Source organism: Canis lupus, chromosome 22 (assembly GCF_048164855.1).
Source record: "Canis lupus baileyi chromosome 22, mCanLup2.hap1, whole genome shotgun sequence".
In the NCBI taxonomy this organism is placed as follows: Eukaryota; Metazoa; Chordata; class Mammalia; order Carnivora; family Canidae; genus Canis; species Canis lupus.
The window spans coordinates 47,153,325-47,225,413 of NC_132859.1; the positions used below are offsets into that span (position 1 = coordinate 47,153,325).

At 34.6% G+C, this 72,089-nt stretch overlaps 1 non-coding gene and 1 pseudogene across 1 annotated transcript; both read left to right on the forward strand.

The window, feature by feature from the left end:
- Positions 1–22,474: 22,474 nt before the first annotated feature.
- LOC140613736 (hsc70-interacting protein pseudogene) lies at positions 22,475–34,419 on the forward strand (annotated as a pseudogene).
- Positions 34,420–51,299: 16,880 nt separating this feature from the next.
- On the forward strand, positions 51,300–51,435 carry LOC140614537 (U4 spliceosomal RNA). The gene has a single exon (XR_012015379.1). It is a non-coding gene; the product is annotated as a U4 spliceosomal RNA (small nuclear RNA).
- Positions 51,436–72,089: the final 20,654 nt, after the last annotated feature.

Sequence of the window (72,089 nt, forward strand, 5' to 3'; positions counted from 1 at the left end):
TTCATTTAAATGTCAAATATGATGTTCTTTCTAAAAGCATGCTTTATGTTGTGCCCAAACTAGAGTCCAGTTAGAACCTCCTTTTAAACTGTCTGGTGTCACTGACATGTGACAAAGCATTTGACACATTAACTGCTTCTGAAAAACAGGAACATGTGTCCAATAAAGCTGCTAAGCTAAGAAAATAAAAAAAAAAAAATGAGGCTGAATCTGAGACATACCAATGTCCCAAATTGAAACATTTCATGCCAACATAATGCCTCCCTTCTGTGCATGTATGAACGTCAAATGCATACAAAGTACCTGTTTATCTGCTCATAGTCAGTCCATTTTTAAAGCTGAGCAGGAACACAGTTGCTGACCCAGGAAACGTAAATGACATCATTACCTAATGAACTGTTGCAGGATTCATTTGAATGTGACTGTCCTTTTGAAAAGTATGAATCTTTCCAGTGATTAAAGTGATTTAGACAGGAGTAGTTCAGGGTAGACAATATTAATTTAGGAATGAGTCATTATGTTCAGCACCAGTCTGGAACCTAATGAGCTGATTCAAATTCATTTAAATCACTTGGAAAATACATACAGAGGTTGCACAATATACATAATTTGGAACCAGAAGACAGTTCCTCTAAAAACCAATATATTTCAATCAGTAGAAATAAAATAAATCCATGGATTTTTTTTTTCCCAAATTGATGGGCTTCTTCAGTCCTGAAGTTTTAAAATTAACTAAGACTATGGAAGCACCTGAATTTAAAACTTCTTTTCAGAAGTGAATGAAAAGGCTGATTAATAATATTTCAAGGATGCTTGAGTGGCTCAGCAGTTAAGCGCCTGCCTTCGGCCCTAGGCATGATCCTGGAGTCCCAGGATGGAGCCCCACATTGGGCCCCCTGCATGGAGCCTGCTTCTCCCTCTGACTATGTCTCCACCTCTCTCTCTCTCTCTGTCTAATGAATAAATAAATAAAACCTTTTAAAAAAAGGAATATATAAAAATAATAATATTTCATTATTTACTTAAAGTGAGAGATTCACAAGATGTGGTGTCATCTCAACTATGAGAATTATTTTGTGTCTTGCCATGGTCAGTTTGGGAAGTGTGCCAGCAATGTCAGTTCCATTGGCAGAGAGATCAGAATTAGAATATTCATTAAATAATTACTAAATATATTTATAAGATATGTATATCTTATATAAAATATATATATGTGTTATTTATAAGTGTTAATATGCCAAAATACATAAAGAAATGTGTCCATTTTGGTATTTTAGACAAGAACTTGTATAAGAGATGAATGGAGAATATGAAAATTTTTTTCCAATTTTTGAGGAATCATCCTGCATTTAAAAACAATGTGATTCCATAATGATTTTGCAGACACTGGCTATTCAAGCTTGGTTTTACATGTTTTGTGGGCTACTCATCAATCCCAATCACTGAATGTTGATTAAAAGGAGTTGTCCATAGGAATTCCTGACTTGACCAGTGATTATTTTGATACGAGCACAGAACACAACCCTAGTCAATGAGACATACAAGAAAATGTTAGAGGCCTTCTGGGAAGTTATTTTCACTTGTAAGGAGAAACGCAAATCTGAGATCTCCCTATCCATGTTTTGGATATGATGCTTGCTATCTGACAGCAACCTTACAATTCTGAGGTAGTCACAGGGAAACCAATGAGAAAGCCCTGACATCATTGAACCAATCTACTCACTGGTCCTGGGCCTACTCTGCCTCTCTACTTCTTGTTACACAAGGCTATCAAATTCCTATTTCTTTAAGTCATGTTTATTGGATTTGCAGATATTTGTAGCTGTAAGCATCCTAATTGAGATCAAGACTCTCATAAATAGGAATCATCCAATCCCCTTCATGTAAATATTCCAGTGCACTGAACAAACTTGGTCAGTAATATTTTCTTATGTCTACCTTCAGTGTAAAGAGCCTCTAGGCTTATCCTTCTTTATACTGCAAGATGATTAGGAGAATACTTCTATAAATTCAAATTTAACTTCTGCTGACTTCTAGCTTCCTGTGTTACGTTATATAAATTTGAAGAAAGCAAATTTTCTCAGGGTGAAACTAATTGCATTGACCTAGAGATTAACATAAAGTGATACTGAATTCTTCTCTCTAAGCTCAGCCATAGACAGTAGCTATTGCTCACCTCTTATACAATACTTGTCACCATGTTACCTTATCGGATCTTTTCCCCTTGGGGATCCAAACTTGCTCTTTCATTCCTGAAAAGCAAATTCCCTTATCTTTAATATGTGGATAAGATCACCTACCTTGATGAATGAAAGGAAGAATTAGAAGCAGTGTTTATATAAATGTCTAGGACAATCGCTGTCTCCTAGATGCTTAATGAGAATGACTTTTGCACTTAGAGTGAATTTTCTGAGATTATTGGCAGTAAGAAAATGCCAAATAACCTCCCCACCCCACCCCAGTCCCACCTTAACCCTCACCAAGAAATACTTGCTTTTAGAGTAGCCTTGGTTTGGTTAAGGAACAGACCTAAAGGAATATTATTATACTAAAAGATAACTTTACATTAAAATGGTTTAAACCGAGTCCTCTTCTCCTGAATAACACACAGCCTTTTACAGAAGACATGACACATAAGAGAATGGTAGAAGCAAAATTTGGGTTGAAGGGAGTATGCATTTTAAATTTTGATAGATAATAACAAATTTCCAAGCACACTTTATATTATCACCAGAACTGGATGAAAGGATTAGTTTTCTACATGCTTACCAGCACTTGTAAAATCAATAGTTTATATTTGCCAATTTGTTTGGTTAAAAAGTACTATCTCATTATTTTAATATATATTTATTTAATTCAAGTGTTTTAAAATTATTTTATTATAAGAAATCCTTTATTTGGGGGTCCTAGGTAATGAAGGATAGTTGAAAGGCAGGCAGGGACAAGCACCCCTTACCCCAATCCCAAGAGGAAACTATCCTTAAAAGGACTTTATACCAGTCTGGAAGGAGCCCAGTACCCTTTCCCGAGTCACAAAAACCGGATTGGATGACAGGCGCAGGGAGGGTTAATCAGATTAAAACAGCCAGCCAACAAGCCCATAAACGCCCCTAGACTTCGAAATGCAGGTAGCAGCCCTCTTGAGTCCCCTCCCTCCTCTGGAGCTTTGTACTATCACTTTCCTATTCCTCAATAAACCTTACTTTTCTTCCCACCACTGTCTGTTCTACCTCTTCATTCTTTGAAGTTGTGTGAACAAGATCCGCGGGCACCAGCAAAGAAAAATCCTGTAAATAGATGGCTCAGCTGGTTAAGCTCATGTCATGATCCCAAGGGTCCTGGAATAGAGCCTGGGTGGGGCTCCCTGCTCAGCCGGGAGTCTGCTTCTCCCTCTCCCCCTGCCCCTTCTCCCTCCTCCCTTCCTGCTCTCTCATGCTCTCCCTCTCAAATAAATAAATAAAACCTTTAAAAAAAATTCCTTTATTTATTTTAGTTTCTGTGAAATATTTTTTCATATCTTTCCCCCATTTTTTTCCTGGATGAATTTTTTTCCTTATTAATGTCAGAGAACATGCATGATTTAAGTGTAAAGCTGGAATTAATCCTCTGTAAGGTATACATGTCAAAACTACTATTTTCCCATTTTTTTCTTTTAAGATTTTATTTATTTATGATAGACACAGAGAGAGAGAGAGAGGCAGAGACACCGGCAGAGGGAGAGGCAAGCTCCATGCTGGGAGCCCGATGCGGGACTCCATCCCGGGGCTCCAGGATCATGCACTGGGCCAAAGGCAGGCGCTAAACCACTGAGCCACCCAGGGATCCCCCTATTTTCCCATTTTATCGTTTGTCTTTTGACTTTATGTTTGTCACCTTATATTTTAAAAAACAAGGGTAGTAATCTTTAATGCTCTCACTCTGTTAGGCCTTCTGAGTTCTCACAGGTTTTTTTTCACTATTTTCATGCTTTCATGCACCATTGTTTGAGCAAGAAGTAAGATAAATTGGCTTTACCTGTGTTCAGATTTTTTGTGCCTCTGTTTGTTAATGTTAGCCAACCAAGTCCTGCTGCTAGGCTTACATGAAGCCAGACACCTACACTGTTTTTTTTGTTTTTGTTTTTGTTTTTTTGTGGCAGAGAAGAGGTGTTGTGGCAGGGCGCCAAGCAAGGGGAGTGGAAGAAATTTTTCAAATCCACCTCTGAGAGGATAAGGGGAACTGATTATTTATGGGATTCTATGGGTTTTGAAAGTGGATGCAGGTGATTGGAGGTTGGGAAAAGGTGAGGTAGGGAGAAAATATGGATGTGTCTGTGAAGGTGTCACCCAATGATCTACAGGTACATACCTTGTAAGTACAAAGTGGCAGCACTAGCATGAAGGAAGAGCAAGATCTCAGGTTGTGTTAGGTTACTTTCCTTCCCTCTTGGTCCCTTCTGGCATCTGCAGGATTTCTATCCATTTCCTCCAGCCTTTGGTAGTCTTATAGGTGGTTGGGTCAACTACTGCAGAACAGCTCATAAATCAAGTTAGCCAGAATTTCTTTAGGGTAGAATAATCAAGCATTTGGTAACTTAGGCTGTAGGTTTCATTAACTGATCCATTTCTTTCATTGATTTGGATTGTGAATCTCATTTTATGTTTATATCTACTTGAGTCTATTTCTATACTTTCTTTTTTGTTTCAAAGGGTATATTCCTGAACTATTAACATATTCTTTTAACTTCATCTTTATAACACATTTTATTGCCCAGTAGGATATACTTTGCTCCTCATGCACAAATATGTTATTTCATATTTAATTTATAATCAGTTTATTATCATCATTATTATTGAAGTATATTTGACATACAACACTATATTAGTCTCAGATATACAACATATCGATTCAACAATTCCATACATTATTCAGTGTTCACCAAAACAAGTGTAGTCACAGTCTGTCACCATATAATGTTATTATAGTATTGTTGACTATATAGTCCCTATGCTGTAGTTTTCATCCCCATTATTTATTTTATGTATGGAAGTATGTACCTCTTAATCCCCATTATCTGTTTTTCCTACCCCCTCATCCACCTCACATCTGACAACCACCAGTTTGTTCTCATATTTAAGAGTCTGTTTGATTTTTATTTATTTGTTTGTTTTGTTTTTTGGATTCCACATATGAGTGAAATCATGTGATATTTGTTGTTCTCTGATCAATTTTATAGTAAAAAATCAAATATTTCAGTTAATTTTTTTTTTTTTTTAATTTTTTTTTTATTTATTTATAATAGTCACACAGAGAGAGAGAGAGAGAGAGAGAGAGAGAGAGAGAGCGAGGCAGAGACACAGGCAGAGGGAGAAGCAGGCTCCATGCACCCGGAGCCCGACATGGGATTCGATCCCGGGTCTCCGGGATCGTGCCCTGGGCCAAAGGCAGGCGCCAAACCGCTGCGCCACCCAGGGATCCCTAGTTAATTTTGTTTTAATAACTACTTTTAAAATATGAATATCATCTATCTCCAAATTAGGTGTCTTATACCATTTATTCAAATGTTCTTTATTTGCCTTAGGCTTTTTATAAATCCTAAATTTTGTTTTTGTTGTTAATCATTTACATCTAATTGCCTTTTAGTTGCTCCTCTGGGGCATTTAAGTTAATGATCATAGTAATTTAAAAATATAAACATTTTTTTCTTTTTAATTTATGTATTTTAGCAATTAATTCAATAGTAAATATATACTGAATTAGATACAAATGTGACCCTTGTGGAGCTTAAATTCTAGAAGAGCTTGTATCTTTCTCTTGTATAATTCCTCTTAGAAGCTTTTCAGTATCAACGAAGATAATATCTTTACTTGTCATATTTTGTATTTAACAAGAATGTTTCCAATAATGTGATCATAAGCATGATTGTGACTCTCAGCTTGAAATACATATCTCAGCTTGACATACATATTTTTAATGTTAAAATAGTAACTATTACTTTTTAAATTAAGAGTTTTCATCAGGAATGGATGTTGAATTTAATCAAACACCTTTTCTACAACTATGAAGATAATTGCTTTTTCTCCCTTCTTAACCTTTTAAATAATGTAGTATCTTAATAGATTTCTTAAAATTGAATGGTTAGTGGTCTCTTGAAAAGAAAATGCAATCTCAGCTGACAATTTTTTTTTATTGTGTTTATAATTTAGCCATATGTGGTTGAAATCCTTTGTATCTTAACTTGATTGAAATAGCTGAGTTTTGTTAATCATGTTAGCAATTTTTAGGAAGAATTAAAGTAATCTACAAATACAAAATTCTGCATATTCTAAATTCTATTTTTATAGTACAATTTTATCCAGAACTGAGCTCATCCACACCCCAAAAAACAAAGTAAATATTTTTATTTACATTTATTGTGTATGTTTATTTTCCAGAGATTTATTTATTTATTTTGTTTGTTTGTTTGTTTGTTTCCTGAAACCAAACTTTAGTTGATTTTAAAACATCAGAAGCTTAGGATTCTCAGTCTTCTCCTTAGCCCTGGTTTGTTAAATGCTACAGGTTTATTTTTCACGGCCTAACTAATTGGAGCTATTCGGGCTTAGGTTAATAATAAAACATTTTGGACAAAAGATGCAGGATTTGAAATGTTGGATTAGTTTATGTCAAAGGTTCACTTTGTATTCCTTTAAAGGAATAGTTTATTAGCAATGTGGTCTTGGATTTCTTTAAAGATTTATTTGAAATGTTTTGCCTCTGACCACATTACCTCACCACTCCACCAAAACAAAACAAACAAAAAATCCAGCCAGATTCTTAAATATATAACTTAATCTATGTACTATGTCACCTGTTTCATATGTATGTTATATAAATATACACTGCTCTGCAGTATTATCATATTTCTTTCTTTTGTTTTTATTAACTCAGATTCATTTAACATTCTGAAGTCGCTAAGTGTCACTTCTGCAAACAGCATCAAAAGATATAATCTCATTTTGTATTGATTGTGTAATGAGTTCAATAGGTGTCACTTAGAAAATAGAGTCTATATTCTTTAGCAGCAATTTGTTATTCAGAATCCATTTCAGAGCCTTCCACAGTTACATAATAGTGTTTATTTCAGGCCTATCTGCAATCTACATTACTTGCTAAGACAAATTAATTCGTTACATCTTCATTATGAGGACAAAACAAATTCATTCATTTCAGAAGGACATTTTAGGACTTACAATATTGGTCTTAATCATTCTCTGAACTGCACACAGTATGCAACTGTAGAAATCATTTGTGTTCCCTAATTTTTGGTGTAGAATTTGTAAGATTTTAATAGAAAAATTGAGGATGGATTGTCTGGAAGATACACATGTAAGTTTTCTATTTTCTCAGTGACAAGTGTCCTGGAGAAAAATTAGAAGACAGAGGCACTCGCATGTCTTACCCGTATCTAGCATAACAATGGCACTGACAATGACACTAAAATCTCCCATCTGGTGACCTCTGCTTTGTCATTAGTAAAATGAGGCAGTTGAATTATGACTATTCTTCTCTGAAGGCCATATACACAAACTGATCGTCCAACTAATTTGGATTGGCTGGTCCAGGGTTGAAAAACACTCTTCAGTTCTCAGGGCTGATCCCTGCTACTCATTTTTTAGGCAGTTAAGTTTGTGTCCCCATGGATAGTAGCTGATTCCTCAAAGTTCTCAAAATTCTTTTTTTTTTTTAAAGATTTTATTTATTTATTCATGAGAGACACACAGAGAGAGGCAGAGACACAGGCGGAGAGAGAAGCAGGCTCCATGCAGGAGCCTGATGTGGGACTTGATCCTGGGTCCTTGGGATCATGCCCTGAGCCAAAGCAGGCGCTAAACCGCTGAGCCACCCAGGGATCCCAGTTCTCAAAATTCTAATGATCTCTAATTCTACAAGCAATACTCATCATTTTGTTTGTCAATAAATGTGTATACTGACATTAGGTTAAAAGTAACCTTACCATAAAGTTACTTTTTAGAATGACAAAAATTTTAAAAATTCAAATGACAAATAGACGTTTGTGGGGTTTTGTTTGTTTGCATTTTTTTCCCATTTTATTGAGATGTAATTGATATATGACATTGTATAAGTTTAAGGTATATGATGTGTTGATTTGATATATATTACAAAATCATTACCACTATAGTGTTAGCTGATACACCAATCTTATCTCATAATTATCATTTCATTTTTGAGGTGAAAACATTTAAAATCTACTCTCTTAGCAACTTTCAAGTATATAATACAGTATTATTAATTATAATTATCATGTGATACATTAGATCTCCAGTACTTATCTTATTACTAGAATGTTGGGTTCTTTGAACATCTCCCATTTTCTCTACCTCTTAGCTCTTAGTAACACCCATTCCAGTTTCTGTTTCTGTTTGGCTTTTTTAGATTCTACATATGAGTGAGATCACACAGCATTTGTCTTTCCATGTTTGACTTATATATCACTTAGCATAATATTGTCAATTCCATTCATGCTGTTACAAATGGTGGGATTTCCTTCTTTCTTGTGGCTTTATAATATTTCATATATATAATATTATTATATATAATAAATACATAATATATTTATATACTTCTATATATTAATATATATTTTTAAAATTTAAAATATATATATTTCATTATATTTATATAAGAATATATCTCTACATAATGATATAAGTAGAGTATATAAGTATACTTTTATATAAGTATAATGAAATACTATATATTATTAAATATATTTCACATATATATGTGTACCACATCTTTATCCATTCATCTATTCATTGATATTAAAGTTGTTCCCATACCTTGCCTATTGTGAATAATGCTGCAATAAACACGGGAGTACACATATCTCTGTGAGATTCAATTTTCATTTCCTTTTAATATATCCCCAGAAGTGGGACTGTTCTTTTCCTATAATATATTCTTGGCTACTTTGTCATGAGTCAATTGACCATGCCTGGGTTTATTTCTGGGCTCTCTATTCTGTTTCATTGATCTGTGTATCATTTTTACCATACTCTTTTGATTACTATAGCTTTATAATAAGGTTTGAAATCAGAAAGTGTGATGTTTTCAGCTTTAGTCTCTCTCAAGTTCCCTTTGGTGATCCAGGATCCTTTGCAGTTCCATACAAATTTTAGGATTTTTTTCTTTTTTTTTTTTTAATTTTTTATTGGTGTTCAATTTACTAACATACAGAATAACACCCAGTGCCCGTCACCCATTCACTCCCACCCCCTGCCCTCCTCCCCTTCTACCACCCCTAGTTCGTTTCCCAGAGTTAGCAGTCTTTACGTTCTGTCTCCCTTTCTGATATTTCCCACACATTTCTTCTCCCTTCCCTTCTATTCCCTTTCACTATTATTTATATTCCCCAAATGAATGAGAACATATAATGTTTGTCCTTCTCCGACTGACTTACTTCACTCAGCATAATACCCTCCAGTTCCATCCACGTTGAAGCAAATGGTGGGTATTTGTCATTTCTAATGGCTGAGTAATATTCCATTGTATACATAGACCACATCTTCTTTATCCATTCATCTTTCGTTGGACACCGAGGCTCCTTCCACAGTTTGGCTATTGTGGCCATTGCTGCTATAAACATCGGGGTGCAGGTGTCCCGGCGTTTCACTGCATCTGTATCTTTGGGGTAAATCCCCAATAGTGCAATTGCTGGGTCGTAGGGCAAGTCTATTTTTAACTCTTTGAGGAACCTCCACACAGTTTTCCAGAGTGGCTGCACCAGTTCACATTCCCACCAACAGTGTAAGAGGGTTCCCTTTTCTCCGCATCCCCTCCAACATTTGTTGTTTCCTGCCTTGTTAATTTGCCCCATTCTCACCGGTGTAAGGTGGTATCTCATTGTGGTTTTGATTTGTATTTCCCTGATGGCAAGTGATGCAGAGCATTTTCTCATATGCATGTTGGCCATGTCTATGTCTTCCTCTGTGAGATTTCTCTTCATGTCTTTTGCCCATTTCATGATTGGATTGTTTGTTTCTTTGGTGTTGAGTTTAATAAGTTCTTTATAGATCTTGGAAACTAGCCCTTTATCTGATATGTCATTTGCAAATATCTTCTCCCATTCTGTAGGTTGTCTTTGAGTTTTGTTGACTGTATCCTTTGCTGTGCAAAAGCTTCTTATCTTGATGAAGTCCCAATAGTTCATTTTTGCTTTTGTTTCTAGGATTTTTTTCTATTTCTGTGAAGAATGCTATTGGAATTTTGATAAGAATTGCACTGAATTTGTAGATCACTTCAGGTAAATGGATATTTTAGCAATCTAATTTTTCCAATCCATGAGCATGGTGTATCTTTCCACCTATCTGTGTCCTCTTCAGTTTCTTTCTTCAGAATCTTATAGTTTTCAGTGTACTGATCTTACACCTTTTTGGTTAGCTTTATTCCGAAGCATTTCACTCTTTTTGATACAGTTGTAAGTGGAATTGTTTTCTTAACTTCTCTTCCTGATAGTTCATTATTAGCATATAGAATTACAACTGATTTTTATATATTGAATTTGTATCCTTCAGCATTACTGAATTTGTTGATTAGTTCCAACAGTTTTTTTGGTAAAGTCTTTAGGATTTTCTATATGTGATATTATGTCATCTGCAAATAGAGATAATTTCACTTCTTCCTGTCTTTTATGGATCCCTTTTATTTTTTTTCTTCCCTAAAAGCTCTGGCTAGAACTTCTAGTACTACATTAAATAAAAATAATGAGAATGGGCATGCTTATTTTAAGTCTAATCTTAGAGGAAAAGCTTTCAACTTTTCACCAATGAGTATGATGTTAGCTGTGGGCTTATGACATACAGCCTATATTATGTTGAGGTATGTTCTCTCTATACCCACTTTGTTGAGAGTTTTTTCATGAATGGATGTTGGATTTTGTCAAATACTTTTTCTACTTCTATTAAGATGATCATATAATTTTTATCCTTCATTTTTTAATGTGGCATATTCAGTGATTGGTATGATTTACAGAAGATTGAATCATCTGTAAAAATCTCACTTGATAATGGTGTATGATTCTTTTAATGTACTGTTGAATTTAGTTTGCTAATATTCTGTTGAGGATTTTTGTATTTATATTCATCAGGGATATTGCCCTATAATTTTCTTTTCTTGCAGTGTCCTTGTATGGTTTTGTTATCATGGTAATGCTAGAGTAGTAAAATGAATTTAGAAGTCCTTTTTTTATTTTTTGGAAGAATTTAAAAAGGATTGCATTAATTCTTCTGTGAATGTTTGGTAGAATTCATCAGTAAAGTTATCTGGTCCTGGATTTTTGTTTATTGAAAGGTTTTTGATCACTGGTTCAACATCTTTGCTAGTAATTGTTCTGCTAAGATTTTCTATTTCTTCCTGATTCAGTCTTGGAAGATTTTGTTTCTAGAAATTTGTCCATTTCTTCTAGGTTGTCTAGTTTGTTGGCATATAATTGTTCACATATAAACATTTAAGGAGATCTGTTCTTCAGAGCCACAGATCCTGAAGAACAGCATTTGGGAAAGCCAAAGGACTGACTGCTGTTCGTGTGTGTGTGTGTGTGTGTGTGTGTGTGTGTGTGTAAAGTTCTGTAATCCCAAACAAGAGCATCACATACCAAATACAACATGTTTAACTTATCCATGAGTTGATGATAATGTGAAGTGGTTGACAACATGATATTGTGAAGTTAGATTTCACAGGGGTCCTTGAGAACTGAAAAAGAAGTCACCAAATTCATGATTCATTTTTACATTCATATGATTTTGAAACTATTTTTCCTCTGGGCAGAGAAAATTAATTATGGACTTTGAAGAAATAACTAGTTCTGTACATAAGTTCATGGACATTTTATAGATAAGGAAGAACAAGAATGTGGGACCAGGTCAGAGCAAGACGGAGAGTTGATTCCACATTTACCTTCATTCTCTTCAAGTTCTCTCAGAAATGACCAAAAAATAAAAGAAATGGGCAACAAGTAAGCAATAAACTTTTCAACATTTCTGGAAGGCATTGTGCAGGTGTGATGGGATGGAAAGAGTTTTGAATACCAGCAATTTCACACATGCTTAAGTAAAGTTCATTTGGGAAGCAGTGGTATGGGGATAAGCAGAACCCCAAACTGTACAACTCAAATTAGAAGAGACTAGAGCAAACCTGGTTTGTCAAAAAACATCGTTAAGAGTTGCACATGGCATTTACCAATCCTTATGTGGCTTTATAATGGCTGAGGCAAAAGTAACTTAGGATACCAGGTATGCATCACAAATAATACCTGCAGCCAGAACAACTGGATTAAAGTTAATGAGTCACCAGCAGCAGGGAAGTTGCAGCCTATCTGTGGCTCAGAATTAAGATTAGGGAGGGAGGCAGGTCCAGGTGCAGTTGATGTGGTTAGATTTCAACTGGAAATGTACCAGCAATAACCTGAGTTGCCGTTAGCTTCAGTAAATATACCCAGCTTTACTAGCATGGGAGCCTGCTAAATAAAGCAAAACTGTTGGCACAGCTCTCTGAGACACAACAGGCTTAGTAGTTGGAGTAAAGACAAGGCTCCTCAAGTTAATTTTTGCTGATGACAAGGGGTGAAGATATGTTCTATAAGATTCCTTTGGCAAGAGTTTCCTCCCTTTCACAGGCCACTGAAATCCTAAATATGCAAGATTTAATTATGAAGATATAACATGGGGATGTAGGAAAGTGTCCAACATGGACAAAACATAATCATAAGTCCTAGTGCTAGACAATCAAACAAAATTTTCTATGAATGCAATGAAAATAAAAACACTCAATCAGACATATGATAATAATTCTAAAATAAAAGGAAAATTCAAAGTAAAAAAATTACAAAAAATAGAATTTTAAATTTTATTGTTTGATCAATAAGATGTAAAAGAATATTGAAATGTTTAGCAAGTATAAACTCAGATCAAGATTAAATGAAAATAAGAGTATAGATAAAAGCAAGAATATTCTTGAATTAGAGAAAGAATAGATTGTGAAATCTAAAAGGCATATCATATTCTAACAGCATATTTGTACAATGAGTACACAGACACATGTTTAAGTAAATGAATTTTAAAGACAATGAAAGACTTCTTTAAGAAAAAAGGAAGTTAAATGAAATTCATAGTCAGGTTGAGGCTGGGGGAACACTCTATGCAATCTTCAGCTGACCCCAAATCCAGGGCTAGATGGAACTGAGTGAGTCTCACTATATCTAAGACATGCTTTGATAACTAGTTGCCCATTGGAATCAACTGGGGAGTTAACAAAAATATATACAGAAAAAATAAAGACAAAACAAAAATGCTTGCTCCCCACCTCCACAGATTCTGATTTATTTGGTCTGGGAAGCAGCTTGGGCACTGAAAGATTTAAAAGCTCTCTAGATGATTCTAATATGCAGCCTGATTTGAAAAACAGTTTTGAGGAGAACCAATGCAAAAGTATAGTATACATAGTCAAGTTATAAGTTATATATAAGATTGTCAGGTAAGTTTAGTCAAACCAAAACAGCTCAGGACCACAGCAACAAAGTAAATTATGATTAATCACACACACACACACACACACACACACACACCAGTGTGCATGTCCACCCAACAAGAGTTGAGAGAAAAACTCTTGATAATTATAGGTGGGAATGACTTCATTAGAATACAGATTTAGTGACATATCAACTTTGCAAAATACTTTTTAATAAAGTACAAATTATAAAACTTGAAAATGTAAATTCAAACAACAGTGCAACAGGGGTGCTTGGGTAGCTTAGTTGGTTGGGCATCTGACTGTTGGTCTCAGTTCTGGTCATGATTGCATGGGTCATGAAACAGAGCCCCACATTGGACTCTATGCTCAGTGGGGAGTCTGCTTGAAAATTCTCTCCCTCTGCCCTTCCCCCCACCTGTATGCTCTCTTTCTTTCCCCATCTCCCTCAAAAATAAATAAACAAATCTTCAAACAACAATGTAACAAACCCTCAGAATAGATAGAAAAAGGAAGAAAATATAATAACATTGGTTTAAAAAACCCAAAAACACAGTGGTTTTAGTATATTGTATGAAGTAATGAAAGAAACTCCAGAAAAGAAAAAAAAAAAAAAACTGGAACTAAGAATATAACCACATAAAACCAGTAAATGAAAATAGGTAGATTGTATGTCATTCTATTTTATAAAACTAAAAGTAGGAATACCATATAATCTAATAATTCCACTATTGTGTATTTTCCAAAGAAAACAAAAACATTAATTTGAAAAAAATATATGCACCTCTATATTTATTGCAGCATTATGTACAATAGCCAAGATATGGAAGAAACTCAGGTGTCCATGGATAGATGAATGGATAAGAAAGTCACTTTATACACACACACACACACACACACACACACACACATATATATATGTATAGTCTATATAGGCTATAGATAGACTTACTCAGCCATAAAAAAGAATGAAATCTTGCTATCTGCAACAACATAGTGGATGTAGAAAGTATTATGCAAAATGAAATAAATCAGATAAAGACAAATACCATATGAATTCACTTATATATGGAATCTAAAAAATTAAACAAACAGAAAAAGAAGAAACAGACCCATAAATACAGAGAACAAACTGGTGATTGGCAGAGAGGAAAGAAGTGGTAGATGGGAAAAATGTGTGAAAGGGGGTGGCAGATAATAGGCTTCCATTTATAGAATGAATAAGTCAAAGGGATGAAAGGTACAACGTAAGGAATAAAATCCACAGTATTATAATAGTGCTGTATGATGACAGATGGTGGCTACACTTGTAGCAAGCACAGCGTAACATATAGACCTGTCTAATCACTATGTTGTACACAACATTGTGTCTACTTCAATAAAAGAAAATAGAGAGAGGAAGTGGGACTGATATGATTGTGCTAATTTTCTCTGTTCTCCTAGTATATCTTAGTAGTCCATGTATTCGGACAACTAAGACAAGAGCTGGATGAGTAGAGTCCACTCCAGTTTACAACAGTAACTACTAGAAGCTCTTATAGGAATCCATTACTTCCAAATTAGCAGAGGAATATGCTTATTCAAATATAAAGTACTACAAAATAACTGGAAGAAAATTTATACGATAAATCATGGAAGCATAAAACAAAAAAGGTATAAAAAGGATTTGAAAGGAAGGAATAAAGGCAATTATAAAATATAAATAGAATGTTTGTACATCTTAAAATAACCAGATTTTCTCAAATTTTTAAACCCAACCTGTATGTTGAATACAGGATTTTTCAAAATTCAAAGAATAGAAAAACAATTGCTAAATTTAAGTTAATAAAATAGTTGGAATGCAATAAAAATAGCCAATAAACTTGATTTCAGGTCTAAAATATTAAACAAGAGAAAGATAGTATAAGATAATAAAGGTAAAATACACAATTTGAACCCATCCATGGGCATCACAGTATAAATCAATTTAAATGGATAACTCAGATGTTGTAAGAAAAAATTGACAGAAAGTACTTACTCATAGCATTTTATATAGATCATGAAATTGAGATGCAGATTGCCCAGAGAAAACAATCAGTTTGAATAAATGAATATATGTGAAAGCTTTATACTCCAGTAAAAGCCTCTGTTTAACCACTCATGAGGAATTTAGAAAATCATTCCTATGGAAACCTTAAAGAAAACCTCAACACACCAACCTAATGAAACACAAAGATGAAATCAAAACTGAAATCGCAAAAGGATACAATCATGACGACACATGTGTGCTGTTTATAGTCTTCAAAAAAATGTAAAAATCACAACCTCTTGACATGGGTGTTTTTATATACTTACTTATTTTTTTAAATGACTTTTTATTATCAGCCCAGAAATAGAAGTTGACCTTGGTTCTTAAGTCTGAATAGAAAGTATCAATTTGCAACCCAATGATATTGAGGCAAAGCACTTACCTGGATCTTCTCCACACTTCTCCAAACTCCATCTTCATTGACTTTCAAATTCTTCCTCTTTATGCATTAGCTTTCTGTACTTTTTCACACTCTACCTTAAGATTCCAGTCATTTGCTTCACTTGTCTTTAAGTTCTACTTTTAACTTTCATGACATCAGCCTACAAATTTCTTCTAATTGCATTCTCAAAGGATAAACAATTGGGAATAATGGACATTCATTTCCATGAGTACCATCTAATTTATAGCATCTATCTTTAGAAAGTGTCATAAGGCTAAAAATAAACATTAATGAATGTTCCCAGGCCACAAAAAATTATAAGTGGAGCATATGTCTTCTTAGGAAAAAAATTACAGAATCTGTGTGAATTATATATAAAATAATCCCTGAGAACTAACAACACTATTTGGGGATAATATTTATATCATTTTTATGCTGTAGGTATAAAAATGAGATATTTTCACAATGAAAAAAATGCCAACTGTGGTGACGGTAATATAATAACAAATAAGTCTCTTCTTTAATCCCATTTCCTAGAGAAAAAAGTAAATAAAAATTTCTGGTTAGTTTCCTTGGTTATCATTTTTACATTGTGTAATACATGTGTACTACCATTTTTGATTCTTGTTTTCTAGACAAGTTCTATTATTTCTGTGTTTTAGAAAATTGGTTCATACATTACTTCCCATTTCCAAACTTTGTTCCCATCCACCCTCCACCCTCAATAATTTTGAATATATTATTGTTCTTTGTGTTTCTTGCAAAGGTTGACATTTTAGGTTTAAATACTAAACCTTAATTCCCATTTCTTCATTAATTAAACTTTGAAAGCACCTACTAATTTCCTGCTATAAAAGAGAAGGGGTTAAAGGTCTTATTGTTTCTTCCACCTCACATCCTTATTCTAATTATTATAAATATTGTATTTTACATTAATAAGGTTTATAGCATATACATTTTGTTCTGTTAAATAACACTGAATTCTTTGTGATTTGTCTATATTATGATTTTAAAAATAAAAATAGTAGAATTCATAATATGATTATGTGCACCTGTAGCTCATTAATAAAACAATGGGACCCTATAGCTGAAATCACATAGAAGAAAATTAACCTTAGATCCTATAAATTTTTAAATTATCAACTTGAATTGTACTTGTATTTCAGTATGCTAAGTTACAGGGGTTTTTTTCTAGCTTTCCTGTTATGTATCATGATCAATTGCCATTGTTTATTTTAGCGCATGTCATTCCTTATGTTACTTTTAATTTTGCTGAAGCAACATCCTGATGAATGTGTTTTATAAAGTGTTTTGATCATGAGAGTCCTAGCGTCTTTCATGTTCTTTACTTTGTTCCCACCTTTGATTGGGGATAGAAAGTTCAAAAGTGATTCTTCTCCTTCATAATTTGAGGATATTTTTCATTTTTTTGTATTCAATATTGTTGAGAAGGTGGATAGTTGTCTTCTTTATGAATAACTTTCTGTTGCTCTTTGGGAGGTTTTATAATATTCCCTTTGTTTCTGAGGTTATGGATTTTCAATGCATGTATATGGGAACAATATTTCATTAATCCTGTTTTCCACTCAATATGTCACCTCATTATATAATTATTTCTTCATTCCAGAACACTTCTCTTTTAATTCATTATTTTTCCTTTTCATTTATGCCTGTTTCTCTCCATTTAGAATTCTTACTAAAGGATGACAGTCTACTTGGATATTTTCTCCAAACCTCTACATTCCTCTATGAGGTTACTTATTTCCCTCTGTGGTGGATATAAGGCCATTTGGTCACTAAATCATGTCATTTCCCATTGAAACTCAGTAAAACATCATTTCCCAGTGCCCCTGTGTGTTTGAATAGTCTGGCCAATGGGAAGTTAAAATAAAGTCATCTGTGTCCTTTCAGTACATGTTGATGTAGATAACAAGTGGTTTATGTCATGTTCTCTCTTTCCTTCACCTGAAAGCTAACAAATGGCAGTGCAACTTGGAAGTCATGAGATGGTGAAATGAAGGTGTAAGAAGGTTGGGTTCTTGAATCTTTGGTTAGACAAGAGCTTCCCAGAAGTGCTGACTTACTTTTATTAAAGACATGTAAAGTTCTTTTACACAGCAAATAGTTTAAAGTACACTAACAAGTACTTATTGCCTTTTTAATCTGGATTCCTGTAATAAAACTGAATTTACCTTCAAATGAGTTTAGTTGTCAGCTATAAAAAGTATATCTATTCAACCTCTGTGTTAAATATTTTAAAGTATTTTGACAATTATAATGTTAATTTATCTCTCTCCTTTTTAAATATTTTATTTATTTAATCATGAGAGACACAGAGAGAGGCAAAGACATAGGCAGAGGGAGAAGCAGCTCCTTGATGGGAGCCTGATGTGGGACTCCATCCCAGGACCCCAGGATTACAAGTCTGAGCCAAAGGCAGACTCTCAACCACTGAGCCACACAGGTGCCTCTATAATGTTAATTTCTAAGATGTTCTGTCTAATTTCTGTTTGCTCCTTTCCATTGTGTCCTGTTCTTACATTTTATTTCTGTAATATCTCCTGGAATCTATCAAATTAAGATTTCCTTCCTTGAATTATTCTATTGTTTATGTAGTGTTGCTTATTCCCTTTTTATACCCTCATTCTTCTCTCTCATAACTTGGCTTTATTAAGTTTTCATCATATGGTCTTTTCCATTATTTGAATTTTTAACTATGAAAATATTTAAATCTATAAAAGAGTGAAATAAAATTAAGTTAAATTAGTTTAAAATACATTAGGGAAAATTCTAAACTGTTTGGCATATCCTCTTCTATGTGAGATCTCCCTTGCTCTTAAATTTGTTGACTTTTAAGTCTTTTTTTTTTTTTTTTTTTTTTTTTTTTTACTACATGTGATTGTTTTACACTTGAAGATTTTTTGACTTTACATTTGTTGACTCAGCTTTGAGCATTTCTGGGTCTCTGCTCATAAATCTTACTTTTAGTGTATTGGACTCTAATTTAATGTTTTTATTTTTTATTTTAATGTTTTATTTTTCTTTAAAATTAATCTCATCCACTATATATCTTCTAGTTAATTGACAACTTTTCTTGTACTCCTTTGCATTACATATTTGTTTTGGTTTCACTTAAACTTTTGCCATTATAATGCAGTTTAGGGTAGACATGAAGAGAAATGTTTGTGGCAATGGACAAGAATTAGGGTAAAACAAGTGAGGCAGCATTGTTCAAGAGTGGGGTTGGGTATTATCCTCATTTAAAATTGTGATAATTTGTTCATTATGGATTCCTGCACTATTCATTATGGATTCCTGCATAATTTTGTTTTTAAAATATTATTCTAAGGTACTGCTCTAAGATATTAATCATCTTGATTATTGAGATTTTGCTCTTCTCTTAATTTTACATCTGATATGAGTGTCCCATTTGCCTCAGCCTAGTCCAGGCCCTGCTGAACTATCATAAATCATGAAGTGGGAGGTACTTCAATGGAAAAGGAAAATGGATATTTAAGTGGGCTGTAAAAAATCTATTTTGAAGCTATTAATGTAATCTTATTTTTGCTTCCAGAATGTGTGCCCTGGAGAACAGAGGTCATTTTTGCTTTTCATAAATGAAATTTCTTTAAATAATAATAAACAAGCCAGACAAATTTTACTCTTATGACTATAATGTGAAAGAAGTATGCCAACCACACCTGGGATTGTGAATCAGCACAGTTCCTGAATCCAGATATTATTCCCTGTTTGTCACATCAAATCTACTTTTACTTTATTTTTATTCACTTCCAGTTTTATTGATAAATGATAGGCATACAACACTGTATAAGTTTAAGGAATACAGCATAATAACTTGACATATGTATACATTGTGAAATAATCATTATGTGGTAATCACCACATAAGTTTACCTAATTTCCATCACCTCACATAGCTAAAGCAATTCCTTTTCTTGTGATGAGGAATTTTGGGATTTACTCTTTTAGCAACTTTCTAATGCCAAATTTATTTTTCACATGTCCCTACCATGCTCCATAACCTGAGAGACTGACCCAACACTTCCTTATTCTAAGACTTCAGGTTGTGTCCAGTCAATAAGAGACCTAAGCAGATGTTTGGAATAAGAAAGAGACATTGTTTTCAGTTTCCTGGATCTCTTCCTCCTGACCATGGATTGGTGGTGGTTGTATTTCCTTTTGACAGGCCACATCCTGCTGGGGTCCCCACCTGATAGGTCTTGGTCTGTGTTGTAGCAACATCTTTTTTTATTTATCCCCTCAGGCTTACACTTGACAATTGCTTCCCTCTGTCATTCACCCTAAGATGCTCTACCATTCCCTAGTGGTCTCCCTTAAACTGACCAGGAAGTGTCAGGAAAATGTATTGGTGAGTCCAATATGTTCATTAGTGATTTAATCAAGGTTTTTGGAAAACTGAATTCAAAGCTTGTAGAACTAGATTGAGAAGAAAGTTCAATATGTAGTTCAGCTTGATGTGTGATGGTCAGTTCTTGTACATTCCATGATGAAATTTAATAGCCATAATATTTCTTTCCAAGTTCAGCTTCATTTTCATCCATCTCCTATTGAATGAAGGCACATGGTATGTTAAGCTACAAATAGAAACTTTATGTGACTGTCACTTGAATTTATGTCAATTATTTGGTAGTTGGGCAATGATAGTAATGTGATTATATACTATGGCTGCATTATATTTATTTATTTGAAATCTTAAAACTTATTTCAACTTGTCAACAAAAACTCTCAAATTCCATATATGCAAAACCTAACCATGTATATGGATGCCTATATCTGATTTGAGGGCATAAAAATGTCAAAGGGTTGTATGAGAAGATGAATTTAATATTCCTAAAGTGATATGGTGCCCTTAACTTTTCCTAAGCACTAGATAATGTCTTAAAGTTTCAGAGAACTAAAATGTCCAAAGGCCGAGAGAATCTGCAAATGTAAGTCCTATTCATGGGGAAGCTGAGTCAAGTTATTCAGGACACCTGGATACCATCTTATGCACAATTTTATTCAAGCATCTTTAAAATCTTTTACTTAATGAGGCATATTATAAGGAGAAAAATGACCAGCACTGTATGATGTGTTTGGTAAAGGTAGCAATCTGATTGATAAATTCCTATCTCCCAACCATCTGGAGGTACCAGATTGGCAGAATTTCTTGTCAGCATTCTGTATATTATCCATGCTTCACAAGACAAGAAAGGGTATCACTCAGCACTCTCAAGTGCTTAAAGTGATGGGTTCCTTTAACATGTTGCTAACTGGTTTGCAATATTTCTTTAAAAATAGTTTTTTGGTATCATGCTTCACTTAAAGGAAGAATTAGAATTTAATGGTATAAATTGCATTCGTTATAGATAATAGCAAAGATTCAAACATGAAAGACCCTCCTCACCATTAAACCTCAGGGTGTATTTTCTTTCTTTCCTCAAACCTCTTGTCACCTGGGTTAAAGATAGCAGTGCTATGTCAGTCTAGAAAAATCCATAGATTTAGGAAGTGCACATAATATGGTGAGCTCATTATTTTTGTATTAAAGCATGAGCAACACAGTGAAACATGGGGTGAGGCAGAGGTAGGAAGAAATAAAATAACAATAAATTTTAAGCATGTATTCTACCTTTTGAGTAGTTTTATTAAAATATAATTGGATAGTTCTCTTCTCTGTTAATGATGTGCACTTTTGATGAACTTAGCTTCTATTTAATACAAATATGAGCTACAGGCCTCTGTGAAATAAGTCTTCTATTTATATTACAGGTTGTAGTATGTCTGAAGCCAGTATCTATAACATAACCAATAAATTGAAAGGAAATTTTAACTTATTCGAAATTAAAGAAGTAACTACGACACAACATATGAATCAAAGAGCAGTTTCTCAAAGTGAAACACTGTCTGAGAACTTCCTAAGGCTAGCAGGTTCAAGATATAGCTACATGCTCACTGATAGAGACATTTAATCTGGGATTTTCTATAGTCTTTCAATTTTGGGTTATAACAACCACAAAAAAACAACTTACTGAGTCATTACTCTAGTGGGAGTGAAACATTTTTCTGATTTAAGGAAGTAGAAATCTCAAAGCTAAATATGTAATCCTTAAAAAGTGGGAGAAATTGAGAATTCCTATTTCTTGGAAATAATACTGTACTAATACATTTAGGATCCAGCTAGACAACGAAGCTGAACTAAAGGGCCATGAGTTTAAATGTAGAAAAGAGAAAATCAAACTTCAACTCTGTTTTGTGTGCCAAAAAAATGTAATATTAAGAAGAAAATAGTGCCTTGATTTCTGAGAAGCAGACTGTATATAATTTTAAAACACTAAACTGATAACCAAGAAACCCAAGAGCAATAAAAAAAAATGTTTCTGCCTGTAACATTCAAACTTAGTTCTGTTCTGTTTTGTTTTTTACGTTGAAAGACTCAATTTATGTTTACTGGAAATTCCAGTTGAGAATAGTGCATATATTGAAGAAACGGCTGAGATGGATTTTAATATTTCCAGAGCACGGAGCAGAAGACTGACTCTGAATCATTCAAGTAAAGCTGAGAAACCCTTCTTTACAAGTGTTTTGGTGGATGATCCCAGAAGAGATGGAGGAGTAGGCTATTAGGGAAATAAGCTGAACTGAAGCCTGGCATCAATTTCGAATTTACCCAAGTTCAAATAACATTTAGGTTGAAAGCTCAGTGAAAACACTGGTGAATTGAAGCAACAAAGAGCATAGGAGTTTATTATCAAATAATGAATTCTACAACAAAAAAGGAAATATAGATTTACATTGTTTTGGCCACAAGCATATAGATAAATATCACTGTTTGGGGAACATTCTTTGTAGTATATGGTCAAGGAAATGCAGTTCCTCTACAAAGGATGAACAACCTTTTGTGACCAAAGCAAAAAACAAAACAAAACAAAAAAATAAATAATTCTTCTTTTCCACTCTCCAAAACATTTTGCCTACTTTGCCATTCTTCTTTTCAGTAAGTATTCCATGCTTTCCTTCCTAAAATCATGATATTTTCAGGAAATATCTGCCTAGAGTAAAAAAAATTTTCCTATCATGTACTGTGCATGGGATCATTAAAGTCACAGACTTTAATGTTAGAACACAGGGCACCTTGTTTTACTGAGGAATGTCTTTCAGAATACTTATAACAGCTTGCCGTGTGTGTGTTGTGTGATTTATTTTTGTCTGGCTCCCCTGTGATAGTAAGGTCCTAGAGAACATATGCATGTCCTATTTGCCTTTTAATTACCAGCATCACCAACCAAAGTACTTTTCACATTATTGCCATTAATAAATGTATATATTGGACTGAAAAACAAAGATGAGGGTTTATTAATAAGATAAAAGGAGAAAGGGTTTTCCAAATTGAATTCTAAAAAAATCTTTAAAACTATAATATGGTAAAAGAGAAAAAAATCTATATTCATCAATAAAAATCTAAGTTCATATTCTAGGCAATCTAGATTGCTGAGCTGGATGGTCCAAAAAGTCTGTCATGTATACATTATTACTATTTTTAAACAAAGAGGTACTCTCAACAATAGAAAGTCAAATAATCTTATTACTAAGATATAAAATCAGGGGAAGGTAAGAAGAAAATTAGAAAATAAGAGGGAAGGATAACAAGTTGCAAGTGTTTCTACAGAGATATGAAAACTCTAAGATCACAGTTATCTTCAGGAGTTAATAATAGGAGAGGATATTTTTATTCATGATTATATTGAATAAATTTGTAGATGTTATGGGATAACTTCCAGAGGTTCTCCTAGCAGACCTTGCAATCCCACAGAAGCATGGAAATGGTAGCAAATCTACCATGGGATCAGCACCATGAGGGTGAAATTACAGAGCAGAACAGCTGACTTACTAGTGAGAGAGTCCTAAGTGAAATGTGAAAGAGAACACGTTGTCCAGGTGAAGAGAGCAGGGACAAAGGATAATAGGGAGAGAAGTGATGATGACTCATGATATAAATCTTTGAATTAATTCATTACTTCATTATGAGTTTAGATGATTGAACCTTTCCCAAAAGAATTAGTTTCCATAGACTGGTGATAATATACAAGATCTTCTTGGAAGGAATCTGATGCCTTGCTTAGGCTTCAAGGGCTCCTGTCTATAAGCAGATTGTTGCAAAGCAGTGCATTGCCTATTCCTTTGTGTCTTTGCACATGGTCTTTGTTTTCTATTTCCCAGATACACAGAAGTGTTGAGGGCATGTTCCATTTACAGCAATCACTTTATTTTTTAATTTTTATTTTTTTTTATTTATTTATGATAGTCACAGAGAGAGAGAGAGAGAGAGAGAGGCAGAGACACAGGCAGAGGGAGAAGCAGGCTCCATGCACCGGGAGCCTGATGTGGGATTCGATCCCGGGTCTCCAGGATCACGCCCTGGGCCAAAGGCAGGCGCCAAACCGCTGCGCCACCCAGGGATCCCTACAGCAATCACTTTAGAATATACTTCAGAGTATAGGCTTTGAAGACAAGCTTCAGACAGACTTGTGCTACCAATATGCAAAGTTGAACAGTGATCTATGCTTTAATTTTTTTCATCAAAAATGCAAAATATATGCATCATTAAGCTATTTTGGAGAAAATATTTGAACAGTTGTGAAAGTTAATTATTATGTGAACATTATTATTAATTTTGTTCAGTCTTTTTTTTAAAATTTTATTTATTTATGATAGTCACACGCAGAGAGATAGAGAGGCAGAGACACAGGCAGAGGGAGAAGCAGGCTCCATGCACCGGGAGCCTGACGTGGAATTCAATCCCGGGTCTGCGGGATCGCGCCCTGGGCCAAAGGTAGGCGCCAAACCACTGCGCCACCCAGGGATCCCAATTTTGTTCAGTCTTAAGGATGTTTCCAGTTGACAAGAAATTTTAAGTCACAAGAATAACCAGATAAGTTTTTCTAAAAATATTGGGCATAAAACTTTTATCCAAGCAAAATTACTGAAAATTTTATCTGTTTTCACAAGAAATTTAGCATCTTAATAAATGATTACCAATTTAAATGCTAAGTTAACTGAACTGCAATTAGGGTGATATTTACCCTTTTTGTAGAATCTGAAATGCCCTAGTTATAACCTCTCCAGATAAGAGGAAGATGGTCATCTTAACAACAACTGATATAGGTCTCCTTTGACAGGGGACATAATGATCCTTTAAGTCACAAACAGCAAAAGCATGTATCTTCACATTACCCTTATGGCTATATTAGGGAATCAGAGAAAAGATTAACAAATATGTGAAGAAATTGGAAAAACTAAAATCTAAACTAAAAACTAAAACTAAAATCTAAGTAATAGGTAGAATAGAAGTAGAGAGGTTGGGGCAATCTGTCCAAGATAGGAAACCTCAAGAAATAAGTGTCTACCAAATTCATGACCGTGTCCTCAGTGAGGTCAGAAAGGGCAAAATGATTCAGGAATTAGATATTGAAGGAAAATAATTATTAATCAGAACAATTTAGGGACACCTGGGTGGCTCAGCAGTTGAGCATCTGCCTTTGACTCAGGTTGTGATCCCAGAGTCCTGGGATTGAGCCCTGCATTGGGCTCCCTGCAGGGAGCCTGCTTCTCCAGCTGCCCATTTTTCTGCCTCTCTCTCTGTGGCTCTCATGAATAAATAAATAAAATATTTTTAAAAAGAATAATTTTATTTGACTATACATTAGAAACCTACTGAGGGTTGGAGCTCCAGAGTGGAGGAGCAAGGTCTGCAGAACCTGTGCCAAGCAAAACAATAATTTATCTGGTACAAATCATTAAAAAAATTTTTTCTTTAAAGTTCTGGAAATTTTCTAAAAAGCACATATAACATAGAAACACACTTACTCAACAAAATCAACTATATCTCATTAAAATACCAGGAGTCAGTGGTATTTGAGATACCCAAATTTTGTCCCCACTTCATGGAAACCAATGGGTACAGCTGAGAAGACAGGGGCTCCCAGTCTAGGGCTACATGATTTCAACACAAGAGATGCAGACCACTGGTTTTTCTCATCCCCCTCACTCCCTTCCCCAATCTTGTGTTGCAGAAGCTCTATTCTGGAGGGCAAAGAACAAAGGACTAAGACTTATTTTCTCCTTCATAGTCTTTACTCATATGGTGAAATATCTCCTGAGACATGACAGGCTGTGGATGCTGAAGCTTGTCAGGTCCACTATTCATACTAGCTCTGGTTTAGTAGCTTAGGGATTGTGCCCAAAGGTGAGAAGCATGCCTGAGAGGACTGACTTTATTTGGATCATCATATAAAGAATTCCATGCTTAAACAATAGAAGCCTTGTCAAGCAATGGACAAGAAGAAGTGGAAGAAAATTAACTCTCCCAGAAATGACTCTGACAGCAACATATAAAATGGGGGGCAGCTAATTTAATAGAGAGCACCAGGAAAAGACATAGCAAAGAAGAGGCCTCCTAGGATCACAAACAACCTTTGGGATTGGAAACACTGCACTTGTGTGAGGCTTCATCTACTTAGGAGTGATCAGAACATAATGAAGTAGGCTTGCAAGCATTCCCCAACTAACACACAGATCCATCAACGAGGGTGAAGCCTCACTGTTTGGTCAAAGGTTAAGTCTATAACCACTGACCAAACACTGGTTAAATAGTAAGTTATTCTTATCCAGTGGAAATTTCTAGGAAGGCAAACTTTAAAAAATAATCACACTCATTTTCAATAGTCTGTAAAACTGCATACATGCCCTAGGCTGCCCTTTCTGAAGAAATTAAAGAGAAAACTCCAAGCTACCATTTCCTGGTTGTATATGGGGCAGAAATGTAAATAAAATAGGATAACAGCCTCAAAGCCATATGCATCTAACATTAAAAGGTAAGAAATAAATAGCTAGGGGACTCAAGGGCAACCTTTCACTAACAACTACTTTATGCTGACCCAGAGGCAACACATAGGTAGCCAGCCTAAAAGATGAAAACAAGGAACAATATATGAATAGGGACATCAGAGTCTGTATACAGTGGGGGAAATAAGCTTCAGAGAGTTAGTTCAGCCAAGCCACTAAACAATAAATACATGACCAAGCAAAAAATAATATCAATCCCAAGGAGGGGCTAGGGAATCATTATTCAGAGTTACTGCAATATATTTTTTAAAATGGCCAATTTTCATGAAAAATATAAGACTTATCAAAAAATGGGAAATCATGCCCAATACACAGGAATGAAAGAAAGCAAAAAAATGTAGCATGGAGGGGGGAAACAAATATCTAACTTAACAGACAGAGAACTCAGAGAAGATACCATAAATAAGTGAAAAGAATGTACAAAAACCACATCTAACGATTTAAGGGAAAGTATAATGACATTGTCTCACCAAATGTAGAACATCAATGTAGAGACAGGAAAAAAAAATCTACATTTATATCTATATCTACACCTACATCTACATCTATATCCAAAGGAGATTCTGGAGTTGATAGGTATTATAACCAGAATTTTAAAAACAAGAGAAGGGCTCAACAATAGATTAGAACTGACAGGAGAGAATAATCAACAAACTTGAAGATATATTATGCAATCTGAAGAATAGAAAGGAAAAAGAAAGAGGAAAATGAATAGAACCCTAAGGAAAAGTGGGACATGATTAAACATAGCATCATATGCACAATGGGATTAACAAAAAAAAGATAAAAGGAGAGAAAGAAATGTTTAAGAAAGTAATGGCTGAAAACTTCCCAAATTAGATGAAAAACATTAATCTACATATCCAAAAAACACAATGACTTTCAAGCAGGATGAATCGTCAAAGAGATTCATATCACAGTAAAAATTTCAAAAGCCAGAGTTAGGGAAAATCTTAAAACACTAAGAGATATGTGGTTCATCATGCACAAAGGAACCCCAATAAGATTAACAACTGACTTCATATTTGAAACACATTTAAAGGGCTAAATGTAAAAAAATTGTCAGTGAAGGATCTTATATCCAAAAATAAGTATCTTTCCAAAAGGAAGACAAAACAAAGACATTGCCAGAAAAACAAAATCTTATAAAATTGTTGCTACATATTCCTGATTCATACGGTATACTGAAAGAAGTTTTCCAGGCTGAAACCAAGGAAAACCAGATAATAAATAAAAACCACATGAACAAACAAGAGTTCCAGTAAAAGTGTGACTCTACAATAGATTTTGATAAGATATATATTGTAAGCTCTTGTGTAATCACTAGGAAAAGTAAAAAATATATTTAACAAATCATTAGAGGTATCAAAATATTATAAATATTCCATTAATACAAAAGAAAACAATATGTGGAGGAATAGAGAAATAACTAAAACAAGAAACAGAAAATAAAGAGCAAAATGGCAGGTGCAAATATAACCAAATCAATCATAACATTAACTATGAATGAATTATTAGCAATAAAAAGGAATCAAATGATGCATGTCACAGCATGATGAACCTTGAAAACATGCTAAGTGAAAGAAGCGAGTCACAAAAGATTACATAATTTCAAAATTTCATTTATAGAAAATATTCAAAATAGGGAAAACCATGGAGACAAACAGTATACTTGTGGTTGCCTAGGGCTAGGTGTGAAAAGGAATTATGGGAGGAATGTGTAGTTGTTGTTAATGGGTATGGCAATCCTTTGGGGGATAAGTTCTAAACTTTGTTTTTAGTGATAGTTGCACAACCCTTTGGATATACTAAAAAGCATTAACTTGTACATTTTTAAGTGAGTAAATTTAATAGGATGGGAATTATATCTTAACAAATGTTTAAAAATAGAAAAATGATCAACACAATGCCAAACTGAAAAAAACAAGAATAAAGGTGTGTGGCTTTATCAACATTGGTAATCTCCATCCCCTGTCTCCAAGCTACGCAAACACTCAAGCTTGTGTCTTTAGCTTAAATATTCTTTACCTACTGTTCTTTTTGTAAATCTAAAGTCCCTTTTTTTTTTTTTTAAAGTCCCTTTTTAAGTCAAAAGGAAGTTGGAGTAGCAATACTTATAAAAGATGAATTAGATTTTAAACCAAAGATAAGGGGATACCTGGGTGGCGCAGCGGTTTAGCGCCTGCCTTTGGCCCAGGGCACGATCCTGGAGACCCGGGATCGAGTCCCACATCGGGCTCCCAGTGCATGGAGCCTGCTTCTCCCTCTGCCTGTGTCTCTGCCTCTTTCTCTCTCTCTGTGTGACTATCATAAATAAATAAAAATTTAAAAAAAAAGAAAAAAAAAGAAAAAGATAATTAAAAAAATAAATAAATAAACCAAAGATAAGAGATGAAGAAGGACACTCTATCACAGTAAAGAGGTCTATCCAACAAGAAGATCTAATAGTTGTAAATATTTATATACTCAAGTTGAAAGCACCCAAATATATAAAATAATTACTAACAAACATAAAGGAACTAATTGATAAGAATATAATAATAGTAGGGGACTTGAACATCCCACTTATAGCAATGGAAAGATCATCTAAGCAGAAAATCAACAAGAAAACGATGGCTTTGAATGAGACTGGACTAGATGAACTTAACAGATATATTCAGAACATTTCATCCTAAAGCAGCAGAAGACACATTTTTTTTTTTTCTAGTGGACTACGGGAATCCTCCAGAATAAATCATGTACTGGGTCACAAATCAGATCTCAACAAGTACAAAGAGATTGAGATCATACCATGCATATTTTCTAATCAGACCATGAAACTTGCAGTCAACCACAAGAAAAAATTTGGAAAGACCACAAATACATGGAGGCTAAACAACTTGCTACTGAAGAATGAATGGATCAACCAGGAAATCAAAGAAGAAATTTAAAAAATACATGGAAACAAATTAAAATGAAAACAGGACAGTCCAATCCTTTGGGATGCAGCAAATGTGGTCCTAGGAGGGAAGTATATAGTAATATAGGCCTACTTCAAGAAGCAAGAAAAATCTCAAACAACCAACCTAATCTTTTTTTATTTTTTTTCAGTAGTTTTTTTTTTTACATATTTTTTTTAATTGGAGTTCAATTTATAGTTCAACCTATAGCATAACACCCAGTGCTCATCCCATCAAGTGCCCCACTCAGTGTCTGTCACCCAGTCAGCCCCCACCCACCTCCCTTTCCACCACCCCATCAACCAACCTAATCTTAATCTTAATCTTAAACCTAATCTTAAACTTAAACTTAAATAGGAAAAAAAGAATAACATGAAGCTTAAAGCCAGCAGAAGAAGGGAAATAAAAAAGATAAGAGTAGAAATAAATTATATAGAAACTAAAAAATCAGTAGAATACATCAATGACACCAGGAGCTGTTTATTTGAAAAAAAAAATAAAATTGATAACCACCTAGCCATATATATCAAAAAGAAAAGAGAAAGGACTCAAATAAAATCACAAATGAGAAAGGAGAAATAACAACCAACACCACAGAAATTTTAAAAGTTATAAGAGAATATGAAAAATTAGGGATCCCTGGGTGGCACAGCGGTTTGGCGCCTGCCTTTGGCCCAGGGCGCGATCCTGGAGACCCGGGATCGAATCCCACGTCGGGCTCTCGGTGCATGGAGCCTGCTTCTCCCTCTGCCTGTGTCTCTGCCTCTCTCTCTCTGTGTGTGACTATCATAAAAAAAAAAAAAATTAAAAAAAAAAGAAAAATTAAATGCCAAATTGGGCAATCTGGAAGAAATGGACAAATTCCTAGAAACATATAAACTACCTAAGCTGAAAACAGGAAAAAAATAGAAAACTTGAACAGACTGATAACTAACAAAGAACTTGAATCAATAATCAAAAATTTCCCAACAAACAAAAGTCCAGGGCCAGTTGGCCTCACAGGGAAATTCTGCCAAACATTTAAAGAAGAGTTTATACCTATTTTTCTCAAACTATTCCAAAAAATAGAAATGGAACAAAAACTTCCAAACTCATTCTAGGAAGCCAGCACTGCCCTAAGTCTAAAACCAGAAAATTTACTCCACTAAAGAGAGAATTATAGGCCAATATCCCTGATGAACATGGATGGAAAAATTCCCAACAAAGTATTAGTAAATTGAATCCAACAGTACATTAAAAGGATCATTCACCATGATCAGGTGGGATTTATTCCTGGGCTGAAAGAGTGGTTCAATATTCTCAAATCAATCAACATGATACACCACGTTAATAAAAGAAAGCACAAGAACCATATGATCCTATCAATAGATGCAGAAAAAACATTTGACAAAGTACAATATTCATTCATGATAAAAACCCTCAACAAAGTAGGGATAGAAGGAACATACCTCAACATAAGAAAGACCATATATCAAAAAACCCCACAGCTAATATCATCCTCAATGGGGAAAAACTGAGAACTTTTCCTCTGAGGTCGGGAAAAAGACAGTTGTCCACTCTCACCAGTTATTTAACACAGTACTAGAAGTCCCAGCCTCAGCAATAAAACAACAAAAAGAAATAAAAGGCATCCAGATAGGCAAGGAAGAAGGCAAACTTTCATTATTTGCAAATAACATGATATAGAAAACCCAAAGTTTCCCCCCAAAATTTTGCTAGAACTGATACATGAACTCAGTAAAGTCACAGGATATAAATCAACATACAAAAATCTGTTGCATTTTGATATGTCAATAATGAAGCAGCAGAAAGAGAAATCAATCTCATTTACAAATTCCATAAAAAATGTAAGATATCTAGGAATAAAACTTACCAAACAGGTGAAAGATCTCTATTCTGAAAACTATAAAAAACTGATGAAGAAATTGAAGATGACACAAAGGAATGGAAATATATTGCATGCTCATGGATTGGAAGAACACATATTGTTAAAATGTCTATACTACCCAAAGCAATCTACACATTTAATGAAATCCCTATCAAAATAACACCAACATTTTTCACAGAAGAAGTAATCTTATAATTATTATGGAACCAAATAGACTTGCCCTACAACCCAGCAATTGCACTGCTGGGGATTTACCCCAAAGATACACCTGCACCCCGATGTTTCTAGCAGCAATGTCCACAATAGCCAAACTGTGGAAGGAGCCTCAGTGTCCATCGAAAGATGAATGGATAAAGAAGATGTGGTTTATGTATACAATGGAATATTCCTCAGCCATTAGAAACGACAAATACCCACCATTTGCTTCGACGTGGATGGAACTGGAGGGTATTATGCTGAGTGAAGTAAGTCAATCGGAGAAGGACAAACATTATATGGTCTCATTTATTTGGGGAATATAAATAATAGTGAAAGGGAATAGAAGGGAAGGGAGAAGAAATGGGTAGGAAACATCAGAAAGGGAGACAGAACATAAAGATTCCTAACTCTGGGAAATGAACTAGGGGTGGTGGAAGGGGAGCAGGGAGGGGGGTGGGGGTGCATGGGTGACGGGCACTGAGGGGGGCACTTGACGGGATGAGCACTGGGTGTTATTCTGTATGTTGGCAAATTGAACACCAATAAAAAATAAATTTATTATTAAAAAAATATTATGAAACCAAAAAGTCCCTGAATAGCCAAAAGAATGTTGAAAATAAAAAGCAAAACTGGAGGCCTCACAACTCCAGACTTCAAGCTATATTCCTACTACAAATTGTAGTCATCAAGACAGTGTGTTACTGGCACAAAAATAGACGCATAGATCAATGGAACAGAATGGAGAACCCAGAAATGGACCCTCAACTGTATGGTTAACTAATCTTTGACAAAGCAGGAAAAACTTTCTAGTAGGAAAAAAAATTATCTCTTCAACCAATTGTGTTGGGAAAACTGGACAGCAACATGCAGAAGGATGATACTGGATCACTGTCTTACACCATATGCAAAAGTAATTCAAAATCGGTGAAAGACTTAAATGTGACACAGGAAACCATCAAAATCCTAGAGAAGAGCACACAGTAACATCTTTGATGTTACTCAGCCACAGCAACTTCTTACTAGATATGTCACATGAAGCAAAGGAAATAAAATAAAATAAAATAAAATAAAATAAAATAAAATAAAATAAAACTATTGGGACTTTATCAAAATAAAAAGCTTTTACACAGTGAAAGAAACAGCCAACAAAACTAAAAAGCAACCTACAGACACACTTCTGGAAGGTTTTAGGCAGTGTGCAGGGGCAGAGGCAGAGGTTGTGGGAAGGAACTGACCATCAAAGCACCTGGGGTCAGGAGACTGTTGGGTAAGAGGATCCAATGGCCAGGGAGGTTCTAGTCTATTCTGCCTCACAACAGCTGTCCCCTTCCACACGGTCATTCTGAGCTAGTACCCATGCCTGGAATCAGGCCCCAACCTTAGCAAGGCCTGCCACACCTCTGGACCATATAGACTCTTGTAAAGTTAGGGAGCTTCTAGCTTTTATGAAAATGTGTAAGTCGGATCTGAGCGCTCTGCACACCAAAGACATGTCCTTGCTGTGGGGTGGGTGGAGAGTATGGGGGGGGGGGTAAAATGCTACCTGCTGCTCAAAAAACTAAATCAGAAGACAGTATCAAGGAAGAAAAAATAGATAGTAAGAAGGAGAAGGAAAACATAAAGACAGAAGAACCATCAACTGAGGACAGTGATCTAGAAATTGACAATGAAGGTCTGATTGAACCAGATACTGATTCCCCTCAAGAAACAGGAGATGAAAATGTACAGATAACCGAGGAAATGATGGATCAGGTAAATGATTAAAAAAAAAAGTGGCTGCTGTGGATGCCCTAAATGATGGTGAACTACAGAAAGCCATTGACTTGTTCACACTGCCATCAAACTGAATCCTCACTTGGCCATTCTGTATGCCAAGAGGGCCAGTGTCTTCACCAAATTACAGAAGCCACATTCGAGACTGTGACAGAGCTATTGAAATCCTGATTCAGCTCAGCCTTTAGAAGTGGCCAGGGAAAGCACACAGACTTCTGGGCCATTGGGGGAAAAAAGCACATGATCTTGCCCTTGCTGGTAAACTGGGTTATGGCGAAGATGCTAGTGCAATGCTGAAAGAAGTTCAACTGAGGGCCCAGAAAATTGCTGAGTGTCAGAGAAAGTATGAGCAAAAATGTGGAGTGAAAGATCAAAAAAAGAATAGAAAGGGTTGCAAAGGCTTTGGAAGAACATCAGAGAGCCCAGAGGGAGCAAGAAGTCAGCTGACAACCAGGAGCTCAGTATGGCTCTTTCCTAGGTGGCTTTCTCAGGAAAATGCCTGGTAATTTTCCCAGGGGAATACCTGAAATGGCAGGGAGATGCCTGGAGTGGCAGGAATGCCTGGGGTCAATGAAATTCTTAGTGATCCAGAGGTTCTTAAAGCTATGCAGGATCCAGAAGTGGTGGTGGCCTTCCAGGATGTGACCCAGAACCCAACAAATATGTCACAATATCAGAGTAACCCAAAGGTGATGAATCTGATCAGTAAATTGTTAGCCAAATTTAGAGGTCATGTGTAATGTCCTTAAAAATAAAGCCTTTCCTGAAGGAAAAACAACTTTGATCACCAATGGATGTCACAATAATATAAACCAGTATACTTCTGACCGTTTCATGAAGAAAGCTGGTGTACTGTGAAGAGAATTCATACCCCTCTGTGGCATATACAACTGAAACATTCTGCAGTGGTTTGCCATTTGGGTATTCATTCAGATGTCTTCCTACTAGGAATTACAAACTTTAAACATTTTTTAAACCTTAAAAATACTTAAAAAACTTATTTAAATAGTGTGTTAGTCCTTACATTTTTCTTTACTAATAATTTCAGGGTTTTTTTTCCCTTTGGACTAATTGGGCAAGGAAGATACTCAGTGTAGAAGATTTATCTCTTAGTTTGAGTGAAATAAAGACTTATTAGCAAAAGGCAAATATAACATTTAAATAGATGAAATTGAGTTGGAGATATGGTTACTGAGACACTTTGACCTGTCTTTTTAAATGCTTTATTTCTAAAATATGATTGATTTGGATAAAACCATCCAGACCACTGATATTACAGTAGGACTTGGGTCAGGACCAGAAGTGGTTTGCAGGGTAGCAGCAACTTTACTCCTCTATATAGTGTGCACCCTTGTGCAGATGCATTTAAATCTTATACTGTGGTGAAGGAATGATTTTTATAATGCTGCAGTAGAGTTGGATTACTTAGCCGGGTTCTCAACTGATATAGAAAATACATGTTTTGCATTATTCCACATAGGGGCAATAAGGGAATAGTTTTCTTTTTATATTTCTGTGTTTAGAGTGACCTTTCCTGGAGAAAGAGAAAATACCCATCTCTTTAGGTGCTTTCTACTTGTTTTCACCATGCCTCCCTCTGCTCCATTCTCTTTTTGGGCAAAAGATAGTCCTTGTTCATTGTCATCATCAATACTATTATTCTTCACAGAATAATAGTATTGGGCAATACTAATACTAATTGGGCAAGCATCTGTAATGCTGGGTATAATATGTAATACCTATAGTGATTATGTAAGGCAATACCCATAACAGCTGTAGTTTCTTACTTGGCCAATAATTTCATATTTAAGTGTTAGATTTTGACTTTAATTTAATTCTTGCTTTATTAAAAGTCATGCAAATAAAACAGATAGATAAAAAACTTCATCTAAATTAAAAACTTTTTTACATCAAGATACATTATCGAGCACATGTAAAGACAACCTATAAACTGGGAGAAAATATTTGGAAATCATATATTTGGCAAGGGGCTAATCTCCAGAACATATCAAGAACTCCTAAAACTCAACAATAAAAAGACATCCAGGGATGCCTGGGTGGCTCAGCAGTTGAGCATCTGCCTTCGGCTCAGGTCGTGATCCCATGGTCCCAGGATCCCACATTGGGCTCCCTGCATGGCACCTGCTTCTCCCTCTGCCTCTGTCTCTGCCTCTTTCTGTGTTTCTCATGAGTAAATAAATAAAATCTTTAAAAATAAATAACTAAAAAAAAAATACAATCCAATTTTAAAATGAGCAAAGAACTTGAGTAGACATTTGTCCAAGGAAGACATACAAATGACCAATTAATATATGAGAAAATCCTCAACATTGTTAATTGTTACAGAAAGACAAATTAAAAAAAAAATCCTACAATGTGATACCTCTTAACATCTACTAGGATGGTCATAATAAAGAAGACAATAACAAGTCTTAGCAAGGATATAGAGAAATTGAAACCTTCATGCATTGCTAATGATATTATAAAAGGGTGCAGACACTATGGAAAAGAGTTGGCAATTCCTCCAAAAGCTAAACATAGAATTCCCACGTGATCTGGCAATTCCATTCCTAGGATATAAACAAAGGAACGGAAAGTAGGAAGGCAATAGGCACTTGAATACCGAGGTTCATTGATGTATTAGTCACAATAGCCCAAAGGTGGATACAACCCAAATGCAATATGTGCCATATATATATATATATATATATATATATATATATATAATATTACATTGTATATATATACAATGTAATATTATTCAACCATAATAAGGAATGAAGTAGCAGAACAAGCTACAACATGGATAAGTCTTGAAAATATTGTAATAAGCCAGGCACAAATATTATATGATTTCTCTTATATGAAATAATTAAAATAAGCAAATTCAAGGAGATAGAAAATAGATTAGACCCTCCCCCCTGGGAGCTGGAGAGAGAGAGAAGTGGAGGGATTATTGCTTAAGGGGTATAGAGCTTCTGTTTGGCATAATGAAAAAGTTTGGAAACAGAAGTAATAGTTGCATAACATTGTAAGTGCAGTTAAAGTCAATGAATGATATACTTAAAAAGATAACAATGACAAATTTTGTTACATGCATTTTATCACAACTTAAATTAATTAATCGTGTAATATGCCAAAGATAATTGTATACTTTAAATGGGTGAAGTATATGGCATGTGAATTGTATCTCAATGAAGATGTTTTACAAAATGTTGTTTAAGAGCAGCCAAGGGACTGTGTTAACCATGAGGGCCTTCTTACAGAGAAAATGTTAAGGACAGAGTTGAATTTTAAGGACAGAGTTGTTATCTTTGAAAATGAATCCTTTATGCTGCTATCTTCTTCATGATAACTATTTCCATTTATTGTATGGACCATCCCATCTAGTGAAGAACTGCACCTGGATGGGAACATATGCCACTGATTTTCTCTCCTGTATGTTTTTTGTGCTTAGTCTGTGTCTCTCACTAGATTGTTCACTGCTCCAGGGAAGTTCTTGGTGCCTAGAGCCAAAGAATTTAGAACACACATCAATGGCTGGTTCCAGAATTCCGCTTCTTATAGTTCAGACTAAGGATCCCATCTTGTGCCTGGTAAATGACAAATGGCTTCCTTGGTTTCTTGATGGCCCAATGAAATGAAAGAAAAGTCCAGTCCTAGTTAGCCTTGCCTTGCTTGGAGCAGTTTTGATCATGCAAACAGGCCATTAACCAACTTTGAAATTAGTAAATGCAATAATCATGGTAAGAGACACCATTGTACTTACTAATTATAACAATTTTTCTCATTAATATTTACTAGTGGAGGCAGAAGTATTAGAGAAATGATGACATGTAGAATGGAAGTATTACTGTTCATCAGATCTTCCAAAACTTATTAAACTTCTAGGTAGGTAGAGATCTCTTTTGCCTGGCATATCTCAGGCCTGACTGTCACATGAATGAATCTATCTACATAATGTTTCCAGAGACTGTATTTATGACAGAGTTTTGTCCCCTAGTAATTCAAATGAAAATAATCCTCCCAATAGGGTCTTGGAAAAGGGAATACATAATTATTTAAAGAATCCAAAAGATTCTTTTTGCATTGTTGGCAAAAACAAAACTAAAGCTTTTGTTTTAAGTCTTCAACATATATCAACACATTTTTAATCCATATAGAGTTGTTATTAACAAGTATATAAAATAATGCTTATAAATGATTTTTAATTTTGGCATTATATAGCATGCCTGTGCTAAATCCAAAAAGAGTGTGAATATAAGGCATGGACTTTCAAATATTCATTTCATAGCATCAGGCTACACATGCACCGATTATTATTCATACATTTTCCCCAATAGCACAGTGTTGAGATGTGGGCACATCACCCAGAGAACACAGCAGCATGGTTGTTCCAGACACAGTGCAGGTGGAGAAACAGTTCTTCACAGATGTGGCTCCCCTCAACAGTCATGGTGGGGGTGGGTAAGCCATAAAAAGGAAACCATGAACCTCTTCAGGTGGGGCAGAGTAGGGTGAGGTGAGTGTGCAGATAGGACTTCAGGGAGGGGAGGAGAGGAGCATAACAAGATGGCACAAAGACTGATATTGGAACAGGCCTACTTGTAGCCACAGACAGAAACTGTAACTGAATGTAGCAGCACCAGCTGTGGCAAATCGTCTTGGAACACATTGTCCAGGGAGCCTTGATCAGGCCACATATGGTGATGCAGAAGCAGCATTAAACAGGGGAGAAAGAGAAAAGATGGATCTGCTATATTGCAGGAATGGTAAGTGGGCAATGGATTTCTACTAAATATGGAATTCATATTTTAGGTCACTTTAGGATTGAGGAATTTCCTCAAGATAATTGCCTGAGACCTGTGTTACCATTTTGTAAGAGGAAATGCTTTCTTAAAGTGAAATTCGATTGATTGCTCTCTAATGTGGGTGATTTTACACCCCTAAGCCCTAGCCCCTCCAGAAAATATTTGGCAATATCTGAAGACTTTTTTGATGTCTGTTGGAGAGGTGCTATTGACCACTGACATCCACTGGGTAGAGTTCAGGGATGCTACTAAAGACCCTATTAGGCACAGGTCATCCTTTTACAACAAACAACTATCCACCCTAAAATGTCAATGGTGCTAAATTTGAAAAGTCCTGGTTTAAGGTGATGGGACAGAATGTTTAAAAACCATCTTGTCTTTAAATTACATGCAGAAACAGAGTCAAAGAAGTGGGTGACTAATGCAAGAACTCACAACCCTGAAATTAAAGACTAAATTCCTACAACCTCCAGGATTCGCTCATGACAGTCCCTAGATGGAAAAAAAGTCACAAAGTGGGTAATTTTGATGGCAAGGAAGATCCAGGATCAAAAGTACCAGAACATGAGAACTTTATACAATGGGAGCAAGTGGAGGGACCTCTGAATTTAAGAATCAATATGCCTACTATTATTGGGAAAACCAAATACATACAAGGCTGTGCTACACTGTACAGCAAGACCTCATCATCATTTACTTTCAGCAGGCCTAAATGGGAATGAGGCCTAAATGGGAATCCAGGTAACTAACTGACTTCCATCAATGTGAAAAGAGAAGTCTAGGGCTCAAGACCAACTCAAGATGGACTCTAAGCCAAGTTGAAAACAAACTTACCCAGTGTCACAGTTTTGTCAATGGTTTATCCCTTGAAAAGTATCATATAAACTATTGCCTTCTTCAAATGAAACAACAATTCTTTATTGAATCTGAAGAGAAATATAGTCTTGCTATTTTGAGAGTGGGAAGAATTTATTTTTTTTTCTTGCCCATCTTTGGACCACATTTCTTTGCCAGAATAAAACATACTGATATGTGCCCCTCTGGATTAAAAAATTATGACAACTTATTTGAATTATGTCTATCTTCTTTCAAGGAATATAAAAGCAGACTCCAGTGTTTACAACATTTACGGAGCTGTTCTAGTAGCTGTTCTTAAGATCTCACTTGGTCTTGTCACATCCCCTCAGATAGTAATGCAACTAAACTTACCTCCCCCTTTAGTAAGTTTAAATTCTATGAAATTTGATCTTTTCAATTAGTTCCACTCATACACTCACAGAAGTATTCCCCAAGAAAAATATGAAATGAAAAGTTTGTGGTAAGAAAATCTTTTCAAAAATTTTTAAAAAGCTAAATGGAAAAGATTTTGATACCTTGGAACAAATAACATATTTTGTGATGATTTTTCTCCTATGGATATCTGAATTCAAAAGATAAGATTGTGATTCAGGATGAGCATCTATCTAATGAGGGGGTCAGTGGGTCAGAGCAATACCGTTGGAGACCATCTCAATGACAAACTGGAGCAAAGATGGAAAAACCCAGGCTTTTTATGTTAGCTTGAAAGATTCCAAATAAAAGAACTTTGATCATTTTCTGCTATCCACATACTTTTCATTTCATTTTCAATGATTTTACTTATTTCTTTTTGTCTCAACAGAAATAATTCTTCCCCCTCTTTAATGTTTACCCCTTTGAAATATATCTTTGCAGGCCTGACCCTCCATTAGGCATTGCCTAACAGAATGATAAACTACATGTCCTCCTTTAATCTTGCCCTGTAGATCAATCCTTTCAGCCTTTGAATTATTTTCTCAATCTTTTGAGGACTCAATGGGAAAGGCTTCATTTCTCCAGTAGTCTGCTCCAGGTGCCCTGGAAAACACAAACCTCAGTCAGGTATAGTGGCCTGATCTGGGAGGGTCCCAATCAGCAATAATATTTCAAGTGTATATGATATTGTATGATCAAAATTCTCTATCACACATATATTCCTTTTACACTCTTATGAACTCTGTAAGACAGATCAATAAAGAATGAACACCCTCTGTTATAAACAGTAAAGCAAGACCTTGTGAGTCTGTGCTCGTCCAAGATACACAGCTACTAAGCTACTCAAATCAAGTATTTGGACTCAAAGTCAGGTGAATAAGAATATATCCTTTTGCTTGGCACATTGACTTCCAGTTGGTAGATGTTCAATTCAACAGTAAACAGTTATTGCTTAGTGACACATTTCCAACTGTCCCAGCTCTCAATGGGATCAGCACATACACAGGTACATGTAGACTCAAGGCTAGAGATGGTCTTTCTCAGGTGAAAATACATAGACATATATAGTACTACCCCCAGAATTCTAACTTACCACATATGGTTTCCTCATATTCCTATTTTCACTCTTTATTCTTATGTTAGCTTGCATACCTAAAGAGAGACACCCTACGGATTTTACTACCACCACTTTTGAGTTCATTTATTTAAACTATGCCTCCAGATTATTAGTATTGAAATATTTTAAGAATCATTATTCTTATGGTCCACAATACAGGTTAATTGGTTTTGCATTAGTGTTATGTTACTGGAATCCTGAAGTGTCATGGTGGAAACTGGATAGACCCTAGGCCCTTCATATTTCACATTTTGCCTACAACTAGTTTGGAAGCCATACTTTGGGCTCTTTTCTTCAACCTTAGAGATTACTTTAATTTGAAGCACATGAAACTTAGCCACATTTACTCCCCTGGCTTATTCACTCATCTATCCATGGATTGGATAATATGAATCCCTTTTAAATCAGACACGTAAATGAGAGAAGAGAGCCTTGAGGCTACTGTACATGATAAGTCAGGGTTGGAAAGTGTCTTTCTTCATGATGGCTGGTGACTGTCCTGTCGTAGTCTCTGTTTCAGTAAACAAAGCCAAAGAAAAAGGTACACAAGTGGATACTTTATTTTAGGAAGTGATTCAAGGTACAGGAATGCAGAAAAGGCAAGTACAAAAGCAGAAAAGAGAGAAAGCAATTCAAAGAGTGCATTGTTTAGCTTATCATTGCTCTGGCAACTGGGAATCAGTCCCCTGCTGGATTCCTCAAAATGTCATGCATCACTTGCCCCAGAACTTTCTACTCAAGGAATAGAGCAGTTTTCTTTTGGCTCCCATGCCTCATTGGTAAGAGTTGTCACAAGAGGTGCTAAATCCCTCATATTTCCATGTTTGTGTATAAGTGAGAGTGAGGGGGTTCCTGTAGATCTCTATGATCTTTGAGAATACCTATGGAAGCAATATATACCCTTGGACAGCTGAGACAAAATGTTGTCGATTTACCCCTGTGTCTAGGTGTCTACTACAGCAATGGATGGAATAAAAGGGAATAGAAAATTGTGCGATGTGGCATAAGAAGTAATGGATCTGTTGTCAAATAATACAGAAGCCTAAAATAGAGGTGCTTAGTCAGCTAGATGACAGCTTAGTGTACCTCATGGAGGGAAATAAAATATGCACTGTGTAGTCAAGCTATTGTTTCCATGATTCCTTGAATTCTTGAATTTATAATTAAAACACACCACCATCTATCTTACAATATTTTAAATTAAGACAAGGGCCTAAAATAAGTAGGCATTTGATAAATATCAAGTTTTATTATCCTTTTACATTGAGGTTATCAATTCTGAGGATAATTTTGGTAGCTGGACTTCCCATTAATCTTCCGATTTAATCCAAAGTTATACAAGGATTGACCAATATAAGACATATCTGAAATTCTCTCCAAGGTAGCTAGGGAGTTTAAGAGCTGGGAAGGGATGTGGGGATCCCTTGATCTGGGGATGGAGATCTGAATGTGGACATCCCTTGGAGATTCAGTGCCTCACTATCTTCTCTCTTCTCTGCCATCACTGAAGTGAAGGTAAGACTGTACAAAGCCTAATCTTTATCATTTATTAACCATCTGCCTGAAATGTGCTGTCTTTCTTACCTTTGATAGTTTTTAGTCTAAGAATATGTGCTAGTGGCAGCAAGGCAATCTTGGCAGATCATGTAAATAGCATTTGGAGTCATTGGGTGAAATATTTTTCCAATGTTAGGCTACCATCCATCTTGAAGCCATGCCAAAATGTCTGACCAACTTGGTAAACAAGGCAAATAATGTAGATAAAAAACATCATGGGGAAAGTATTTCCAGATAATATACTGAATCATTGAGTAATGTGACTGATTTTTTGGTTTTCTATAGACATGGTGTCTTGTTTTGTATCTTTACCATTTCAATAATAAGGAAAAATCCATTTCTTATTTTGGAAGCCTATTATTACTTGAATGCAAAACTCAATCATTCACTATTAGAAAACCTGGATTCTTGTCCTGCAAAAACTTTAACCATTTTCCAGTCAATAAAGCGATCTTTGGTTCTTTTTCCTCATCTATGTTATAGGATGATAAATCTATTATTACTAAGTTATTATCTCTGCATTAGTGTCAGAATTAAGTGGTCAAAGAAAAAAATGTGTTTTGTAAACAGATAAATAAATGTCTTTAACAAAGCATTTTGTTTTCCCATACTTAATTGTTAATGTGTTTTAATTCTCAATTGGACTTTTGAAGAGTTGAACAGTGTCTTGTCTTTGAATTTCCATGCTTAATTTGCCCATTTCAATTTAAAAAAAAAATGCTGCTAAGTACTTGAAAGCATTTTTAATTTCATACATTTTTTCTTGAGGATTTTATTTATTTATTCACGAGAGACACAGAGAGAGAGAGAGGCAGAGACATGGGCAGATGAAGAAGTAGTCTCCTTGCAGGGAGCCAGATGTGGGACTCGATCTCAGGACCCTGGAATTAAGCCCTGAGCTGAAGGCAGATGCTCAAACACTGAGCCACCAAGGCGTCCCATAATTCCATACACTTTTAAAGTTCTTGATGTCTCATAGGACCATGGTGAGTATACCGATCCTCACCATTTTTTATTTTCCACTGGTGGGAAGGATGCCATTTAGGAGAAATTCATCATCTATGATCACAACATGGATACTGCAGCTGCATTCATTCAGCACCTGTGCCTTTTTTTTTTAAAGTAAATTTTAACTTTCCTTATTCACAAAAATGACATAGTTGACTTCCTATGATTTTTAAATGAATTTTTAAAGTTAATAAGCAATTTCTCTTAGGTCTTATTCCACACTACCAGAACTGCATGTTTTTTATGCCATAAATATTTCCTCCTTACCACTAGATACTGGTATCAACATATGCTTTTCCCTGGTACTTCAAATGCAACATTCTGTGTTAAAATGAGATAAAAATGAACTTTTTGGCTTTTTTTGTGTTGATTTTGCCTGTTAGTTCATCCTATTTATGTCTCTTTCCCTGCTCATACCCTTAGCACACATGTCTATTCTGGAATCTTAAACTTATATACAAAAGCAAATCTCTTATCTTGTTATAGGAAACCTACTTCTTTGGTCAGTTCTCATTATGTTTCTCAGAAACATCACTATCATACTTTATTTCTTCTTACTCATAGATTTTACCAAATGGAAGTTATTAGTATACTTTTATTATTTATTGATATGTATTTGTCTACTCTAGTCTGCGACTTCTTGAAACATAGGTGCTTGGGTTTTGGACATTTTTTCTTCTCTTTGTCATAGCCTCTCACCAAAAACAGAGTTTTTCTATAATAGATAATCAATTTTGGTTGAGTGAATAAATCAGTGCATCAAACTGCTGATGTCTCTTACTCTGAACCATTGTCTTCCCAACCCCACTATAGCATCCATTTTGAAACTGTTAGTGTTCTCACTGGTCGTCTTATCTATAGCATTCTCTTCTCCAAATGTGTTGTTAGAACTCTGCCAGTTTAATACCTTCCTGAACCATGCCCAAGACCTAGGATGAGCAATTTCGAATTTTTCAGAGTGGTGAACTTCATTCTTCAATGTACCTCCCTCCCTTTCCTCACTCCAATTTTCCAGTTAGTTTCATGGTTAAGTAGGCTCCTGGGTCTTCCACTGATGCCTAAGAGGAAAACTCTCCTGGCCACGTCCACAGAAATAGGCTTCCTGGTGGTACACTCTGCAGCTGTGTCAATACCCAGAGTCAGGACATATGCATTACATGAGCTTGGTAATCTGTAGTCAGATTAATCTCCCCTCTCTGCTAGCATCAGATCTGCCATTGCATGTGCTTTGGGCATGGATGCTGCTATGGAAGTGAATGGCAGCAAACTGCAATGGGGGCATTTTATTTTAGAGTTCAGTTTGTGATTGTTTTGAGGTCAGCTCAATTATTCCACTGACACTGATCCTATATAGTCAAACCAAAAAGGAGGCCACTAGATTGACAAATATTACAGTATATAGTACTTGTTCCTTAATTTATTCTTAGGCCCTACTGTTAGATAGCTGGTTTCCAAGAAAAAAAAGGCCATTACTTGTTTGTAAAGTATGGGAGATACATTTCAGTTCTCTAAAGTTTTCCAGCAACAACAGCCACAGACATTTTTTAAGTACCTACCATGTGTATGTGTGCTAGACATTTTCACAAAGAATATTTTATTTTCCTAATCTGTTTCTGTATAAAATTGGATCAGCATTATGTTCCCCAATCTCCTTTATTTTTTCCCCAATCTCCTTTATATTATTATTTTTACCAAATAATTTCTTTCCCCACATCTGTCTCTCTTTCTTTTTGCATACAATATATTAAATGTTATAATGTTTATAACCTGGCAAATGACAAGTGCTAATATTATTACTGAAAATCTACATGCTGGATTCTATATGCTACACTTAAGAGTTTGTAGGCTCTTGTGGATTACAAATTATCTTTCAGTAACATGGACACATGTTATGCCAATAATTCTAAGCACCAGGAGAATGCCAAAGTACCTGCTTTGAGCAAGCATCCAGTGATATATCATAAGGACTCCACGGGGCCTATATTCAGAACAGCTAGGTTTAAGAGCTGGCTTTGGCATTTTTTTTCAGCAGAATGAGCTTGAGCAATTTCCTAGTGTCTCTGTCTGTGAGTTTCTGTTTGTATTCTGTGTGATGTCTATGTGTCTCAGAAAGCTTTTGTGCCAAGGAAGTATAGTGTATTTTAAAGTGTGTGGTGACATGGATTGTTTGTTTTACCTTGAGATTCTACAGGAACCATAAATCACAGTGTCTCCCTGTATCCCTGTTCTCTGGCCTCAGAGGTGGGTTGATGGATCAAGTTTAGCCAATTAGACTATCCCAGTTTGTTTCTCAGTGATGTGTTCAGGAATGAGGAATTCACTAGGGCTTTCTTCTACAACTGCTTGTGAAGTCTGAAGTGTTATGTTTCTCAAACATTCAGCAGGGAAACTACTAGCCAAATGTGGCTATTAAACAGTTGCACAGTGGGGCTAGAACTGGAGGGTATTATGCTGAATGAAGCAAGTCAATAGGAGAAGGACAAATATTATATGGTCTCATTCATACGGGGAATATAAAAAATAGTGAAAGGGAATAAAGGGGAAAGGAGAGAAAATGAGTGGGAAAAATCAGACAGGGTGACAGAACATGAGAGATTCCTAACTTTGGGAAATGAACAAGGGGTAGTGGAAGGGGAGGTGGGTGGGGGGGATGGTGTGGCTGGGTAACAGGCACTGAGGGGGGCACTTAATGGGATGAGGACTGTATGTTATACTATATGTTGGCAAATTGAACTCCAATAAAAAATATACAAAAAAAATGCAGAAGGAATTCATGCAAAAAACATTGAACTTATTGTCAAAAAATAAAAGTAAATAAAAATTTAAAAAAAATAAAAAGCTATAAAACAGTTGCAATGTGACATGTGACTAGTGCAACTCAGAAATTGAATCTTAAAAAGTTAAAATTAATAAAACCACATTGGCCTAGTCACTACCATATTGGGCAGTGCAGGTCTACACTTTCCTATTTGCTATTTTGCATATTGTGTTATTTGTTCCCTGTTGCTTTTCTAGGATTATTTTTAAAACTTTTTTTTCTCTCTCTCTATGCCCTATTTATATAGCACTTAAGATACCTGCTCTTTGAAGGTTTTAATAATTCAACTGAGAAAACACCTTGACCCGACATTATTTTTAACTTCCTTAGTATATTCTGTAATCATAGATCTAATTATATTTTCTTTTTCTTCTTGAGTAATTTTTGTCAAGATGTTTTTTGAGAAGCCATCTATTTTGTATAGACCTTCAAATGTATTTGCATGACTTGGAGAATACTTCTCACTACTTATTTCCAAATCCATATGTTTGTAATTATTTCTGAATTCTCAGTTCTCAGTCTATAAACTTTTATCTTTTTATTTATCTAGTGACTCGTTTTGTTCTTTGTTTTCCTAATAATTCACTAAGCTTTTAAATCATGTGTGCTTGTTATTATCTTGTAAGTATCTTGTTTATAAGCATATAAGTGTTGCTTTATATTTGCAAATGCCTTCCTCTTAAATTTTTCTTTTTCTTTTTTTTTCCAATTTAAACAAATTGAATTTCACTATTTTACACATTTCTATTCTTTCTTCTTCAGTTATCTGAATGTTTGAGGCAAAAATTTCCCTTTTACACTAGGGTTACTTACACTCTGTGGGTTTGGATATATTTCACTTATATTAAAAAATAAACTATGAGAAGGAGAGAAATGAAAAGATTGATCATGGAGGAATTTTAAGGCAGTGAAAGTACTCTGTATAGGATTACAGTGATGAATATTTATCATTCTACATCTGTCCAATCCTATAGGCTATACAAACACTAAGAGCAAAACCCATAGCAAGGTAGGCTATGGATTTTGGATGATTATGTTGTGTCAGTGTAGGTTCATCCCCAGTAAAAATGTAGCATTCCAGTGAGTGATGTGGATAATAGGGGAGATTATGCATATGTGAGGGAAGAGGTGAATGAGAATTCCTGCACCTTTCTCTCATTTTTATTGTAAACCTAAAATTGCTCTAATAAGTAAAGTCTTAAAGATGTAATAAATAAATGATAAAAACGGTTCTTGTTTAACTCAAGAATTATTTGAGAGAGATAGTTTTAAATTGCATAGAATTTAGTTAATTTTTACTACTTTTTCCCACTAGTATTCAAAACATTGTAATATATGCTTACAGATTTTGGAATTTGTTGTGATTTTTTTGTGGCTTAATGTATAGCCATTTTAAATTATTTTAAGAATGCTTTAAAAGAGTATGTTTTATTGAACAAATTATTAATCAAAGGCTCTATAGGCTTATTTATTTTAATTTTTTTCATCTACTATTGGCTGAAAGAATTATTGAGCTTTTAGTTCTACTTCAATTTCATCCAGTTTTGAATCTATATTTTTGATGCCAAGTTGTTTGGTTTATAAAAAGATTCATAACTGTTACATATTTCTGTAGATTGCATGTATTATAATTATAAGGCACACAGCACATTTGTCTTGTACAATGCATTTGGCCTTTAATTAACTCTCATGTGATGTTAATGTCAGGACCCTGCTTAATATTTGTTTGCATGTGCCTGTGTGTCTTTGCCAATTCTTATTATTTTCAATAATAATGTGTCACTTTCTTTTACATGTCTCTTTTATACAAGAATAACGTTCCATAACATTGTTTTTCCCATTTACTCAGCCAAATTTTCCAGTTTACTTTTATCATTGTTAGAATTAACTTTATTTCCTTTGTATCTATCTTTTGTTATATGTGTTATATTTGCTATATTGCTTTTGCTTTCCTTTTTATTTTATCTTTAGTCACTTGAAATGTATAGAGCCTAAATTTTAATTTATTACTGCTGCTTGCCTTTATATTTTCTTTTTTTTTAAATTTTTATTTATTTATGATAGTCACACAGAGAGAGAGAGAGAGAGAGGCAGAGACATAGGCAGAGGGAGAAGCAGGCTCCATGCACCGGGAGCCCGACGTGGGACTCGATCCCGGGTCTCCAGGATCGCGCCCTGGGCCAAAGGCAGGCGCCAAACCACTGCGCCACCCAGGGATCCCGCCTTTATATTTTCTAATGAGAGACTAACATCTCAATTTCTTAATTGATCAACTTTTTAGTATAATAATTTCCTACTATGAAAGGTAATTAAATTAGTATGTTTAAATTTGTTTAACATCCTATTTTCTTCTATTTCTCTCTCTCTCTTTTTTCTTTTTAGAGAGAGAAAGAGAGAAGGAGAGATGGGCAGAGGGAGAGGGAAAAAGAGAATCTCAAGCAGGCTCCACACCCAGCCCAGAGCCCCACAGGGCCTTGATCTAACAACTCTGAGATCACAAAGTGAGCTGAAATCAAGAGTCAGACATTTAAACAACTTTGCCACCCAGGCATGTTGCCTCCTATTTACATTGCCAGTACTCTATTTTTTCTTACACAAACACATTTAAAAAAATTTTTTATTATGTTACAAAGCTTTTCTTTAAATGTTTATGATTCTTAACATTGTATTTCTTCATAATCAACACATATTGTCTTCAATTAAAAACATTAGATCATAAACTTATCATTCTATGTTCAGGTATCTACACATTCAGGACATACTAATTGTGTAGCCTCTCTCTGTCAGACCCTACTGCTGGTGTGGGGGCATAACAGCGAGCAGTAAGGCAGAGAAGACTGCAGTCATGGAGCTTACATTTGGGTAGATGAGAAACTAGCAATGACAACATAAATAATAAATAAATAAATAAATAAATAAATAAATAAATAAATAAATAAAACCAATACATTCTACATAAAAAAAGTAACACTAAAAAAAAATACTAGTCAGTCATGTTTCCTTCTAGATGAATGTTAAGGGAGGCTGTTTTGAATTAGAATGCTAAGACTCAATTGATGAGAGAAAGGAGCATTTTAGTCAGCCATACAAAATATGAGGAATGGGCATTTTAAAGGGAAAACTAGTGTGGTATTTTATTGGTTCTATCAATACCTTGGTTAGAAATTATCCTTTTGTCTATTTTTCCTCTTCTCTCACTTATGTTGAATATATTTTTAATGTTTTTACATGTATATACTTTTGGATATATATATCTCGACAAATTGATTTTTTTAGTGTTATAAAGTTCCCCTTTTTTTCTCTGGTAATACTAAGTGTCTAGGATTTTATCTTGATTAACATTAAGAATAACAAATGATTTTTCGTGCTTTTAAATATACATTCTTTTCCATCTTTTTACTTTTTACTTTTCAACTATGTGAGCCATTAAGGTATATATCCTTATATAGTTTGTTATAAACAAACTACACTGACTTTTTTTTCTTTTTAATCAGTGTAACAATCTTTGCATTTATTTGGAGTATTTAGCCCATTTACATTTAATGTATGATTTTTTTTGTGATTTAATATATCATCTTGAATTTTTTTCCCCACTGGATCATTCTGTTTCCTGTTCCTTTTTCATTATTTTATTCCTACTTGTGGCTTAAATATGTTACTTTCAATATTTTATTTTAACACTTCCATGGACTTTTTTTAGTTGTTGTTGATCCTCTGTTTATGTGTGTGAGTGTGTGTGTGTGTGTGTGTGTCCTAACTTATCTCTGTTTGCTTAGAATTAATATTGTACCACTCTGTGTAAAGTGTAAGAAACATTCAGTGGTATAATTCTACTCTTCTACCACAATTTTTGTGGTAATGTTGCCATGAGCTTTTAATTTATATGTTGTATATAACAATTTACAAAGTTATAATTTTTTTTAAAATTTCAATTGTCTATAAAGATATCAAAAGAAAGAACAAGGTATAATATCTTATATTTGCTTTCATATTTGTCATGTTCTTTGTTTCTCATTTTTTTCTGTAGACTCAAGTTTCCTTATGGTGTATTTCCTCTCTCTGAAAAACTTTCTATAGCATTACTTGTAGAGCACATCAGCAGTCAATAAATTCTCTCAGCATTTGATTATCTTAAAATGGCTCTGTTTAATATTATTTTTTAAAGGATATCTTCACTTATAGATAAACTTCTAAACTTCTGGGTATATAAACTTCTGGGTAGCTTTTTGCTTAATAATTTTAGTCTTACCTCTAATCCTATTATGTCTTTGTCTTTACTGTTTTTGACAAAAAGTAAGCCATTAATCCTATTTTTGTTCCTTTCTAAGAAATGTGGTTTTTTTTTTCTTGGTTTGTTTTTAAGATTTCTTCTTTGAGTTTGGTTTTTGGCACTTTTGTGTCTATATATAGTTTTAGTTGCCTCTGTGAGTTTATATTTTTAATCAAATTTGGAAAATTCTCAAATTTAATTATTTTTATTTTTATTTTTTTCTGTTTTGATAACTCCCTTTTCTTTCTGGGACTCTGAAATTTTAATATTAAATACCTTCACATTGGGCAGCTCGGGTGGCTCAGCGGTTTAGTGCTGCCTTCAGCCCAGGGCCTGATCCTGGAGACCCAGGATCAAGTCCCACATCGGGCTCCCTGCATGGAGCCTGCTTCTCCCTCTGCCTGTGTCTCTGCCTCTCTCTCTCTCTCTCTCTCTCTCTCATAAATAAAAAAAAACAAAATAAAATCTTAAAAAAAAATCCCTTCACATTGCATACTGATCATTAATAACCTACCTGCTTTGCTTTCAGAAGTTTCTGTGTTCTTTAGGTTGTTCTCTAATTTGTTGGCTCTTCTTTTCTGCCCTCTACCTCTTCCTGTTAAGCAAATTGGATGAATTATACATTTCAACTACTGTACTGTTATTTTTGGAATTTCCATTCTACCTTCTTAAAATTTCTAAGTTTTCCTTTCTAATCGCCCATTATGCCTTATTTCTCTTTAAAATGCCAAACATACTTTTATTAGCTGCATTAAAGTTGTTAACCTAGCTTTGCACAGTGGTAGTATTGTAGTCAATTAGGTTTATCCAAGGCACCATTATTGCTAGTTGTAAAGTTTCTAATCTATTTCCAACATTTATATTGTATCAGAATCTATTGACTTTTTAAAAACTAATTATTGGCTATGTTTTCTACTACTTTTATAATTAGTATTTTTTAATTTATTCTGAAAATCATGGATGATACGTTGTACAGAGTTTGGAATACCTACCTTCCTCCACAGGGTAATTTTTGTTTTTATAAACAGATAAATTATTGGCAGGTCGTTTCACTCCTGTCAGGTTTGTTTTTATTCTTATTAGGGTTCGTCCATTTAAAAAAAATTATTCTTGGAACCAGCATTATGTAATCTTGGGTGTTCTCTCAGTTCAGTTATCAGCCCACAGAAGACCTACTCCATTAGGCCTGTTACAGTCAGAAGATCAGCTTGTTTATTTTTCTTCTTAACTGTCATGGTTCTGAGTGCCAGACACAGTTGCCTCGAATGTTTTATCCATTTTTAGAATTTTTACAGCTAGGTTGTAAGTCTGATATTACTTACTCCTTCGTGCTTTTTAAATATCTATTTCTTTCTAATTCTTTATATCTTTAACTTGCATGTATCACATTTATTCTTAAATGTCTTCCGTACTAGCCTTATCAAATACAGTTCATCAAAATCACTATATTCTATTCCTGTTTGTGTCTTGTTAACCATGGTATCCTGAGCACTAGACAATCCCTTGTATATCATAAACATTCAATATACACTTATAAAATTAATTATTATTGTTTCAATATAGAGCACTTAAGGTATATAGTAAAATACGACAATAATTAAACAATCACACAGATAATACCAGCACAAATGCTGTTTAAGTATTCTGAAAGACAGATGTATGATCTCTGAATACATATAAGAAAAGAACCATTGGATAGAAAACATTTTGCTTAGAGAAGTGTGGTTTTTAGGTATAATCAAAGGATAAATAGCAATTTACCTTCCTGAAAGGAAGTAGGGAAAAACATTACAGTGAAGCATATAAAAGAATAGACATTTCTAGGAGAGAAGAGCATTACAAACTTTTCTTCCCAGGTTGTCACCTTACCCTTCTTCCCAACTAAGTTGAGAGTATCTATGAAAAGTTTGAGAATTTTTTCCACTTTTTGGTGAGGGGAGTAAAACAAAAGAAAAAACTAATTGATCATAGCTTATATTTTGATATAGTTTTGTCAAATTTGAGAGAGGGAAACTTTATGATACTGCGTTGCTGTTACCATCACTTTAAAGACAGATGTGAAATACTAATAATAATAGTGAAAATTGAGGGAAAGGATGGTTAAATTTCCATTGATAAATGATCAGTCACATTATTATATACCATATATATGACAAGGACTTCTGCAGTATATATCTTCTCATCCCTATTAAAAGAAACCAGTTTTCTTGGATGCAGCAATGTGTCCAGCTTAATTTGCTTCCAAATGATAGTAACATACTATTTTTTTCCAGTTTTATTAAAACAGAATTGATGTATAACATTGTATTAATTTAAGTATACAACCTAATTATTTGATATATATGTACACTGATAGCACATTTCTGTTCATTGAGCTTTAAGTGGTAACTTTTAGGTAAAACTTCGAGGAATACTCTTTAAAGAAGGCAGAGGAAGGCACATGGTGTTCTTTTTTGTCACCTCCTTCCTTTCTCTTGCCTGGAATATTGACCTGATGGCTGAAACTGTACCAACCTCTTGTAATTAAGAAATAAAAGCCAAGAGAATTCTTTTGTTGAAAAGTATTTGAGCCATAGGATCACAAACTACAACTTCATAACTTCAAAGCTATTATTCCAAGGAAAACATAATATAGTCTCATTTTACTAAATCACTAACTTTGTGCATGTGTATGTGATGGGTGGGAGAAGGTTGTGTTACACGCAGCTAAATGCAAATTCCTGACTAATATGCCCTATTTAATATAATATTTTTAATGAACCCATAAATAAAGTTTATGTGTACTCAGTTTACTGAAACTGAAACAAGCCCATGGCAAACTTGTGATAAAATATAGTTTAAGGGATGCCTGGGTGGCTCAGCTATTGAGCATCTGCCTTTCGCTCAGGTCATAATCCCGGGTCTGGGGACTGAGTCCCGCATTGGGCTCCTTGCGAGAAGCCTGCTTCTCCCTCTGTCTGTGTCTCTGCCTCTCTCTGTGCATCTTTCATGAATAAATAAAATCTAAAAATACATATATGATTTAAAACCCTAATATAAGACAGTTCTCTCTCTCTCTCTCTCTCTCTCTCTCTCTCTCTGTAAAATTGAATGTGACTGAGGGGAGAGATAGATTGATCAACCAAAAGATAGGTTTGGGTTGCAGGTAACCACTTCTTAAATCCAGTTTAAGTAGTATTTTTACTTTTACTTGCCCCGTTGTTTTTTAGTTGGAGTACAAATAAGCCTTGTAGTCAGAGTGAGAGCTTTTGTCAAGGGCAGCCTGAGGAGTATCGATGAATTTCAGATCTGGAAGCTTTTCCTTTTTGTTGACAATGGCAATGAGAAGGGGAGAGAAGAGGTTTCAGGCTGGTTTTACATATGAATCACCTATGTATTTCGGTATCAGTTGGCAGCAGTTGCTTCACTCTTTCACCAATGGTTTTATCTGTTATTAATCTGTCATTTTTACCTGTCTTGGGCATAAAACCAACAGTTAGGAATCAGTGAGATTATGGCTCTGATATACATAGGGCTTTTAAAGGTAAGGTCCCGCATGTACCAGTTTGTTTGGGACATTACTGAGCTTTCACTTGTCCAAGAGTAATTAGTCCCCATTTTCAGTCTCAAATATATCTATTCTGGACAATGAATAACTTGATCACTGTCATTGTAGTGAATCCTAATGCTCAAGGAGAACTCAGCTGGAAATACTGATCTATCTCCAAGTACTTGAATTCAAATTCATCCCTTTATAATACACACAATACAGTAAGGATAAATAGGGAGAAATAAAGTTTCATGGAGATTTCCACTTAACTAAAAAAGGGACAATCTTCCTCTTAAGTACACCTTTAGTTGGAAATTCAAAAGTCATTACCAAACACTTTTATTCCTTCCCTTTCTAAGTAAAAACACTGAAAAATCAGGTATTTTCCCAATGTCTCTCAATTAGACATGAATATATTATCAGTTTTTGGCCAATAAAATGTAAGGGAAGGTCTTGTGGAACTATTTCGCTTTTCTGACAATAGGAAAGAAAATCATGTGATGACTCACTTTCTCTGTTCTAATTTCTGTCTTGTTTTTAGGCTTTGAGTGTGGTCCAGATACCTGGAACTATGGAAATAGTCTTGAGACAATGAGGGCTTATAGGTACAAGAAAGAAAAACTGATATCCTGAGGATGATAGAGTAGAAGCTGAGCAAAAATCTCCTTAGAGATACTCATTAGCTACTTTTCCAAATGTGAAATTCTCTAACTTCAGATAATCTGTTATATAAAGTAATTTAACTCTTTTTGTTGTTAAGTCACTTCTAGTTGGATGTTCTGTTCCTTGCTAGGAAAGTAAAAAATAAACGAATGTGTTCTATGGGAATGATGCAAGTAGAATATATTAGGGGTCTATGGGATAGTTAGGTTTTAAATAAATTTTAGCAACTCCACTTAAAATTTTAGGGTGGAAACCCTAAAAGAATTGTTATTCACTCTATATCTTGTTTTATGACCTACACCCTAGGATAAAGCTATCCCTTTGCCTATTTCTTATCTCCTTAAGGAAGTTCTATTCAGAGAACAGGTATACTGACATCTGAGCTATATGCTATCAGTTTTAGAAATGGATAGAGTGGGAAGAGAAATTTAATTGGCCAAACTGAGACCCATAAGTAATCAGTAGAGAGTGAAGCAAAGAATACCTGGCTAAAGAAACAAATGTATTATAATTAGACCAATTATCCTAGATGTAGTTCATCAGCTTGTAGTGATAAAAGCTGTTAATGAGCTTTGTCACTGACAGCGTTACTTTCTAATCTTAATCCTTTTTAGGGTTATTAGCTTTAATGCTACTTGCACAGAGATAAGTTAATTTATACTGAAATTAAATTGAAAAATAACAAGTAGTGATTGTTGCATTTGAGCAGAAACTTACAAAGTTTTCTTGCTGACAAAACTTACTGAGGGCAGTGCAAAAGTATCCAGAAGTACTTGAGCAGATGGAGGAGATTCAGAACAAGAGTAACATTTGTTAAAGGAAAGGCTCATAAATATTCCTGAGGACAGTCACTCAATTTATAGTTAATATCATCTAATGAAGTGAATGATAGCTATTTTATTTGCTGTTAGGTATCCATACCCTAAGTTCTGTATGCCATCAAAAAAAAAAAAATTCTTCAAAACGATAAACCTTTGAAAAAGACTCACTGAACATAATGATTGCTCTACAGCCACATGTACAGTACAGATGGTCCTTGACTTACAATGGTTTTACTTACAATGTTTCAACTTATAATGGTGCCAAGTGATACACATTTAATAGAACCTGTACTTTGAATTTTGAATTTTGATCTTTTCCCAAGCTAGTGATATGTAATATGAGCAATCATATGTAATATGATTCTGGGCAGTGGCAGGAAGCTTCAGCTCTCAGTCACCTACCCATTCACAAATGTAAACAACAAATATACCTACAACCATTCTGTACCCACAAAACCATTCTGTTTTTTCACTTCCACAATATTCAATACATTACATGAGATAGCAAGACTTTATTATGAGATAGACTTCATGTTATATGATTTTCCCCAACTTTAGGCTAATATAAGTATTTTGAGCATGGTTGAGGTAGGGTGGTCCTACTTATGTTCTTTAGTTTGGGTGTATTAAATGCATTTTCAGCTTATGATGCATTTATCAGGATGGAACCCCATGATAAATTAAAGAAGATCTGTACTAAGAAATCTTTACAAATGTGTGACTAGAATCTTTAATCATGGTCTCAATCAGCCTTATTCAACCCAAGTTCTTCATCTGAGCCTTGGAACACAGAAAATGATTAGAGTGACTACTTTCTAAGTTCTCCTAATAATGATATAGAACTTTTGCCCATCTAGATGCATAGAAGTTCATTCATTAAATGTAATAGATGAGTTAAGGCATTAAAGCTTAGTCATTTTAAGAACCACAGTTAAGTGTTTGATAGAGATCGGAAGTATTCTTAGAAATACAATTTCTGATCCTTGACACATTTATTTATTTATCTGTCAATATTTTTTAAATCACTAATTTGAGTATAGATTTAACTATATCTAAGTTAACTAGTATGGTGTTTAATATATAATATATAGAGCAATAGAGGGTGAACTTAACTCATTCTCATTCTACTGAAGAAGGCTTTGAATACTTCATCACTAAATATCATGATAGCCATAGTTGTGCATGTGTATACCCAGCATTGGTTTCTGTTGATAGGATACTCCAGTGAAAACTTGCAGTATTGAAACCCTTTTATCTTTTTGGCTTTAATTGGAACTTCAATAGGAAGTTTCACATAAAGTTGATTAAAAATGACTAATAAAGCAGAGAAAGTATCTGTGTCTGCTATTTTCATTTTTTTTTTTTTTTGAAGATTTTATTTGACAGAGAGAGAGAGCGAGAGAGAGAACAAGCATGCACACACAAGCAGGGAATGTGGCAGGCAGAGGGAGAAGGAGAAGCAGGCTCAGGGAACCTGATGTGGGTCTCTATCCCAGGGTTCTGGGATCATGACCGGCACTGAAGATAGATGCTACACTGCTTAACCACCTCAGCAATTTTTTTTTTTTTTTTTACAAAAGATTAAGAAATTTTCTATCAGGTTCTAATACACTAATATCTTCTTTCATGAATGAATTAAAATTTATCAAATGAATTTTTGTGTCTATTATGATCACCTTGCATTCCCCTTTACTTTGTTAAGTAATGAAATATGTTGGCTCATTTTAACACCTCTATTGAGATACAGTTTACATATAGTAAATTTAGCCTATTAAAAGTATATCATTTGATAAATTGTAACATGTATATGCAGTCTTGAGATCACTACCACAATCACAATGATGAATGTATCTGTCACTCCTGAAAGTTTTATTGTACCTCTTTATCATTTCTCCTTCTGAACATAGCAATTGAAGACATAGTGGATGATTTTAACACACAGTAACTCATCAAATAATGCAAAAAAACAAGATATGGATCGGATTTGAGTAACATGAATAAATGTAACCGATACATTAATCACTATACCTCAAAACTATAGAATACATATTTTTCAAGCACATATAAAACACTTAGAAAATTTAATACTAGGCTGGACCAGAAAGCAGATTCTAACAAATTTCAGATGATTGAAATTATACTGAGATGTTCCCTTATAGAAATAGAACTAAGTTAAAAGTTGATAACAAATAGAACAACATAAAATATCAGGAATAATTGGAAATTAGCTCATACACTTCTAAATGATGAATGGATAAAATATTAACTAATAATGGATATTAGGCAATATTTTAAAATTCAAATTCAGTGAAAGAAACAGCATCTATGAAAAATTTGGAAAATAGCTAAAGATGTTTTTACAAGGACATACATAGCCTTAAATGCATGTATTATAAGAGAAGGAAGATTAAAAATCAATCATCTACAGAAGTTAGAAATAAAATAACAAATTAGACGTGGCTGGCTGTCTCAGTCAGTAGAGTGTATGACCCTTGATCTCAGGGTTATGAATTTGAGCCCCGTGGTGGCTGTAGAATACACTTTAAAAAAGAAATAAAAGAAACCAAAGGAAACAAAATAAACAAAATGAAAAAATACATATAATTAGATTAAAAAATTCTTATAAGACATATTTTAATGACTGATATGAGGAAGAATAATTGAGGCAGAAATATTGATTCTACTAATATTTAAAAGATACAAAAATATGAAATATGACAATGCATTTGAAAATTGGCCAAAAAATAGATAGGAATACCTGGGTGGCTCAGTGGTTGAGCATCTGCCTTTGGCCTAGGGCATGATCCTGGAGTCCCAGGATTGAGTGCCAAATCGGGCTCCCTGCATAGAGCCTGCTTCTCTCTCTGTCTATGCCTCTGCCTCTCTCTCTGTGTGTCTCTCATGAATAAAGAAATAAAATCTTTAAAAAGAAATAGATATATTCTAAGAACTAATATAAGAATAAATAAAGTAACAGCTTATATTATAACTCTTTAATGATTCTACAATTGAATCATTCAAACATGGAGATCTCAATGCTTACCTGCCTTCCATGGTAAATACCACCAAGCAGATCTATGATATCTTCTTAGGTAACTATGAGTAGAATAGAATCTGATACCCAAATTCTGACAGGATATCTGAAAAGAAACAAAATATAGACCAGCTTCTTTCATGGATGTAGATAAATCTAATTTAACTGTCTTAGAGAAAACGATAGAGCATTTGATACAACTTATCAGAAATTTATGAAAAAAATAACTCTCATAAACCAGAAATAAAAGAGTACTTTCTTTATCTTATATAAAGTTATCTGTAAATGACTAACAAAAACATCCTTTTGAACGGTCTGTTTAACAATGGGCTAAAAACCTATGCCAGCACAATGAAGCAAGCAGAATAATGAAAAGATATGTGGATTGATAGGGATTGAATTAAATGTGCAAATTGTTTGGGGTAGTATAGACATTTTAACAATATTTGTTCTTCCAATCCATAAGCATGGAATGTTGTTCCATATCTTTGTGTCATCTTCAATTTTGTTCATAAGTGTTCTATAGTTTTCAGAGTACAGATCTTTTATCTCTTTGGTTAGGTTTATTCCTAGGTATCTTATGTTCTTTCATGTAATTGTAAAACAAATAAGATAGAATTTTTTAAATTTATTTTTCTGCTGCTTCATTATTGATGTATAGAATTATAACAGATTGCCTTATGCTGATTTTGTATCCTTCAACTTTACTAAATTCATGTAATAGTTATAACAAATTTTGGTGGTGTCTTTTAGATTTTCCACATAGGGTATTATGTCATCTACAAATAGTGAAAGTTTGGCTTCTTTCCTGATTTCCTGAATAGCCAAAGCAATCTTGAAACGACAGCCTGAGGAAGTAAAACCTACGTTTAATTGGGGTTCCCAAGGGCGCCGAAAGGGCCAGAGGGCCAGAATATGTATTTGAACAAATCATAGCTGAAAACTTTCCTAATCTGGGAAGGGAAACAGGCATTCAGATCCAGAAAATAGAGAGATCCCCCCTAAAATCAATAAAAACCGTTCAACACCTCGACATTTAATAGTGAAGCTTGCAAATTCCAAAGATAAACAGAAGATCCTTAAAGCAGCAAGAGACAAGAAATCCCTGACTTTTATGGGGAGGAGTATTAGGGTAACAGCAGACCTCTCCACAGAGACCTGGCAGGCCAGAAAGGGCTGGCAGGATATATTCAGGGTCCTAAATGAGAAGAACATGCAACCAAGAATACTTTATCCAGCAAGGCTGTCATTCAGAATGGAAGGAGAGATAAAGAGCTTCCAAGACAGGCAGGAACTGAAAGAATATGTGACCTCCAAACCAGCTCTGCAGGAAATTTTAAGGGGGACTCTTAAAATTCCCCTTTAAGAAAAAATTCACTGGAACAATCCACAAAAACAAGGACTGAATAGTTATCATGGTGACACTAAACTCATATCTCTCAATAGTAACTCTGAACGTGAACGGGCTTAATGACCCCATCAAAAGGCGCAGGGTTTCAGACTGGATAAAAAAGCAGGATCCATCTATTTGCTGTCCAAAAGAGACTCATTTAAGACAGAAGTACGGGATCCCTGGGTGGCGCAGTGGTTTGGCCCCTGCCTTTGGCCCAGGGCGCGATCCTGGAGACCCGGGATTGAATCCCACATCGGGCTCCCGGTGCATGAAGCCTGCTACTCCCTCTGCCTATGTCTCTGCCTCTCTTTCTCTCTCTCTCTATCATAAATAAATAAATAAAAATTAAAAAAAAAAAAAAGACAGAAGTACACCTACAGCCTGAAAATAAAAGGTTGGAGAACCATTTACCATTCAAATGGTCCTCAAAAGAAAGCAGGGTAGCCATCCTTATATCAGATAAACTAAAATTTACCCCGAAGACTGTAGTGAGAGATGAAGAGGGACACTATATCATACTTAAAGGATCTATCCAACAAGAGGACTTAACAATCCTCAATATATATGCCCCGAATGTGGGAGCTGCCAAATATATCAATTAATAACCAAAGTGAAGAAATACTTAGATAATAATACACTTATACTTGGTGACTTCAATCTAGATCTTTCTATACTCGATAGGTCTTCTAAGCAAAACATCTCCAAAGAAACGAGAGCTTTAAATGATACACTGGACCGGATGGATTTCACAGATATCTACAGAACTTTACATCCAAACTCAACTGAATACACATTCTTCTCAAGTGCACATGGAACTTTCTCCAGAATAGACCACATATTGGGTCACAAATCGGGTCTGAACTGATACCAAAAGATTGGGATCGTCCCCTGCATATTCTCAGACCATAATGCCTTGAAATTAGAACTAAATCACAACAAGAAGTTTGGAAGGACCTCAAACACATGGAGTTTAAGGACCATCCTGCTAAAAGATGAAAGGGTCAACCAGGAAATTAAGGAAGAATTAAAAGGATTCATGGAAACTAATGAGAATGAAGATACAACTGTTCAAAATCTTTGGGATTCAGCAAAAGCAGTCCTAAGGGGGAAATACATCCCAATACAAGAATCCATTCAAAAACTGGAAAGAACTCAAATACAAAAGCTAACCTTACACATAAAGGAGCTAGAGAAAAAACAGCAGATAGATCCTACACCCAGCAGAAGAAGAGAGGTAATAAAGATTCGAGCAGAACTCAACGAAATCGAGACTAGAAGAACTGTGGAACAGATCAACAAAATCACGAGTTGGTTCTTTGAAAGAATTAATAAGATAGATAAACCATTAGCCAGCCTTATTAAAAAGAAGAGAGAGAAGACTCAAATTAATAAAATCATGAATGAGAAAGGAGAGATCACTACCAACACCAAGGAAATACAAACGATTTTAAAAACATATTATGAACAGCTATATGCCAATAAATTAGACAATCTAGAAGAAATGGACTCATTCCTGGAAAGCCTCTGGAACAGAAAGAAATAGAAAACCTGAACAGGCCAATAACCAGGGAGGAAATTGAAGCAGTCATCAAAAACCTCCCAAGACACAAAAGTCCAGGGCCAGATGGCTTCCCAGGGGAATTCTATCAAACGTTTAAAGAAGAAACCATACCTATTCTCCTAAGCTGTTTGGAAAGATAGAAAGAGATGGAGTACTTCCAAATTCATTCTATGAGGCCAGCATCACCTTAATTCCAAAACCAGACAAAGACCCTACCAAAAAGGAGAATTACAGACCAATATCCCTGATGAACATGGATGCAAAAATTCTCAACAAGATACCAGCCAATAGGATCCAACAACACATTAAGAAAATTATTCACCATGACCAAGTAGGATTTATCCCTGGGACACAAGGCTGGTTCAACACTCGTAAAACAATCAATGTGATTCATCATATCAGCAAGAGAAAAACCAAGAACCATATGATCCTCTCATTGGATGCAGAGAAAGCATTTGACAAAATACAGCATCCATTCCTGATCAAAACTCTTCAGAGTGTAGGGATAGAGGGAACATTCCTCAACATCTTAAAAGCCATCTACGAAAAGCCCACAGCAAATATCATTCTCAATGGGGAAGCACTGGGAGCCTTTCCCCTAAGATCAGGAACAAGACAGGGATGTCCACTCTCACCACGGCTATTCAACATAGTACTGGAAGTCCTAGCCTCAGCAATCAGACAACAAAAAGACATTAAAGGCATTCACATTGGCAAAGAAGAAGTCAAACTCTCCCTCTTCGCCGATGACATGATACACTACATAGAAAACCCAAAAGCCTCCACCCCATAATTGCTAGAACTCATACAGGAATTTTGCAGTGTGGCAGGATACCAAATCAATGCCCAGAAGTCAGTGGCATTTCTATACACTAACAATGAGACTGAAGAAAGAGAAATTAAGGAGTCAATCCCATTTACAATTGCACCCAAAAGCATAAGATACCTAGGAATAAACCTAACCAAAGATGTAAAGGATCTATACCCTCAAAACTATAGAACACTTCTGAAAGAAATTGAGGAAGACACAAAGAGATGGAAAAATATTCCATGCTCATGGATTGGCAGAATTAATATTGTGAAAATGTCAATGTTACCCAGGGCGATTTACACGTTTAATGCAATCCCTATCAAAATACCATGGACTTTCTTCAGAGAGTTAGAACAAATTATTTTAAGATTTGTGTGGAATCAGAAAAGACCCCGAATAGCCAGGGGAATTTTAAAAAAGAAAACCAATGCTGGGGGCATCACAATGCCAGATTTCAGGTTGTACTACAAAGCTGTGGTCATCAAGACAGTGTGGTACTGGCACAAAAACAGACACATAGATCAGTGGAACAGAATAGAGAACCCAGAAGTGGACTCTGAACTTTATGGTCAACTAATATTCAATAAAAGAGGAAAGACTATCCATTGGAAGAAAGACAGTCTCTTCAATAAATGGTGCTGGGAAAATTGGACATCCACATGCAGAAGAATGAAACTAGACCATTCTCTTTCACCATACACAAAGATAAACTCAAAATGGATGAAAGATCTAAATGTGAGACAAGATTCCATCAAAATCCTAGAGGAGAACTCAGGCAACACCCTTTTTGAACTCGGCCATAGTAACCTCTTGCAAGATACATCCACGAAGGCAAAAGAAACAAAAGCAAAAATGAACTATTGGGACTTCATCAAGATAAGAAGCTTCTGCACAGCAAAGGATACAGTCAACAAAACTCAAAGACAACCTACAAATGGGAGAAGATATTTGCAAATGAAGTATCAGATAAAGGGCTAGTTTCCAAGATCTATAAAGAACTTATTAAACTCAACACCAAAGAAACAAACAATCCAATCATGAAATGGGCAAAAGACATGAACAGAAATCTCACAGAGGAAGACATAGACATGGCCAACACGCACATGAGAAAATACTCTGCATCACTTGCCATCAGGGAAATACAAATCAAAACCACAATGAGATCCTACCTCACACCAGTGAGAATGGGGAATATTAACAAGGCAGGAAATAACAAATGTTGGAGAGGATGCGGAGAAAAGGGAACCGTCTTGCACTGTTGGTGGGAATGTGAACTGGTGCAGCCACTCTGGAAAACGGTGTGGAGGTTCCTCAAAAACTTAAAAATAGACCTGCCCTACGACCCAGCAATTGCACTGTTGGGGATTTACCCGAAAGATACAGATGCAATGAAATGCCGGGACACCTGCACCCCGATGTTTCTAGCAGCAATGTCCACAATAGCCAAACTGTGGAAGGAGCCTCGGTGTCCATCGAAAGGTGAATGGATAAAGAAGATGTGGTTTATGTATACAATGGAATATTACTCAGCTATTAGAAACGACAAATACCCACCATTTGCTTCAACTTGAATGGAACTGGAGGGTATTATGCTGAGTGAAGTAAATCAATCGGAGAAGGACAAACGTTATATGTTCTCATTCATTTGGGGAATATAAATAATAGTGAAAGGGAATATAAGGGAAGGGAGAAGAAATGTGTAGGAATTATCAGAAAGGGAGACAGAACATAAACACTCCTAACTCTGGGAAACGAACTAGGGGTGGTGTAAGGGGAGGAGGGTGGGGGGTGGGGGCGAATGGGTGACGGGCACTGAGGGGAGCATTTGACAGGATGAGCACTGGGTGTTATTCTGTATCTTGGTAAATTGAACACCAATAAAAAATAAATTTATTAAAAAAAAAAGAAAAGCAATGCTGGAGGCATCACAATTCCAGATTTAAGGCTACATTACAAGCTGTAGTTTATCAAAACTGTATGGTCTGGCACAAAAACAGACACATACACCAATGGAACTGAATAAAAAACTATAAATGACCCACAAGTATATAGTCAACTAATCTTTTACAAAACAGGAAATAATATCCAATGGAAAAAAGACAATCTCATCAAAACATGGTGTTGGGAAAACTGGATAACACGTGGAAGAATGCAACTGTATCATTTTCTTACACCACACACAAAAATAAAATCAAAAAGGATGAAAGGTCAAAATGTGAGACAAAGAAGCATCAAAATCCAGAGGATAACACAAGCAGCAACTTCCGATATCAGCTGTAGCATGTCTCTGGAAGCAAGAGAAACTAAAGCAAAAATGAATTACTGAGACTTCATCAAGGTAAAAACTTCTGCACAGCAAAGGAAACAATCAAAGAAACTAAAAGGCAATCTTAAAAATGGAAGAAGATATTTGCAAATGACATATCTGATAAAGCATTAGTATCAAAATCTATAAAGAACTTATCAAACTCAACACCTAAAAAACATAATACAGTCAAGAAATGGGTAGAAGACATGAATAGACACTTTTCCGAAGAAGACATGCAGATAGCTACTAGACATATAAAAAGATGCCCAACGTCACTCATCATCAGGGAAATACAAATCAAACCACAATGAGATGCCACCTCGCATCTGTCAGAATGGCTAAAATTAACAACTCAGGAAACAACAGATTTCAGTGGGGATGGGGAGAAAGGGAACTCTCTTACACTGTTGGTGGGAATGAAAACTCAGGTACCCACTCTGGAAAACAGTATGGAGTTTCCTGCAAAAGTTAAAAACAGAACTACCTTATGAACCAGCAATTGCATTGCTAGGTATTTACTTAAAGAGTACAAAAATACTGATTTGAAGAGGCACATGCACCCTGATGTTTATAACAGCATTATCAAAAATAGCCCAAGTATGGACAAAGCTCAAATGTTCATCAGCTGATGAATGGGTAAAGAATATATGTATCTCAGTCATAAAAGAGAATGAAATTTTACCATTTGAAACGACAGGATGGACTTAGAGGGTATTATAGTTAAGTGAAATAAGTCAGAGAAAGGCAAATAACATATGATTTTATTTATATATGGGATTTAAGAAATAAAGCAGATAAACATGAAAAAGGGAAAGAAGAGAGAAAGCAAGAGGGAGAGAGAGAAACAAAAGAAACTACAATAAAGAACAAACTGAGGGTTGATGGAGGCAAGTGCGTAGGGAATGGGTTAAATGGGTGATGCGTATTATGGAGGGCACTTGTGATGAGCACTGGCTATTATATATGAAGTGATGAATCACTCAATTCTACTCCTAAAACTAATATTTCACTACATGTTAACACTAATATTACACTACATGTTAGCTAGAATTTAAATAAAAACTTGAAGCATTTAAAAAAAAGTTATGTGAATTGAAAACAAAACAAAACCAGCCATTGATTGCAGATTTTATTCATATAAATAAAAAATATTTAGATGTATTATAGTTAATAAATGAATTTATCAATTTGATGAAATACAATGTCGATACACAACCAATAACTATTTTTATGTTATAATAATGATCATGAAATAAGTCTGAGGGATGATTAGGTATAGCATAAGAATAGTCAATATTTAGAACTAAATCTAAAAGCTTGTGTGTAAGACTTCTACATACATAGCATTTTATTGAAAGAAATTAAAGATTTAAATTAATGGAAGAGTAATCTATATTCGTGAAACAGAAAATTTAACATTGTAAAGATGTTGATTATACTGAAATGATTTATAATGCAATAATGGAAACCTATATTGGCCATCTACTCCCAAAATAATGCTATGGGAGAAAAAAAACCTACAAAAAATAGTGACATAAAATAACAATATCCTATATAGCTTATAATTCTATATGTTGATATATGGCTATAGCTGGACACACATTTTTTTTTTTTAGCTGGACACTCTTTATCTCAACCAGTTTCTGTCATGCTTCAAAATTAGGTAGCTTTGTTTCCATGGATTGGCTAACTGTTGGTGTTGCTCTTATATCCCTCGAACAGACTAGTCGGGCAATTCTTTCATGGAAAGGAAGAGGTTCATAAGACCAAGTAGAAGTAAGCAAGGCCTTTTGAGGCCTAGGTTTGCACTGAGACAATGTCACCTTTGCTAAATCTTATTGGCCATGCAAATTATAAGGCTATTCTAGATTTAAGAAGAATAGAAATAAACTATATTTCTCGAGATAAACAGCGAAGTTATATTACATAGGGGAGATTGAGGGAGATCAATAATTAGGGCCAGTAAAGAAGTCAGTCTACAACAAAACCCGCTCAAAATCTCAGCAAGTATTTTTTGTGTAAATTGAATTTATTGTGAGAGTTATATAGGTGTAACATATATAAAATTTTATTAAGCTATATAGTTACTGATATGTGCATTTTAGTCTGAGTAAATAGTATTTCAACATACTCACAAAGAGAAATGAGCTATGAAAAGCTATGATAATCTTGAGAATGAACTATGTTGGGAGATTTATTATACTATATACTAAGGAATAAAACATTTATATTAATTAAGACAGTATGTTGTCTGGTAAAGGATAAACAAACAACAAAAGAAACAACAGTATTTGTTAGTAGATGCATGTATGAACTTTTGATTTATGATACAGTTGGTAAGTAGAACAGTAAAAAAATGGCAGTCTTCTCACCAAATTATATTGGATTATTTGGATATGAACATAGAAAAACAATGTAACATAACTAGGTAACCTCATATAAAAATCATTTGTGGTAAATTTTTTACCTAAATGTGAAAAATGAAACAATAAATCTTCAAGGACTTAACATAGAGGAATATACTAATGACCATGGAATAGGAAATGGTATTTTAAACTAGACTCAAATATCACTAACTACTAAGAAAAAAAATTTACACATCTGAACTAAATTGTAATTAAAAAATCCTGTTATCAATTGAGTAAAAAGTCAAGCTCTAAACAGGAGATATTTGCAATGTCTACGAATGTCAAAGGAATCATTCACTAAATTTTTCAAAGTCCTATCAATCAATAAGAACAGATATTAAAAAAACAAAAATCTGGGCAAGAGAAGTGAAGAGGATATCCAAATGTTCAGTAAATCTATGAAAATTTGCTCAACATCATTGCCATCAGGGAAATTCAAGAATTCTAGATAGGATGTGGAAGTTCACTGAAGAACAATTTTCCTGCAACAAATAGAAAAAAAATTTAAATTTCATAATTTAAAGGCATTGTAGAGGAATGGAAGCAATGAGGCTCAGAAATTAAATTTCAGAGGTGAGAGAACATCTCTGAGACAAGTTAGAACTCTCCAACTCTCAAAAAAAAAAAAATTTTACCAGAAAATTTTCTGTTATTGGATGCAAGTTGAGGATCCAGCTTGCTCTGGCAGAGAACCTCTGCTAAGTGTTATAGAAATATGCAAATTATTAATGGTGCTAGCATGACAAATTAGAAATTTGAGAGAACACAAATAATGGTCAGTTTTCCCTATGGGACATTTGATGAGTGCTATGGCTGCTTGGGAAGCTACAGATTCAAGTTAAAAGATTCTGAAAGGCAGAGAGTATTATCTTCTGGTCTTATGCTTCTTAAGAAACAAAGACCTACAGAATTAAAATACCAAGAACCTGAGCTGGAAACTGAATGACAGATGACAGAACACTGTTTCCTGAAGTTTTCCTTCTCCCCACACCCCACTCTCACTCCACTCCTTAAAGCTGAAGTAACTGAGACCCACAAGACACAAGGATTGAGTCAAAATCCTGGTTGGGTTCAACCAAAGATTGGGGGAACTCAAAAGATTAAACCTTTCAAATTATACTGTACTCCTAACTCAGATTAATTTAAAATTGAATTAATGTTATTAACTTTTCTCTTTTTTCCTCCCTAAAGAGAATTTTCATTTATCAAATACAAATATCTAAATCTTAGTAGGCTCTTTTGCTACCATGTCTGGCATAAAATGAAAAATTACTAGATATGTATAGAAGGAAATAAAACATATTTATGATCAATGAAAGAGCTGACTATATACTAGCCCACTTAAAAATTATGATTATTAAGTTAAAGGAAATAGAAGAAAAGATGGATAATATGGTGAATTTCAATAAAGAATTGAAGCCTATATTAAAGAACCAAAGGGACATTCTGAAAATGAACAATACAATATCCAAGTTGGGAAATATGTTCAAAAATAGAATGATTACAGTAAAAGGTGTTTTAAGAAACACTAAATTTAGTTTTAAGAAAACTAAAAACAGTTCAATAAGAAAATGTCCAAAAGGAAACAGAGAGGAAAACAAATATAAAGTTAGATCAGAATTTACACATTTAGACAAGTCTAAATTTACACATTTAGACAAGTCTAAAATTCCAATAAAGATCTTAGGTATTATTGAATCCTTTTCTTATCTATGTTTTAGGCTGTGTACATTTAAAATTTACCTTATTTTTTTTTAGATATATTTATTCATTTTAGAGATACAGAGAGACAGCACTAGCAGGGAAGGGGCAGAGGGAGAGAGAGAGAGGGAATCCTCAAACAGTCTCCCTGCTGAGTGTGGGTGTCTCTACTGGGCTTGATTCCAGGACTCTGAGATTATGACCTGATCAGAATCAAAAGTTGGCTACTTAACCTACTGACCCACTTACCTTGTAATTTTTTTTAACACTAAAGACTCTTAGTACTATTATAAACATTTATTTAGATTTATTCACATGTTTAGTATTTCCTTTGTTTAATAAGACTTCTTTCACCTCAGGTACACATTTTTAGATATGTCATCAATTAATGTCTTTAAATACAAAATATATTTGGTCTTTTAAAATGTCATCTTTTTACCCCATGTAAGGTTAAATATACTTGCAGATTTGCAATTTTTTCTTTCCATATTTTTGATATTATCAGACTGATTTGGGCCTTCTTCTAATGTTTTTGGGAGGTCAGTTCTCAGTTTATTATTTCATGATAACCTATTTTTCTCTCTGGCTGCTTATAGTTTCTCTTACTCTGGTCTTCTAACTTAAATTATGATATACTGGTGTAGGTATTTTTATTATTTTTAGTTGTTTTTTTTTTAAATATTGAGTTTAGAGGATTCTTTGGTTATCTTGAATCTGATGATTTGCTTCTTTCATAAATTTGGGAAAATCTTCAGTTATTTTTTTCCCAAATATTAATTCTTTTTCTCATTGAGGTTTTCTCCTTAGAATTGCATTTGTCTTCAAGTTAGACTCCTTACTCATCATTGTCATTTAGCATCTTTTTTGTATGTTGTTTTCATCTTTTTAATGTCTGCAGTCTGCTGCATTATCAGACATAGCAATGCTTGGTTATTTCTCTCTTTCACTCTGTCTAATATGCTCTTTAGATTGTCCATTTTCCAATTACATATATATTATTTATGTACATAAACTGAAATGAAAATAAAAAAATAAAACTATACATTTATCTGTATCTATATCCATGTATATATAATTGTTATAATTCTTGTCTTTTACAAATACATCTGTTAATTTGATTTTTATTCTTTCCTCATACATATAATGGAATCTTAAAAAGTCATACTAATATGTTTTTATTAAATATATTCAACTGATAAATTCAAGATCTACTGTCTTAATATATGTGATCTCACTATTTTTTGTTTTGTATTGTTTTGTTTTTTAATCTCTCACCAGAAGTTCTATTCCTAGTGGCTTGGTTTCTTGTGTATAAGATATTTTTATTTATTACTATTGTTATTTCTATTGTGAAGTCATGAGTTTTTGAAACCTTATCTGTAAAACATCTTTGATTCCTGAAGGTTAAGTTCTAAGTTATGTTTCTCCAGAGAGTATTTTTTATTTCAGTTTTTCTTCAAGTAGGGACATTTAACCAACATAGGATGACCTTAAACTAAACTTTGTCTTTGAGAGGGTTTTTGCTACACAAATATTTAAATTTGTCACTATTTTTAGCAACTCGCAAAATAACTGTGCATGTGTATGAATCTATGTATGTATATTTAATTATAGTTATTTTATTATATATTAATTACCTTCCATTCAAAATCAAGGATGAAATACAGCTATCTGGTCCATCTCCCACTGTATCATTTTTTCTTCAGTTCACTGTGGGTTTTGGCTTTCATAAATGCAGACTTAATAACAAGGTCTTGTATGAAATCCACGTGCATTGCATGGGTCTCTGACTTTATCTCCATTCTAAAACAAAAAGACTGACTTAAATACTTAGCTCTAGGCCATCAGAGATAATCAAATACTCCAGAAAATGTACCATAGTCAATACTCAATACTGTTCTAAATTTACTTTCTTTCTCAATATTTGGCCTCTGTAAATTGTCTTATTTCAATCTACATCTTATATTTTATCCAGAACTTTTTTAAGTACTATATTTCTCAAGGATTGCTCTGGTCACCAAGACCACCATATTGTTAGAACTGAAAATCTAGTTTTGTGACTTTAAAAGTCATAGCTGTCAAAAACGGAATCTAACATATAATTTAAAAATACAGAAAAAATCCCACCCCACAACAACTTCTATTTCTGAGTTCCACACTCTCCCTTCACACAAACATAAACTATAGTTTAAATGAGTACTTAATTATACACTGGTAACGTTGCTAAAGAACTTGGCAGACATTCTACTTTTAGAAGCACTCCACACAGATTTATATATCACATTTTACATAATGAAGACTTCTTTCCCACCTCTTACTAAAGCAAAGTAATAATAATGATAATAATAAGCTTCTTAAAAGAAGGATGGGGATATATCAGGAAGGTTTAGTGAGCTGAGACAAGGAACAAGTTAAGGGTGTTGCAAGTTAAAGGGTGGGTGGTGGATACACTTCAGAAACAAGGTAAAACACTTAAGATTTTGTAGCCCAAATTAGATCATATTAGTGTTTAAAGCTTCTCAGATTCCCTGGATTGTTGAAGGAAAGGCACAAAAACTAAACGTATGCCTGAACTGCCTCTCCCCTGTATTGCACCCAAGTTGGGTTTCACATTTGGCTGTGCTCTTTCTCAATCTCCAAAATAAGGTATAATTTAGACTACTGTTTGAGTACATGGGCAATGTTTCTTATTTTTTCTTCTGGTTGAAATTAAATAAGCAGAAAGACAGAGCTTCATGCTTCTAAACCTGGTTGCTATTTGGTTTCTGTTTCTGAGAATACTGACTTGCTCAAGAAAGCCTTGGGCCCTTTCATGAGCATATACTAATCTGATTCATTCTGTCTGCAAGCTTAGGCATGTGGCAAGATGTCCCCTTTACAAAAACTATATCCTATGCAAAACATATGCAACATGGAGAATATTTCCTTTGCATTGATTATGGCAGAAGTGATTTTATGCTTCTATGTTCCGAGTCTAGAAGACTGATAGCTTCTGTCTGGTTCTCTTGGATGTCTGAGCTAACTGGAAAATGTTCCATTATTCTGTTAGAGAGATAGAACCAAAAAACCCTATGAATTCATTTATAGGAAGAGGTTCTATGTAAGATTGGCCTTGAATACAACAGCCATATACATGATGCCATCTTGAACACTTCAAACTCACCTGCCAGTTAAAACAGCAATGAATGATTCCAATGGAAACCACATGGAACAGAAAAATTACTCATCTAAACCCTTCCCATATTCCTAACTCACAAAATTATGTAACTAAATGAAATTGTTATTTGCAAATAATTTAATAGCAACAAATGAATGAAGTGCTTGTTAA